Below are 72,089 nucleotides of genomic sequence, written 5' to 3'. Positions count from 1 at the left end.
AGAGGCGTCCCTACGTGTCCCCCCCCGGGACTTCGCATCTGGTGTGGCCTATGGGCTTGTTGAATGGTGCACTGTGGCTACTTTTCTTCGAGATGCTGAATGTGGTTGTTATTTTATCGTTTGCACACTATCTCTATTCTGGTATTGCTGCTGGTGCTGCTGCTCCCTGAGTTGGGGTGGTGATGATGTGTTGGGTGTTTGGTTTATGTTGTTGTGTCCTGCTCATGGGGTGGACCCTGGTATCTGCATGCCGTCACAAGGTGTCTGCATATATTCGTAGGTCATGATAGCTCTTACTGCATGGTGACATTGTCACAAGGTGTGTTCCTTCCTCTGTGGCACCTGTCATCTTCCCTGCAGGGTGTTTCCCAATCGTTGTGCTGAGCTGTGTCAACATTGCCTCGGTGTGTGACACATCCCTTCGACTTTGGCCATGCATGCTCTGCAATGTCTCCACCTGCATCGTTTGTGGCATCCTTGGTGGGCACTGTAATTGTGTATGGCGTATATTGACATGTCTTCATGTGGACATTTTCCCTTTTCTGCACTTTGCATGTGTGTACTCCCTGCCTCACACACATGTGTTACGTGTTCTGCAGGGTATTTGGGCACCTGCCTGACAATTGTGGGCATTGTATCTGTGTGTACTCCACCCTTTCACTTCCATGGGGGGCAACGACTTGTTGGCTGCCCCGGCACCTGTACATTCCTATCATTCGTGGAATGTGGCTGACAGTGTGTGTTCTCTTTGGCTCTCTTTGTTTAGTGGTGTTTGACATGAGGGTGCAGTCTTGTGGCATGATCTCAGTGTGTGTATTGTGCTGCCTCCGCCAGGGGTGGGTATGCATGTGTAATTTGTCCTCACACCCACATGTGGTGTGTCATGCAGTGGGGGTAGGACGACCATCCTCCTGGGAGTGTTGTTATGGCACTATCATGATTGTCCTAAGTTAGGGATACGTACATTCACCCATGGAGCTGTGGTCATCTGATAATGTTGTACACCCCCCCATGTCTCTGTCCACTGCTGGGGGTCCTCTGCACCCACCCCTCATATGTCTGGGCAATGCTGGGAGTGATGGGCACCCACCCCTCACATATCTGGGCACTGCTGGGAGTGATAGGCACACACCCCTATGTATCTGTCCACTGTCGTGGTACGAGCCATACCCACGCGCTGATAGCCTGGGTGGGGCCTGTACCTCTAGGGCACCCCAAATTTGTGGGTGCGGCCCGTACCCATGCCTTTGGGACATGGGTACAGGCCGTACCGGCCTAGTTGGTGTGACGTAGGGGTGGGCTTGGTATGTGCCGTACCAACGTGCTGATAGCCTGGGTGGGGCCCGTACTCCTAGGGCACCCCAACTTTGGGGGTGCGGCCCGTACCCATGCCTTTGGGACGTGGGTACAGGCCGTACCGGCGTAGTTGGTGTGACGTAGGAGTTGGCGTGGTATGTGCCGTACCCACGCGCTGGTAGCCTGGGTGGGGCCCGTAGTCCTAGGGCACCCCAACTTTGGGGGTGCGGCCCGTACCCATGCCTTTGGTACGTGGGTACAGGCCGTACCGGCGTAGTTGGTGTGACGTAGGGGTGGGCGTGGTATGTGCCATACCCACGCGCTGATAGCCTGGGTGGGGCCCGTACTCCTAGGGCACCCCAACTTTGGGGGTGCGGCCCGTACGCATGCCTTTGGGACGTGGGTATAGGCCGTACCGGCGTAGTTGGTGTGACGTAGGGGTGGGCGTGGTGTGTGCCGTACCACCATTGTGGTGGTGACGGGTACGCGTCCACGTCCACTTCCGTTGTGGCGGGACGTGGGATTGGTGGACATGCCCCCGAAGTGACCAGTCCATGGTGGTAATTGCTGTGCATGATGTTGTAGTTATTTGTGGGGTGTGGGTTATGTTTCCTGGCCCTTGCACACACACACACCCCCCTTTGCCCCTGGGGGTTGTTCTGACCTTCTGCGGCATCTGCGTCGGTTTCTGTATACGAGGTGGTAGGCTATGAGGGCCGGGATGACGCGCAGGTTGGGGTCCATCGCTGTCCCTGGCGTGCCGGGGCTCCTTGTTTGCGTCGTCCTGACTTTCCTGGCAGTTTGTGGCTCCCGTAAAAACTGCTGCGTGCAGAGTGACGTCGGCACGAATCGTACTTGCTGGTCCGTGAAACGCTGCCTGACTCCGTCCGGACGTCGCATGTGCGCCGTCCCGGTAGGGATTTGTAAGTAACAATTTTGCCGGTCGGTGTTTTTTCCGACTCGGGCGGTAATGGTATTTCTGTGCAAATTGGGTACCGGTCGGACGGAAAAAACGCTCCATCCGACCATTGGTACCCGGGTTTTACAGGATCGGAATCAACACCTTTATGTGCCAAGTGGCACACTGGCATGAAAATAAGCAAAAGAATTCCTTAGGAGTGGGTGTGGCTGATATGTCTAGCAGATGGTGGACACATCGTAAGTATAGGCAGAAGAGGGACATGCCTTCCCAAAGTGAATTTCACATCAGGTGCGTGATGGGTGCTCTTGTGGTTCCTGCAGTGCGAGGAGGGGGATTGCTTAAGGAGTTATCACAGATGTCCGTTCTGCTCCTAAGTTTTCAACCTACAAATCATTGCCATTAGGTGTTTTATTCTAATTAGGGCAATGGAAACAAACCAAGATTACCACTACCAGAATGCATTATGTTGCTAAATGATAGCCTACAACAAGAAATAGTGGTTGATGACATAGAGTAAGGTGAACATCTTGGGGAGGCGGTTATAGAAGGTTGAGTCCAAGGTCATAGTATGTTTGTGAGGTGCACTGACTTAAAGCTCCTTGCTGGGATATTACAAACCACAACTCAGAATTCCCTCCTATAATTTTGCAGAGGGGTTTGTGACTCATTTTGCAATAAGCTGGACATGTTAGTAAAATGTTTTGAAGCAAATGAGACACCTGCAGACCCTGTCATGGAGATTGTAATCTTCCCTCTGGGACTCAAGGGCTTTGCATAACCTTGAAGGGGCAAACCTATCTGAAATTTTGAGGACTGCCCACTAATTTATGGGGCCATGTGGTGATCTTACTTGCTACCTAAAGTCTCAGCCATCTTGACGAGGTGTCACGTTGGATGTTAACTCACCTGAATACTGCACAAAGGACAATTAATGCTCAAGTGTTTTTATATACAGTGCTTACTCTGATGTGAGAGCAGTAGTGCAAAGTACAATAAGCATATCTATAAGGTGGTAAATGCTGTTTGGGTAGGAGGTGGTGCTGGGGACATAGGCCTCATACTAGATCCACCACTCTGATAGATTAAATCTGCCGTTCTTCCCACTGTTTGGGATCTCTGTTGCCCCTGAGGTTATTCGCTATCGGCAAATCAAACATTTGCACTTGCTCCCAAGCAAAAGGTGGCAAGGACTCCAGATCTACATCTATATTTCATCTGAGTACAGAATTAACAATGACATTTTTTTTTTAAACCTATTATAATTTCTTCTGAATTCAGCTCAGGAGAGGCTGCATCTGTCTCACAAATTGTTGCTGTGCCAATAGGTCTGGCAGAAAATGTATTGGAAACCCAGTACTTTGATTTGGAGCAGGACATTTTATAAGCCGGGGAAAAATGCTATCTACGAAGGCATAATCTTGTGTAATTAATGGCATTCCTTGTTACTCCTGTTATGTAAAATCCCTGAGATTATGCCATTATGCCACGTTGTGTAATTGAACTGTCATTCAGGTAAAATTCCTATTGCAGGAGCAAGGGAGCAATGCCTAAAAAACAGAACATGAGCAGCTGTTGTTTGTCCCACTTGCAATTTTGTGCTCTTTTAGCCTGATATGCGTCCAGAATGAAGGACACATTTCCTTATAAGGACACATTTCCTTATACAAATATAGTGCAAAATGCCAGTCCGGCATCTAAATTGTTGGAAGTGGTGGATTGCGGTCATGATTTCATTAACAAGTGGAGAGCCATTCAAGGCAGAGTACAGTCCATAAGAAGAGTAAACACTGATAATAACAGACATTGGGGATACACACACTTCCACACTACCAGAGATGTAAACTGACATTTAACTCTTCAATGCACTGGAAATCTAGATAAATCATGATGCATATCTTTAAAGACTTGGAATTTTGAGGGGTTTACTAGGTTGAGATCAGATATAGAGTATCTTGGCTTGTTAAACTATGTCACCATTATCTGTTTACAGGAGCCATGGCATATAGTTGAGCTACATTTAGAAGATATGTATATTTGATAAGTGGTCTATTAGTGATGTATAAAGGGCTACAATTGGAAATACTAAGAGGGACTCAATTATAATAAACTCTTTCAAGGGTCTTTTCAAAGGACATAAATTGAAGATTTCGACAGATATTTTTAGGTAGTGTTATGAGGGAAAAGTTTGATTTTGTTGTGTGCAATGTATATTTTCCTCCTCCAAAAGATAAAAGACATGTTGATGTCAACATTTTGACAACCTGTCATCTAATGTTTTAGATGGCCATTGTGTTTTTTTTACTGTGATTGGGGTTTTTGATTGCACTTTGCTTGGTGATTTTTTCTATATGTGATACATTATATGGAGTACTGTATGCCAGACTCTTTTTAACAAAAATATTGTCTGCCATAAATATTTTCAACTAAATATGATTGGCAAAAATATTACTCCATTTGGCCTAAATTTTCTATTAACTTCAATGGGGTGATATATATGCAAATTATCCAGTTCATTCAGCTCACCAGGCACTAGACATATGGAGAACCACAACCTTCCGGACCCCTCCCAATCCAGGTTCAGAACAAACCACAGCACCAATGCAGCCGTAGTCGCAGCCACGGATGACATCAGAATGCTGCTGGACCACTGAGATACAGCAGCACTCATCCTCCTCCAGCTCCCAGCAGCTTTCGGCATCGTAAGGACAACCTTGGAGGCCAACTACTCCTCATGTTACCTCCAGTAAGTTCCACATAGCAGGATTGCTGAGAGGGTATCTGAGGCCACACCCACTTTCTCCCCCCACTCTGCAAACTCTCCTCCTGCCGCACTACTGGTTAGGGGAGAAAGTCCTCTTTAGTCCTGAGGCCATCAGAAGGCAGGGGAACGTCATTCCCCCACCAGTAGTGCGCTGAGAAGTGCATTTGCAGAGTGGTTGAGAAATGGGGCATGGCCTCCGATCACCTCTCAGCAATCCTGCTGTGTGGGGCTTAGTGGAGGTAACTGGAGGTCTTGTTTGCCCCTAAGGACCCTCAGCAGCCAAGGGGACTTCATCCCCCAAAGAGCAGTACGTCAGGAGGTGCGTTTGCAGAGTGGTATAGAAAGGGGGAGGGGCCTCAGGCGAGATGCCGGGATTTTTTAATGAAATTCTTTATTTTGTTTTCTAAGGGAAACAGGGCTGGATAGGCGTTCTTCCCTGGTGCCAAGCATGGCCCCTTCTACACAGACCGATTTCGGTCCTGGGGCCCGGCCTTTTTTTCTATTATTTTGTTTTTTAATAAAGGAAGAGGGCATGTAGTTCCTCTTCCCGGGGCGAATTTTGGGGGGCCCAGTGGGACCCCCAAAAAGGCCTAGGGGGTCAGGGTGTTTCTACCCTGCCCCCTTTTCTTTTATTTTTTTTACATTTTTTGTGCGACTCACTTCAACCAAGTCCCAAGATGGCTTCCCAACACTTCCCGGTTGACATGTTGGCAGCCAATTAAATTTCACCAGGGTTTCAGAAGGCTTTTGTGTTCCCAGATATCTATATTTTTTTAACTTAAATATCTCTGAAACTACTGAACAGATTACACCAAACCACAACAATAATGTTTTTTGGACCAACATCTAGCTTCCTGCCAAATTTGGTGTAATTCCATTCAGCAGTTCGGGCTGTAGTAGTGATCAAATAATAAAAAATCGCCATAGACATAATATAGGGAAAATGTATTTTGGGAACCCCTTTTTTCCTGTCCCCTGCTTTACGGATTACCTTGAAATTTCCAACACAGCAGTTAATCCAAAAATTAGAAGTTTTGTGAAAATGTCATGAAGATTCGTCAAGTTATTGGCAAAAAAAAAATACTTTTCCTATGGAATCTTTGGTCCTAACTATAAGTACCTACAGGCAACCACCAGTAGGTTATATATATATATTTACTGAGAAACCCAAAGGTTAAAGCGATGTGATGGACATAGATTAGCATCTCGTGCTCACAGTCTTCTATGTTAAGTTGAAATTGTCATGCTGAGACGATTCTATCTAATAACGCATGGCTGTTTATGAAACTTAGAGAGATATTCTGAATATTCGGCGAAAACTATTGCTAACCGCATTTAGCGTGCGTTTTTTTATCGCCGTATACCGTGGGAAATTATTGCTGTGTTAGCGGAGTATTCACAACATGCCACTAACAGACGATAGTTTCAGGGAATGGCGGTGAAAACTGCCGCTAACATCAGCACGAAGGCGACAGGAAATCCGGTGCTAGCGGGTGAAAACTACAGATAGACCCATTAACGGCAAAAAAACTCACGTTAGCCAGCCCAATGTGAGTTTTTTTGTCTCTGATGCAAAAAATAGCCTATCAGTCAACATCCAATGGAAAATAGGTATAAAAAGCAAAAAACGCAGAAAGGACCAGCCTGGGCCAAGTGCACCACACATCAACAACCCTCTGCAAGCCAACCAACATCCAGGATGACCAGGATGAGAGCCTGGATGCCTTGTTGGACCTGCGTCTGGAGCCTGGATGCCTTGCTGGACCTGCGCCCGGAGCCTGGATGCCTCGCTGGACCTGTGCCTAGAGCTTGGATGCCTCGCTGGACCTGCGTCTGGAGCCTGGATGCCTCGCTGAACCTGCACCTGGAGCCTGGATGCCTCACTGGACCTGCGTCTGGAGCCTGGATGCCTCGCTGGAATTGTGTCTGGAGCCTGGAGTGGGATGCGGAGGGGCTGTGGAGTTGATGAGCCGTGGTGTAAACATTGAGGAGCAATGATTGCCCGTACCTGGTGGTGAAGTCTGGCAGGTCACATGGAGACACGCTGATGACCTGTGTGAGAAGACCGCCTTGCGCATCTTGGAGCTGTCAAAAGTAGAGGCACCCCTGTGCCCCAGCGTAGGGAGGTCTGCATTGCATACTATGATCCACCACTACACCGGGGTGCACAGAGGGATTTACCAATGGTGAGTCCGCCTCTCTGCATCACAGGCCGGATGATGTTGGGCTGGCCAGATGCTGTGGAGGGTGAGGCCCCCGAGCTGTGCCAAACTTGTGTGGCGGAAGCGCTGCAACTTCACGCCTAAGAGGGCTGTCACAGATTTGGAGAGAGTGCAGGGGATTGCACCACAGTGTCAATGTCCAGGTAAGGAGAAGGTGGGACGCGTAGTGCAGGACGCCTGGGGGTCGAGTCCCCCAGGCCTAGCACACATAGATGACACACCCCCAGTGTCGGCTCATCCGCTATGGTGGTAAAGCGTCGCCGCACTGCTTTCAAGCAGTGCAGAGGAGGAACAATCATCACATGATGATAACTTACTGTTGTAACCAAACTATGTTTGCCTTGCAGGTGGGAGAGTGGGTAGGACTGCTCCAAGCACGGGGCAAGGCATGGGCAGATTTGCATGCCCACTCAAGTGTGCAATGACTGCTTGGTAGGCCCACTCAGGCCGCCCAAAGCAGTCATGCACACTTCCCTGTTCGTAATGCAGGCCGCATTACAGCCTGCATGGAGCACATGCCCACCCCTCCAGCCCCTGGCTGCATGCCTTGTCCCGTTGCCAATTAACAATCCCACCTCGGCATCGCAGCGTTGTGATTGGCTCACAGGAGGGAGCCTGGCTGCCTACTTCCTGTTCCTGGAAGCAGATGCAGGAGAGTAGGAGCAATGAAGAAACATGACCCGGCTTTGAGGTAAATCTTCCCTAATTACATTTTCACAACACCCACTCACACACACATCCCCGCGTCCATGCCCCTTCCCGTGTTCTTTCCAGCGATTGCCACCTCACAGCTGTCCAGCCCCCCAGCACTTCTCAATGACAGCTGCTGTGCGCCCATGCACTTCGGTACAAAAGGGGGTGGTGATGGACGGAGCATCAGAACCAATCAAACACTCACACCCAGTCAACAGATCTGGGTTTAATCCATCACCGTTCTTTAGCCCACTCTGCCACCCCAGTTCAGACATGGCCATATGCAAATCAGTCTGACCCTGTGCCTCATGGGAGCAGTCCAGCACAGCAGGCGTACCACCGTGTGCCAAAGGCACATACGTGGTCACGAAGCATGCCATAACATCGCATTCCATTCCCATGCATACTAATACTAGGCACATTGCAACAGTAGAGAAGGTGTTGCATAGCGGAGACATCAATATCACTTTTCCCACAAAGTGAATACAACCCAAAACTTACCTTTGCACCCCAAACCAAACCGTGAACCCTGGAATTCCTTTTTGAGCCCTCATAACACACCCAAAAACCAAATTTGACCCAAATGCACACCCCAAGTTCCATATTTTACACCAAATGCACACCTCAAATTCCATATTTTACCCCAAATGCACACCCCACATTCCATATTTTACCCCAAATGTACACCCCAATTTTTATATTTTACCCCAAAACACACCCAACCCAATTTTCATATTTCACCTCCAAAACCCATAATCACGCGAAAAATGTTAAATGACCCCATTATTGACCTCACAATGCATTGTAATCAAGTGCGATGTAAAGGCACCTGCGTTGTCGGCGTTGCGTTGTTAACGATGTACTGCCTGCATTGTACTGGTCGTCTCCTGTGCCAAAGGCAAACCATAGGCCATGCCGTTTGCATCCATCTGCCCCAGGACCGTGCTCAGCACCAAGGAACCTTCTTCTTGGACACTCCACCCCTACGATGCCAGCACCCTCCTTGCCATCAACCCTGGACGCCCCCTCGCCTGCCAGGACCAACCTCTGCTCCGGACATCGCCATCGCCATCACTGATGGCTGCAGTACCACCCGCAAGGAGCACCCCGACCAACAAGGAGGAGACATTGCCATCACCTACAGCAGCACACTCCGACTGACCACACACTCTAATGACCCAAGGGTGACCATGGACCTCAACTCCCAGATCCGGACCAAGCCCAAGCACATCCTCTGCTGCACACTCATATGCAGGCCCCTCGGACCATGGTCCTCCATTCTCCAATACCATTGTGGACCTCATTGCACCCCAGTGTCTCCCTTCCACCAACAATATCCTACTAATTGAACTCAAGTTCCACCTGGACAACCCCTGTGACCAGGACACCACCCCCTCCTGGGGAAGGTCCCCTACATCAGACGCAAGCAGCAGGTCACCTCAACAAGCCACATAGCAGGGCACATGGTCGAGCACGTCACCTCTGCCAGCAGGAACTTCAACTACAGCCACAACAGTGGACGCTCCTGGACCGACCATCATTGGTAACATCACATCTTCACCTTGGCCACCGGATGCCACAGCCATCATCGCACCCCCTCGCAGCTGGACCAAGGCCACTGAAGAACGTCTTGTCAACTCCCTACGCACCAACACTCCACAATTGCTTCCAAACGACGACACTGCAGCATGCAACCACCAGCGATGGATCTCCAACAGCGCCGACATTCGGGAACCCTTGATGAACGGCACTGCATCAGTATCTTCCGCCTGCCTGATGGCAGGCTTGAGGGTGATGCAGTGCCACAGGGATAGGCTGACCCCATGCATTGCTGGAGTTGCGTCATGGTTGTGACACGACTGCACCAATGCGTGACTTTAGCGCAGACAGATACGTCAGGATTCCTGACGTATCTGTTATCACTTTCGTCATGGAGCACTGTCCAGTGAATACAGCGTATCCATGCTGTTGCAAGAAGGGCGTAGTGAGAAGTGTTGCAACGCTGTCTTGTCGCAGTGCTGCAGCACTTTTCATTACTGGGGACCAGGAATGCGCACTATCTTCTTGATGGTGCACATTCCTGCACTGTAGCTTTGTTGCAGGGCAGCGCTGCAAAATTGCTTGCAGTGCTGTCCTGCACCAAAACCGGCTTAGATGTGGCCACATTTTTAAGACCAGCTATTTTCTGGTCTTAAGTTACTGGCTCAAACTCCAGTTAGAGTCAGTTTTTTTGGTCTTCAGAAGTTCAAGATTCCCCTTGTGAATAATGGATTAGTGGCGTTTACGTGCGTTTTTGCACGGGAACGCCTCTCCTGCATATAATTATGTATATAGATATTCACTAAAAAACAAATGTTAAAGTAGCATTATAGTTAGGTGAATATGTCAATGACAACATCAATATTTTGAACTAAGAAAATACAGAAATATATATATATATATATATATATATATATATATATATATATATATATATATATATATATATAAATCCAATACTCACTCACATCCGAATGAGTCCGACACACCAGGAATTTGACAACTGGATTTATTTCAAAATTTCTTTACAGCGCGTGGGGTGCATGTAAGTAGAAACGCCGTGGCAGACGCGTTTCAGCATAGGCTTTCCTCAGTGCCTCGTTTCTGCGCCAGTTCTTACACCAGGGACTGTTTAAAATCACAAGTTGGTACTGTAGCCACTCCCAAGGTCAGAATGTTAACAGGTGCGCTGCATTGATCCTCGCACTGGCCTGAGACTCGTTGCATGCTGGTAATCGTAGTGCGATGTGGTAACCCATTCAGTGAGGGGTCTCTCCATACACCAAGTGGCGTCCCAAAATCAATTGGCATCACAACTTCTCTCACCTCCAGCCTCGAATCCCAGGAGAATAGATAAACCTTGAGACCAGTTGTTTCCCCAGTAGTGCAATCTACTGCCTCACTCCCCGTGCAGACAGTGAAGCACAGTGGCAATATCTCCGCTTTGGGGGGGTGACACGTTGTACACACATACCAAAGTCCAAGGGTGCTGGCTTTACGTGTCACTCCAGACCGTGAGGGGGTGTCGGAGACCAGTGCCTGCGTGCTGGTCAAAACATAAATCCAATACTCACTCACATCCGAATGAGTCCGACACACCAGGAATTTGACAACTGGATTTATTTCAAAATTTCTTTACAGCGCGTGGGGTGCATGTAAGTAGAAATGCCGTGGCAGACGCGTTTCAGCATAGGCTTTCCTCAGTGCCTCGTTTCTGCGCCAGTTCTTACACCAGGGGCTGTTTAAAATCACAAGTTGGTACTGTAGCCACTCCCAAGGTCAGAATGTTAACAGGTGCGCTGCATTGATCCTCGCACTGGCCTGAGACTCGTTGCATGCTGGTAATCGTAGTGCGATGTGGTAACCCATTCAGTGAGGGGTCTCTCCATACACCAAGTGGCGTCCCAAAATCAATTGGCATCACAACTTCTCTCACCTCCAGCCTCGAATCCCAGGAGAATAGATAAACCTTGAGACCAGTTGTTTCCCCAGTAGTGCAATCTACTGCCTCACTCCCCGTGCAGACAGTGAAGCACAGTGGCAATATCTCCGCTTTGGGGGGGTGACACGTTGTACACACATACCAAAGTCCAAGGGTGCTGGCTTTACGTGTCACTCCAGACCGTGAGGGGGTGTCGGAGACCAGTGCCTGCGTGCTGGTCAAAACATAAATCCAATACTCACTCACATCCGAATGAGTCCGACACACCAGGAATTTGACAACTGGATTTATTTCAAAATTTCTTTACAGCGCGTGGGGTGCATGTAAGTAGAAACGCCGTGGCAGACGCGTTTCAGCATAGGCTTTCCTCAGTGCCTCGTTTCTGCGCCAGTTCTTACACCAGGGGCTGTTTAAAATCACAAGTTGGTACTGTAGCCACTCCCAAGGTCAGAATGTTAACAGGTGCGCTGCATTGATCCTCGCGCTGGCCTGAGACTCGTTGCATGCTGGTAATCGTAGTGTGATGTGGTAACCCATTCAGTGAGGGGTCTCTCCATACACCAAGTGGCGTCCCAAAATCAATTGGCATCACAACTTCTCTCACCTCCAGCCTCGAATCCCAGGAGAATAGATAAACCTTGAGACCAGTTGTTTCCCCAGTAGTGCAATCTACTGCCTCACTCCCCGTGCAGACAGTGAAGCACAGTGGCAATATCTCCGCTTTGGGGGGGTGACACGTTGTACACACATACCAAAGTCCAAGGGTGCTGGCTTTACGTGTCACTCCAGACCGTGAGGGGGTGTCGGAGACCAGTGCCTGCATGCTGGTCAAAACATAAATCCAATACTCACTCACATCCGAATGAGTCCGACACACCAGGAATTTGACAACTGGATTTATTTCAAAATTTCTTTACAGCGCGTGGGGTGCATGTAAGTAGAAACGCCGTGGCAGACGCGTTTCGGCATAGGCTTTCCTCAGTGCCTCGTTTCTACGCCAGTTCTTACACCAGGGGCTGTTTAAAATCACAAGTTGGTACTGTAGCCACTCCCAAGGTCAGAATGTTAACAGGTGCGCTGCATTGATCCTCGCGCTGGCCTGAGACTCGTTGCATGCTGGTAATCGTAGTGCGATGTGGTAACCCATTCAGTGAGGGGTCTCTCCATACACCAAGTGGCGTCCCAAAATCAATTGGCATCACAACTTCTCTCACCTCCAGCCTCGAATCCCAGGAGAATAGATAAACCTTGAGACCAGTTGTTTCCCCAGTAGTGCAATCTACTGCCTCACTCCCCGTGCAGACAGTGAAGCACAGTGGCAATATCTCCGCTTGGGGGGGTGACACGTTGTACCCACATACCAAAGTCCAAGGGTGCTGGCTTTACTTGTCACTCCAGACCGTGAGGGGGTGTCGGACACCAGTGCCTGCGTGCTGGTCAAAACATAAATCCAATACTCACTCACATCCGAATGAGTCCGACACACCAGGAATTTGACAACTGGATTTATTTCAAAATTTCTTTACAGCGCGTGGGGTGCATGTAAGTAGAAACGCCGTGGCAGACGCGTTTCAGCATAGGCTTTCCTCAGTGCCTCGTTTCTACGCCAGTTCTTACACCAGGGGCTGTTTAAAATCACAAGTTGGTACTGTAGCCACTCCCAAGGTCAGAATGTTAACAGGTGCGCTGCATTGATCCTCGCGCTGGGCTGAGACTCGTTGCATGCTGGTAATCGTATATATATATTTCAACCAAATTCCTTTGCAGGATTAATCCACACGCACTCACTGGTATAGTGTTGTTTCCAATCCAGTTTTAATTATATCCGCAGCATTGCAAGCAGGTTAACAACCCAATGCGTTTCAGTTTACTCAGACCTTGTTCATGGGTAAAGGAAATTTTTTTCAACATTCTTTTTTATACAAGTCACCTTATGTTACATCACATCCTGCTTTGTCACTTTGCATTGTGGTCCTTGTAGTGTACCGATCATATGGGAATTAAACTCTGGAATTGTGTGCCAATTGTGCTTCTCACTGACATTATTTTGTGTCTGTTTGTCGTGTAGTATTGCCCGTGTCCTTAAGGGAACTTAAGGTATTATTTATTTCACAAGTTTATTAAGTTAGCAATCTTGCGATTCTTGTCTAGCCTGTGTAGGATACACATACGTCAATTTTGTATGCCTCTTGTTCAGTTTACTATGTATTCTTTTGCCCACTGGTGGGCTTTTAATATACCTACATTTATTCATTCTCTCTCCGCCCGTGTCCTGTTTTCAACACTACTCTTCCTTACTGAGTATGATTACTCACTGCTTGATTCCTCTTTGTATGGGCTGTATATGTATCTTTACCCGTAGGTGTGTCATACTCCTCATATAAACCTTTTAGTGTACCCTCCGGTGGGTGATTCCCTTTGTAAGCCGAACATTCCCCTTATGGACCTCCTCAGTGAAAACAATCCTAATCTCATGTGAAGTGTGATTAAAAAATTACATATGCAAGGATATATTTCAGTCAATCCATGTAATATCCTATCTCCTATCTGGATATCGAGAGGCATTAGTCATAAAACTTTTTCGGACTATGGTACATTGCATCCAATATTAATATGTCCTGAAACTTAATGTCATCATTAATCAGTTTTGCTGCTTCATAGGTGGGAATACATCTCCTCGTCCTTATTCAAACCATACGGTGCCAAAGTTCTAAATGACAGGATATGGCGTGATTCCTTCTGCCTAAGAATCTTTTCCCGATTGCCACCTCTCACATGGCAACCGACCATTTCTACAGCATAAAAGCTCAGTTTCTTCCAGTCACTTGCATGGTGTCTTTCCATATGTTCCGCAACTGCATAGCAGCGGTCTTTGTTGGTTGTAGCCCTTACGTGTTCTAGGATACGTTTCTTCAGTTCACATACCGTGCTCCCCACGTACCTTAGTTTGCCCAGTGTTATCGTAGGATTTGCTCAATTTGTTTTGATTGCGTGGAAAGTGTAGTAATCAGACGAATTGCATCTTCCTCTTGCTCTTTTCTTGGGTTTTTGTTCCTGATGATATCTTCTCTGTTTTGATTTTCAGTTCTTTTCAAGTAATCCGCCAATATTTTTGTATTGTATTTTCGTTTTTTGAATCTCAGCATAGATTGTTTACTGTGTTTTTTCCATTCATTTTCTTCTGAGCAGATTCGTCGTATTCTCAGTAGTTCCCCATAAGGGATGTTTCTTATTAAGGTTGCTTGGTGAAAACTGTCCGCATGTAATGTCGCATTGCTGGCTGCACTCTTGTGATGTAATGTTGTATGTATTTTTATATCCCTGATATAAATCCTTTTAAGTCTTAGAATCTCTCCATAGGGAATACTCGCTATGAGGTGTTTAGGATGGGCACTACTTGCATGAAGCGTGACATTTCCAGAGGTAGGTTTTCTGAACAAAGTCGTTTCAAACTTGCTATCCCTGATATAGACTTTGACATCTAAAAATTCAATGTTTAGTTTATTGATATGGGACGTAAAATTGAGATTCATTGAGTTGATATTAATGGCTCTGATGAATTCCAAAGCTTCCCTTTCCTCTCCCTCCCACAAAATAAAAACGTTGTCAATATATCTTAGATAGCACATTATATGTTTGTCAAACCTCTCACGCTGTTCTTGCTTCAGAACCTGTTCCTCCCACCAGCCAACGTGCAAGCATGCATAGCTGGGGGAGAAACAGGCTCTCATCGCCACTCCTCTCAGCTGTCAAAATAGCTCCTTCCCAAATAGAAAGAAGTTGTTATTGAGGCACCATTAAATGAGATCTAAGACAACCATGTTATGTTCATGGTATTCACATGATCTTTTGTCTAAGAAATACTTGACTGCTCTTAGCCCCATGTCATGATCGATACTCGTATATAGAGACTCTATGTCTAAGGTAATTAACAACATATCCTCTGTATACATTAGGTCTTTGGTTTTTACAAGGAAATCACCAGTATCTTTTACATAACTAGGTAGTTCCTTCACTATATCTTACTTGATAATACAACTTCTTAATGTCTTCGACAACTCTGTCATAAAAGATATTCACTGCATCTTTGGGCGTCTCAATGGAATAAAACATGACTTAGGTTTGAAAGGGCTAATCCCTGCCCCTTTCTGTATCAAATTGATTTTGCGTAGCCTGGTTTGTGTAGCAATATCTGTGTTGAGACCTGAGGGTTGAGATCCAGTTGCATCATTAAGGTTGTGTAATGTCAGTAAAGTGGGGATGTCAGACACTGCAAGTGCCATATTTTCTCCGTCGTTGCTGTCCAATTCCTTGTTGGTTTTGTTTTTGCCAGGTTTAGTAGCAAAAAACTTTTTAAGTTTAAGTTTCCTGATAAAACAAAAAACGTCGATCCGAGTGGAAGCATAATCAAAACACTGACTTGGGCAATAATTTAATCCAAGTGACAACAATTGTTCCTCAGCTTTCGTCAGCACAACCGATGACAGATTAGTTATGGAATTATCATTTTTTATCTTTTCCTCTGCCATTGTGCTTTTTTCTTTTTCTGACCTTTGTTTGCGCTTTTTTTTCCTATCGCGTCTTCGTTTGTTCTTTCTTTTTCTATTGGCCTCTTTTGCTGTCTCGGCCTCAAGGTCTGAAGTCTTTCTTCTACTAAAAAATCTAGTTCTTCTCCCAAACTTAATTTCGTTTGCACCATTTGTCTGTTCTCAGGTTCTAAACTGGAATCACTTGTTAAGGAAATCGTATCAACCCTAGAATTTTCATTGTTTACATCCAGAGCTGTGTTTAATGATGCATTGTCAATGCCACCCTTACTTGTGTTGCTATATTGCTGTCGTTTGGTGCTATTGAAGCAGGTGCCCATCGCCGTCCCAAGAGTCTGACGATAAATCTGACCATTGAACATGAAAATATTTCTCGTCAGACAGGTGTACATCATATCGATTATCAGTTTGTGTGGGATACTCGTATAGAGACTGTTGACTTCAAGACACATGAAAACATAGTTAGCATTCCATTTTACACCCTCTATTAATCGTAGGAAATCCCCTGTATCCTTCACAAATGATGGAAGGTTTTGAACCAGGGGTTGAAGATAATGGTCTACATACCTGGAAGTGTTTTCCAGGCAGCTCCCTCTAGAGGACAGAATGGGCCTTCCTGGGGGATTGATCTTCTCCACATGCAGTTTCGGCAGAAGGTAGAGGACTGGGAGTTTGGGGTATATGCATATATATATATATATATTGTAATGAGGCACCTGGTATTTTAAAGAAGGGAACAAACAAACACTCACCTGTATGCGGCATTTGAGAAAGGCATTGCGCCGAAACGCGTCATGCCGAGGTGATATTAAAGCGCGACTTCCCTGATTATCCTGTGTGGGCTTGACTTCTTGAGGAGGAAGGAGAAGTATGGTCTTGATATATATATATATATAATATATATATATCGGTATCCGTGGAATCCTCAGCTTTTACCTGCCGCACACATATAGCAGCTGGCTTCCAACCACAAAATATTCACCAGGGAGGAGCGGCACTCGGCAGGGCTTGCGTTGATCAAGATGTTGTTTTATTCCCTCAAGAAAAACAAACAGGTTTTAGGGATGTTATAGTTAGGAATTAGCATTTAAAAAAACCTTAGAAATTCACTGAAAAAAAAACACAGGTTACAAGAACGTTATAGTTAGACTGACATTTCACTCGTACAAAACCTGTGAAATTTAGCCACTATAGTTTGCTGAGCTAACTATAACTTGCGCTCCCGCAATGCACTGCTTATGGCGTCACATATTACATCACTGATTTATTTATTTATTTGATTTATTTTTGTGTTTTATAGAGCGCGAACTTGACCCGTTAAGGTATCAGAGCGCTTTACAGAATCATAGAGTTGTACAAAAGGCAAGGAATCACAAGAGTATACAATCGATTGGGAGGGGCGGGGTGCTGGATACATAAGGGATAGAAGGATACATATGTACAGTTTACATTACAGTGACTCAACACAAGGCCCCAGGTTTCTTGGTGGGGTGACTAGGTCATCAGAGGGAGGCAATAGCCGGACATTGATCAGGGTATCTGTGGTGGTTGAAGGTAAAAGTTTAAATGAGGAATTTACACATAAGGAAGGTTTTGGCCTCAGTGAGGGGATTCTTCTGATGGTGGGTGGGAGAGAGTTCCATATTCTTGGTGCTCCCCCAGCGAAAATCCGATTGTACGTTTTTTTTTCCAGAAAACGTGCAGGCTGGAGCAAGAGGTCTCTGGCGGACCGGGAGTTTCTGATTCCTCCGGATACCACAAGTTTCTGTGCAAGATATGCAGGGGAGTTTGAGTATAAAGCCTTGTTTGTGATGTATGCCAGCTTAAGCTGTAGTCTGGCCGCAAGAGGACGCCAGTTCAGAGCTTTCAGGTGTGGAGAAATGTGATCGGATTTTCTTGTGCCAGTAAGTAGTCAGGCAGCCGCGTTGAGGCAGGCTTTTAAAGGTGCCAGGGAGATCTTGGGTAAACTCGAGAGGGTAGAACAGCCATATTCCAGTCTAGAGATGTGTCAGGAAGGATCTGAATGTCATTATCACAAGGCTTAAGACAGTGGGACAGCATCGGGTGTTGGTGAAACCTTCCCTCTGCAATTACTGGACTAGTGTCTAAAGGCTATGGACTCCATTCTAAGATGGCCGCTCAATTTTCCTTACTAACTAATGAAGTTACGAAGTCTCGCGAGAGAGGAGACTTCTTTTGCTCACGGAGCGCATTTTGCCGCGCACTTCAATTTAGTCACAGTCGAGTGAGGTAGCTTTAGTTCTCGCTCCTCGACTCGAGGTTTCCCTCAGTAATTTAATGTATTTTGGTCATAGCAGGTCTCTAGGTGTAGTTAGAGACATCAGTGAGAGAGTAATTCTGAATTAGTCTGAGCCAATAAAATCCTTGGTCAAGTAGAGATTGAACCCAGAGTGGGAGAGTAACTTGACTCCGCCGTCTCCGAAGATATTTGAGGTAATTCCAGGGTCTCCTTACTCCGGTAGGCTTACCGTCGAGTGAAGGAGACCGGCTGCAGTTTCTGAAGATAACTCCACACAAGTAAGCCGTTGCCGGAGAGATTTGAGAGCACTAGAACTACCACACAAGTAAGCAGATAGCAGAGAGACTTGAGCACACCTGAACTTCAGTCGATGAAAACCGTTCTTCATCTGTTTGCCTCTACCCTAACCCTCCTTGCGACTTACCTACTCTTACCTTCCTCTGCCTACCCTACCCTGTCCCTTTTTGCGCGTAATCCAAGTAACGCAAGAAGGACACAGTGAACTGCATTCTTCACCTAGGAAGCAGCTTAGACTAAAACTTCTGTTCCAGCCAGTTTGTCAACCAGAGTGGCAAGGAAGGCTGGGAGAATTGGTAAGAGGGCACAAGGGTAAGGAGAGTATAAGAATTGAAGAAATGAATAAGACCTAACCAGTTCTTTTATGTGTGTATTAGGTCTTCCTGTAGAACAAAACCAGTGATCATCGAACTGGGAAAATAAAGAGAGGCATAGCTCCTGCAGAGGAACTGGTAGGGTGAAGGTCCAGGGGAAAGCACATTGTCTAATAACACCAGTTAGAATGTTGAATGGAATTTTGTTCCCTTCTGTGCATTAGGTCTTCCTGGGCAATTACTGAAAGACGAAGAGGGAGCCAGTTCTGCACGAGTGTCTCTTTTCTGTCCACTTCCCCTTTCCCCCTGCCTGGAGCAGTTGAGTCAAGGCAGCTAGCTCCGGGAGGTGGGCATTGGGAATTCAGCTTCATTCTGCCTCCGTGAAGATTCCGTCTGGCCTTCCTGATAGATTGAAGTGCCCACGTAGTTCCTTCACCTGGGCAGAATGGCAGAGGGTTTCAGTTTAAAGGCTTTAGGAGAGATGTTGGAGGGTATTCAAAGAGAAATAGGGACCTTAAGTGAAGAAAATAAGAATTTAAGACAAGAAGTAATGGCCTCCAGACAGGAGGCAATATTATTAGCTCAGAAGGTTAGTGAGATATCCTCGGGGGCTACACCCGCTCAAACCTTTCCTAGGGAAACCCAGTCCAAGCAAGACCCGCACACAGTAGCTCAGGTTGTTCACTCTGTTTCCCCCATCATTCCACTTGCCCCTCCCGAAAGATATTGTGGTGATCCACAAAAAGCTCAGCTCTTTCTCACCCAATGTTCTTTGCATTTTATGTGTCGAGCAAATTTGTTCCCAGATGCTCAATCACGGGTGGCCTTCATCTTGTCTTACTTGGGTGGGGATGCTGCTAATTGGGCCATGCCTTTAGTTACCCGTAATGATCCCTTTTTGTATAATTTGGAACAGTTCAAGGCAGAATTCCTTAGGATTTTCGACAGACGCAGAGTTTCTCAGGCTACAGACAATGAGCTCTTAGAATTGCGCCAAGGTAACCGGGATCTAATCTCTTACCTTACTCAGTTCAATAAACTGTTGGTAGAAACAGATTGGCCGGAAGAGAAGAGATCTGCCTTATTTTATCGAGGATTACGTGATGACATCAAAGATACCCTGGCGCAGATTCCAAAACGACCTATGGAATTCTCTGAGTTGGTGGATTTGGTTTTGGAAATCGATTTCCGAAGCTCCGAGAGAAGAGGTGAAAAGAAGACAAAGGATCTTCGCTGGAATTTTCCACGCTTTGATCGGATAAAGACAGAAGCAGGCAAGACTTCAGGTGGAACTGTCGAAAATGAACCTATGCAGATTGGATCTGTCCGGGGACCACTAAGCAAGGAGGAGAAGGAGCAAAGGAGGCTGAAGAAGTTATGTATGTACTGTGGGGGATCGGGACACTTCGTAAGAGAGTGTCCGAAGAGGCCGAAGCTTTCGAGTTCGGGAAACTCTCAAAACCATCTGTAGGCGGAGTCGCTCAGATGGCGAAGTTGGAAGATCAGACTCCAAAGGTGCATCAAATATCGAATACCCTTCAGACTCGGACACCACATGTAACCCTACAGATGAAAGTGAAATTTCGAAGCCAAGAGATCAAAGGAGTGGCGATAATGATCGATTCAGGGGCCACTGGCAATTTTGCGACATAAATTTTGCCAAGAAGATGGGAATCCAGGCTGTGCGCAAGGAGCAGAAGGAATCAGTCCGGGCGGTAGATGGTACCAACCTCTCTTCGGGTCCGATCACCCATCACACTGAAATTTTGGAATTAATTCAGTCTAATGGTCATCATGAGGTCCTTCAGTTCAACTTGATCGACGCCCCTCAGTTTCAGTTAATTTTGGGACTCCCCTGGCTAACCCTGCATAATCCAACCATCAATTGGGAGGATCGAACCATCAAAATGGACTCCTCCTTTTGTGCGGAACACTGCTTCTCTTTGGTTTGTGACACCCATGAACCATCCGTGGCCACCTTGTTATCATTCAGTGGAGAATCCATTGGGGTCATAAACACCTTAGAAATTCCCACAGAGTATAAAGAATTCGAAGATGTCTTCAGTGAACAAGAGGCTGAGAAACTCCCTCCACATCGTTCTTACGATTGTACCATCGATCTCGAACCTGGGGCAGCGCTACCTTGCAGTAGGGTCTACGCTCTAACAGAAGCGGAGAACAGTTATTTGAAGGAATACCTAGATCGTTACTTGGCGAACGGATTTATCCGGCCGTCACAGTCCCCAGTGTCATCGCCGCTCTTTTTCATTCCTAAGAAGGAGGGATCACTGAGGACTTGTATCGATTATCGTGCCATCAACCGGGTGACAGTAAAGAACCGCTACCCCCTGCCTCTGATTTCAGTCCTTCTAGATCAGATAAAAGATGCCCAAGTATTTACTAAACTGGACCTCCGAGGGGCGTACCATCTCATTCGAATGAAGGAAGGCCACGAGTGGAAGACTGCTTTTAGAACTAAATACGGGCTCTTTGAATATCAGGTCATGCCCTTTGGCCTGTGTAATGCTCCGGCAGCCTTCCAGCACTTCATCAATGACATCATGGGAGATTTGGTGGATCGGATAGCCGTGATTTATTTGGATGACATCTTGATATATTCCACCGATCCCAGAGATCACCCTGATCATGTCAAGTTAGTTTTGGAAAGATTACGAAAACACCAACTCTACGTAAAATTGGAGAAATGTGCCTTCAGTGTGCATACAGTGGAGTTTCTGGGATTTGTGTTATCTCCAGGAGGGATCACAATGGAGGCCAAGAAGGTACAAGCAGTGGTAGATTGGCCATCACCTAAGGATGTTAAGGAGATTCAGAGATTCTTAGGATTCGCCAATTTTTATCGGCGATTCATCCAGGGATTCTCGCAGAAGATCATCCCAATTACCAGACTGCTCAAGAAGGGAGTTAAGTTTCATTGGTCGGCAGAAGCAGAACAAGCATTTGAGTTTCTAAAGAAGAGTTTCACTTCGGCACCCATCTTGCTTCATGCAGACCCTGCAGAGCCTTTCTTTGTAGAAGCAGATGCTTCGGACCAAGCGATTGGGGGAATCTTGTCCCAGCGGCACAAGTCCACCGGGCAGTTGCATCCTGTGGCTTATCATTCACGGAAGTTGAATGCAGCGGAATTGAATTACACCATCGCCGAAAAGGAACTGCTGGCGGTTAAGGACGCTTTTGTGGAATGGAGACACCATTTGCTTGGGGCACGGCACACAGTTACGGTGTTCACCGATCATAAAAATCTTCAATTCCTTAAATCAGCAAGAACCTTAACTCCACGTCAATTACGATGGTCTCTTTATTTCGCTGATTTTGATTTTGTGATTACATACCGCCCTGGAATTAAGAATGGTAAGGCAGATGCCTTGTCCCGGATCCAAACTGAAGTTACTGAACATTCTGTGGCTCCACAACCAATTATTCCTGAATCAAAGATCGTGTGCGCAATGTCTGGAAGCAACTACAAAGAAGGAATCAGGAAGATTATGTCTTTGACGGAAATGGCTGAGTGGGCTAGTCAACAGGAAGGTCGAGAGGTAGTGGATTCCTTGCCGTACCAAGATGGAGCTCTGTACTTACCTACCAAAGAAATGCAAGAACAAGTGCTGAAAGACTGTCATGATCAGCCGTTAGCAGGCCACAAGGGTGCTTTGAAAACTATAGATCTGGTTCAACGGTACTTTTGGTGGCCCAATATGATTTCTCAGATTAAGAAATTTGTGGAGACTTGTGAGGTTTGTGCCCGAGGAAAAGCTAGTAGGCAAGCTCCACAGGGATTGTTACGGCCCTTACCCACCCCACCACATCCTTGGCATACAGTCACGTTAGATTTGATTGTAGATCTTCCACTGAGTAAGGGTTATAACACAATATTGGTAATTGTAGACACCTTCACCAAGATGAGCCATTTTATTCCTGTCAAAGGGGTCCCTTCAGCTCCAGAGTTGGCCAGGCTATTCAGAGAGAACATTATAAAGATTCATGGGGTTCCCAAGATTGTGATTTCAGACCGTGGCCCCCAATTTGTGTCACACTTTTGGAAGTCATTCATGAAGGGAATGGGAGCGGAGGTCAGGCTTTCCACCAGTTATCACCCAGAGACAGATGGTCAGACAGAGAGGGTAAATCAAGAGCTAGAACAGTATTTACGTCTGTTTCTTTTAGATCAAGGGGGTGACTGGTCAGATTTGCTTTGGATGGCTGAATTCGCACATAATAACGCCAAGAGTGTCTCTACTGGCTATTCTCCATTCTTCTTAAATTTTGGACAGCACCCTAATCCTTTTAGTAATCAGGGAGATTTTGGGGTTCCAACAGTCAACAATTTGTTAACTAACTTAAATCAGGCCCGCAAATCTGCAGAGTCCAATCTCCACAAGGCTAAGGCAGGTTACAAGAAACAGGCAGACAAACACCGGAGGAAGGCCCAGCAGTATCAGGTGGGGGAGTTGGTTTGGTTGTCATCACGGCATCTTAGGTTAAAGGGAAATAGGAAGTTTCAGCCTCGTTACGTAGGCCCCTTTATTATTGAACAAGTGCTGGGTCCGGTAACTGTTAAGTTAAAATTACCTACCCAGTTAGGCATCCATCCTGTGTTTCACGTGTCACTCCTAAAGAAGACAGCTCCTAATCTTAGATTAGAGAAACCACCCCCTCCTTTGTTGATAGACAAACATTTAGAGTACGAAGTAAAAGGAGTTTTAGATTCAAAGGAGACAAAAGGAAACTTATTCTATCTAGTCGACTGGAAGGGGTTTGGACCTGAGGAGAGATCATGGGAACCAGCAGATGACGTACATGCCCCTAGACTGGTAAAACGATTTCATGCACAACATCCTTTGAAACCAAGACCGAGAGATCGGTCTTTGAGAGGGGGTACTGTCAGGAAGGATCTGAATGTCATTATCACAAGGCTTAAGACAGTGGGACAGCATCGGGTGTTGGTGAAACCTTCCCTCTGCAATTACTGGACTAGTGTCTAAAGGCTATGGACTCCATTCTAAGATGGCCGCTCAATTTTCCTTACTAACTAATGAAGTTACGAAGTCTCGCGAGAGAGGAGACTTCTTTTGCTCACGGAGCGCATTTTGCCGCGCACTTCAATTTAGTCACAGTCGAGTGAGGTAGCTTTAGTTCTCGCTCCTCGACTCGAGGTTTCCCTCAGTAATTTAATGTATTTTGGTCATAGCAGGTCTCTAGGTGTAGTTAGAGACATCAGTGAGAGAGTAATTCTGAATTAGTCTGAGCCAATAAAATCCTTGGTCAAGTAGAGATTGAACCCAGAGTGGGAGAGTAACTTGACTCCGCCGTCTCCGAAGATATTTGAGGTAATTCCAGGGTCTCCTTACTCCGGTAGGCTTACCGTCGAGTGAAGGAGACCGGCTGCAGTTTCTGAAGATAACTCCACACAAGTAAGCCGTTGCCGGAGAGATTTGAGAGCACTAGAACTACCACACAAGTAAGCAGATAGCAGAGAGACTTGAGCACACCTGAACTTCAGTCGATGAAAACCGTTCTTCATCTGTTTGCCTCTACCCTAACCCTCCTTGCGACTTACCTACTCTTACCTTCCTCTGCCTACCCTACCCTGTCCCTTTTTGCGCGTAATCCAAGTAACGCAAGAAGGACACAGTGAACTGCATTCTTCACCTAGGAAGCAGCTTAGACTAAAACTTCTGTTCCAGCCAGTTTGTCAACCAGAGTGGCAAGGAAGGCTGGGAGAATTGGTAAGAGGGCACAAGGGTAAGGAGAGTATAAGAATTGAAGAAATGAATAAGACCTAACCAGTTCTTTTATGTGTGTATTAGGTCTTCCTGTAGAACAAAACCAGTGATCATCGAACTGGGAAAATAAAGAGAGGCATAGCTCCTGCAGAGGAACTGGTAGGGTGAAGGTCCAGGGGAAAGCACATTGTCTAATAACACCAGTTAGAATGTTGAATGGAATTTTGTTCCCTTCTGTGCATTAGGTCTTCCTGGGCAATTACTGAAAGACGAAGAGGGAGCCAGTTCTGCACGAGTGTCTCTTTTCTGTCCACTTCCCCTTTCCCCCTGCCTGGAGCAGTTGAGTCAAGGCAGCTAGCTCCGGGAGGTGGGCATTGGGAATTCAGCTTCATTCTGCCTCCGTGAAGATTCCGTCTGGCCTTCCTGATAAGATGATTAGTGCTTGGACTGCCATTTTTAGGTCAGGAGCGTCAAGGAAGGGTTTCAGTTTCCATAGGTAGCTCAGGTGGAATCTGGCTGATTTTGCCATCGAGTTGATGTGGTCCCGCATGTTCAAGTTGCAGTCAAGGGTTATTCCTAGTGATTTGGCAGAGTCCACGATGGTCAGTGGGCAATTTAAGGCTGTGATGGCCTTAATCCATATCTGACTCTCAGGGTTGGTTTTAGGATGGGAAATTAGGAGAAATTCTGTTTTCTTTGCGTTGAGTTTGAGTTGATTGGAGGCGAGCCATTGGACGGTCTGCTTTAGGGCCTCATTCAGGGAGAGAACATATGGTAGGAGATATTTGCAGTGCGTAGGACTTCGGCAAGCGGTTCTAGGTAAAGGTTGAAGAGGGTGGGAGACAGAGTTGATCCTTGAGGGACTCCAATCATGACTGGAGAGGGAGTAGAAAGGTTGCCGTTAATTAGGAATCTCTGTGATCGGTTTTGGAGGAAGGATCTAAACCATTCTAGGACAGAGCCATCCAATCCCATCCTGAGTTTGAAGCGTTCGAGTAGCTTTACATGTTTGACCGTGTCGAAGGCCAAGGATAGATCTAGGAGGATTAGGAGACATGTTTTGCCTTGGCCAAGGGCTTGGAGGGCATCATCAACGATGTGGAGCATGGTAGTTTCAGTGTTGTGTCCAGGTCTGAATCCGGATTGGAAGTCATCGAGTAGGTAGAAGTTGTTGATGTGTTGACTTAGCTGCAGTTGCACACACTTCTCCAACACTTTAGCTAAGAGAGGGATGTTGGAAATAGGTCTGAAGTTGTCATGGGAGGCTGGGTCCAGCGACGGCTTTTTCAAAATGGGGAGGACTTGGCCGGCTTTCAGAGAGTCAGGAATTGATCCCTGCCGGAGAGAGGCATTAATTATTGCAGTCCAGCTAGGAATAATGGATTGGGTGGCAGCAGCTAGGCAGTTGGAGGGGAGCGGGTCGTTAAAATTGTTATTCGGGTTTCAGGTAGATAGGATTTTAGAGACGGAATCTTCGTTGTAGAGTGTGATGTCGGTCCAGTGTGCTTGATTCTTAGGTGAAGCCTGTCGGGCGGCGTGGAAGGAGGAGGCAGGTCAGGAGGGGGTAGAGAGTATGAGGCGGCACTAAGTTCATTACCTAAGGCTTTGATTTTGTTCGCAAAAAAGTGAGAATTCCTCGGATGATATATCTTTCGATGTTTTGGCCAGTTTGTTGGATTGGTTTTTGACCAGTTCGAAGAGTTTGCGGGGTCTGTTCTTGGATTTCCCCAGTTCCGATCTGAAGAATTCTTTTTTTGAGTTGAGGATGTTCCTGTTGTAGGTATTTCTGGCCTGGCGGAGAAGTTTTAGATGTGCGGCAGAGGGGTCCTCTCATTGTTGAGGGATCCAGTGAACCAGGGGTTTCAATCTTTGATTTGGGTTCTTTTTAGTTTTAGTAGGGCTAGGTCATCCAGAATGTTCGATATAGTCACAGAGTAGTGATCCTTGAGGTCATTGACCGTTGTGATATGTGAGGGGGGGAGGTCAGATTTGCACCGAGCCTCCAGTTCTCTGTGGTCCAGGTTCTTGGTGTCTCTGTCCCAGCATTTAGGAATCACCGGCTGCGGTGCCCTTGTCTTGTAGGAAGGCGATGGCATGGTGGTCAGACCAGTCACATGGGTCTATAGAGATAAGCTTGACTGTTGATTCCTTAGAGATGCTCCAGTCAAGAGTGGCCCCTTTCGAGTGAGTTGGGAGTGAGCAAGATTGGGTCAGGGCTTGATCGGCCAGGAGGTCTTTGATGGCGTTGACATGAGGATCCTTGGGATCGTTCCAATGCAGGTTGAAATCGCCAAGGAAAATGTCTTTAGCGTTGGAGGAATTCTTAGCTGTGAAAATTTCCATGAGGTGGTAATTGAAGGAGTAAATCATGCCTGGGGGTGGTAAAAGATGTGCAGGTTGCACAGTTGGGTGGAGTTGCTTCAAATGGAGACGGCGAGGTATTCGCAGGAGTAGGTGGTATTGCCAGAAGTTCCGTGACTAGAAGGTTAGAGCGATAGATGCAGGCAATGCCTCCCCCTTTCTTGCTAGGTTGCCTGTCCAGCCTTGCAATGTTATAGTTGGGAGAAACTAAGAGGTTCAGGCATGGGGATGAGGATTCGTTGAGCTATGATTCTGTTAGAATTGCTAAGTTGAAATTTTTGTTCAGGATGAGAGCAGCAATTTTGGCGGTGTGCTTAACTTACGATCGGCAGTTATCTAAGAGACCAGTCAGAGAGGGGTCGGAGGGAGTGTCGGGAGTCGGGGCGGACAGGTGTACAGGCGCTAGATTGCTTTTAATCACACTTCTGTTACGGAGGGTAGCTGATCTGCTGGGGTTGATAGTGACCGTGCAGATGGGATGTTCGGCACTCACGTCTCATAGGCAAGGGGTAACTGGAGCTGCATTGTAGTCCCGAAGGATGGCAAGGATTTCCTTTTCAGTGAGGTCTAGCAGACTTGGTGTGGCGAGGGAAGAGTTGTAGGAGAGAATGAGAGCTAGGGTTTCCTCCTCCGAGAGGTGGAAAGGATGCTTGCGAGGGCGAAGGTGTCTCAAGGATAGAGGTAGTGGGTGTTTGGGGAGCTCCGTGATAAGAGGAGGGTGGAGTTCAGCAGGGGCTTGAGGTTAGCGAAGGAGAGTTCGGCGAGGTGAAGGAGGTTTGTTAGATCCAGAATGGAGAAATGGATAGTCTGAATTACTTTGGCAGCTTTGGAGTGCAGCGTTTTGATATCCATATAGGAGGGAGGCGCTAAAGGACAGGGGGGCAGTGGTTCAGAAGCAGTTCTATCGTCATGCATATGGGATAGGATAGAAGGGCTAAGTCGACCTGTGTTGTAGGTCTTTGGGGGCGTCTCAGTCTCACGGTCGGAGTGGGGAGCCAGTGGGGAGGAGACACGAGGTCGAGGGCCGATTCGGTTGGCAAGGCCGGGAGACATGCTAGAGGGGTTAGGATGAACTGTGTTAGGAACACTAGGAGGGGTGGTTTGTGGGCTAGCAGGGCTAGCTCGACCTGTATCATAGGTCTTTGGAGGCCTACCAGTCTCAGAGTGGGGAGCTTGTGGGGAGGAGACCAAAGGTCTCGGGACGATTGTGTTAGCAAGGCCAGGAGGCGAGCTAGAGGGGTTAGGATGAACTGTGTTGGAAACCCTTAGGGAGGTGGTTTATGGGAGGCTAGTCACACTAGGCAGGATGGTCGAAGGGTCGTCGAGGCGGGTGTTGGTTGCCCAGCCAGTGTCGTGTACATGGTTTCTGAGGAGGGTAAAAAGATCCGCAAATTTATTGAGGTTTTTGGCTGAGGCTTGGATCAAAACGATGCTGCTTTTGTAGAGGGTGATGATGAGGTCGGCTTACAGTGTTGAGGAGGGCGCTATTGTGAGCTTAGTGCCGTATGGAATGTTCCTGGTTGCATGTACATTGAGGAGGTGCACAAAGGTATTGCGCCAAGAGGGGGTTCTTCTGGAGTAGAAAACGAGGTCATTAATGACTATGCCGTTGTCCGCACTGTAACGCAGGTCAGAGATCAATGTCCCAGGGTGATTTTTCAAGATGGAGTGCTTGAAAGGTTTTGCAGCAGTTTTGGAGAGGTCGGGGGGTAAACCAGGGTATATTCGTTTTCTCCAGTAGCGGTCAGGCCAGGACCCACCATGTTGGCTAGGGTTGGGCACTATAGGAACGAAATGGGTCAGTAAGCAGCAGAGGGGATGGGTCTCCACATACCAAGCGAGGGAAGCTATAGTGACTGACTTGGTCTCTTAGAGGCAGAGAACCACATCACAGCAGCATGTGTCCCCTGGTGGACTGTCTTGAAGGAGCGGGCTGTCTAAGTGTTGGGGCAGAGGCTTAAAAGTACTTGCGATGGTCGGAGGAGGCCATCCGAGAGGGTAGGGCTGCAGTGGAGATTGAGAGGTTTTATGACATGATCTGTGACATCACTGATGACATCACTAACAACATCACTGATGACATCATCCAGATAAACTCTGATGCACCTACTCACACCCCAATATAATTTCATCCATCCACTCCAAATTTCAGACTACCATTCTCAAAACGACAGACACACCAATACCAGCACATATATTCCCACTCACTGATTCATAGGTCTACAAACACATCCACTCACTCACCAATACAGCCACTCATACACCCAGTCAGTCACAAATACAGCCGCTGATATACCCACGCATACACCCATACAGACACTCACAGACCGTCAGTCAACCAGAGAGCTACTCACATACCTAGTCACTCACCCAAAGAGTCAATCACACTGCCACTTACTCACCTATACAGTTATACACACACCACCTCACTTTTTATACAGATAGTAACATATACTCACTCACCCATACAGTCACTGACAAAAGCACACACTCACCCATACAGACCCTTTCACAATTACACACTCACACATACAGTCACTTAGATACTCCAACACTCCCATATAGTGCCTTTCACATATGCAGTTACTCACCCATATACGACTGAGACATGTATTCACTCACCAACACAGCCATAAGCACACTCACTCACCCATACAGACCCTCACAGATGCACTCATGAACCCATACACTCAGGGAGTCACCCACTCACACATCCATGCAGGGAGTCACTCACATGCTCACCCACCCACACAGACACTCAGACAACCATACAGGTACTCAAACAATCAATCAATAACCCATATAGATGCTCATGTTGCTACTCACTCAACCCATGCAGCTCCTTACACACCAACTGACACACTGATCCAGACATTGACAAAGATTAGACACTCAGCCATACAGTCACTGAGACACATATAATCACTCACTTATACAGTCAGTCACATACCCACTGAATCATCCATACAGACACTCATACACCCACTCATTCTTCAATACACCTTGGCGCATATCACTGGATGATGTCACCAGTGATATCATTTGAGATGTCACTGACCATGTCATGAGTGATGTAACATGTGATGTCATTAGAAGTGCATTGCCGGCCAATAGTTATAGTTAGCTCAGCTAACTATAACGGCTGAATTTCACAGGTTTTGTACGAGTGAAATGTCAGCCTAACTATAACGTTCCTGTTATAGTGAATTTCTAAGGTTTTTTAAATGCTAATTCCTAACTATACCGTCCTTGAAATCTGTGTTTTTGTCAGTGAATTGCTAAGGTTTTTTAAATGCTAATTCCTAACTATAATTTTAAAAACGTATGGCCCGCTCCGGTCAGCTTCTATCCTGAAAGTTTCGTGGTGATTCGCCAAGCGAGGGCCAAGAAAAAAGGGGGGCCCCAAAATGCGTTTTCTCCATGTTATTTCCCGTAGGAATCTTCAGACACGACTACAGCCCGAACTGCTGAATGGAATTACACCAAATTTGGCAAAAAGGTAGCCCTTGGTTCAGAAAGAGACCTTTTTTTTTTTAATGGTGTGAATCCGTTTAGTACTTGCTGAGAAATTCAAAAAATAAGAGTCAAAAAATCAATTTCCCATAGGAAACTTTATGCAAGGCTACAGCCAAAACTACTGAACGGATTTACCCCATATTTGGCAAAAAGGTACTGCTTGGCTCAGAAAGCGACCTTTTTAAAATTGGTGTAAATCCGTTCAGTAGTTGCTGAGAAAATCAAAAATAAAAGTTTCGATATTTAGAGGTGTGGTGGATCCGCACACTCTCCCGATCACGAGCTTCATTCTAATTGGCTGTCAACACTTCAAACCAGGAAGTGTTGGCAGCCATCTTGTGCCTTGGTAGAAACGAGGCACAAGAAATCAGTAAAACAAATGCGAAAAACAAGAAAAGGGAGCAGGGTAGAAACACCCTGACACCCTAGGCCTGCTTAAGGGGTCCCACAAGGATCCCCGGGGTAAAAAAAGCATTTTTTAAAACAAACAGATCACGAGATGCGCGGAGGATCCACGGATCCGGCCACGAAAATTAAAAAAACAAAGCGCCGGCTCCCACGCTTCGTTATTAATTAGCCCACGGGTGGGCCAAGTCCCGGGGACATGTAAAAAATGTATTTGCGGGGGACCCCCGCAGCCCCGGGGACCGCCACCCCCCTGGGCTTTCTATAAATATTTGCGGGGGCACAAAGCACCCCCCGCAGCCCCGGGGACTGCTACCCCCGGGGCTTATATTTTAAATCGGTGGGGGGCCTCCAAGTCCCCCCAAGCCCTGGGGACCACCACCCCCGGGGCTTTTCTAAAATATTTGCGGAGGGCTCACTGCCCCCCCACAGCCCCAGGGACCACCACCCCGGGGGCTTTTTTTCTTTAAACTACCTGTGTGGGGGGGCTCGAGCCCCCCACACACCCCGGGCACTGTCACCTCCCCGGGGCACTAATTATGCAAATTTGGAGGTCCGTTACAGACCCCCGAGCCCCGGGGATCACCACCTCCCCGGGGCTTTGCTAATGTTGGGAGGGGGGCCACGCGGCCCCCCCTCCTGGAGCCAGTGATGGCCCTGGAGACCGCCACCCCCAGGGCCGGCTCCTGCAGTGTCCGGGGTGCCCACCCCCGGGACACTGCTGTTTGCAATGACAGGGCGGGAGCCCCATGGCTCCCGCCCTGTCATTGCAAACTCTGGTTTGGGTTTTGAAAGCGAGAGCAGGAAACCTGCTCTAGCTTTCAAAATCCAAACCACATTGCTTTTCCACACGGGGAGCTGCATCTTAGCAGCTCCCCGTGTGGAAAAGCAATGCCTTCTCCTGCAGGAGGCGGGGAGCCGGCAGGACCGTGGGGGAATTGGGGACCCCCTCACGGTCCCCAATGAGAAGCCAGGCCCCGGGGGATGGGGTCCCCGGGGCCATAAGTCGCCCGGGAGGGGGCCACGTGGTTCCCCTCCCCCATTATAAAACAAAATAAATTACAAAAAAAAACACGTAAAGGCCGGCCCCGGGGGATGGGGTCCCCGAGGCAATTAATGGCCTGAGGAGGGGGTCCATGCAGCCCCCCTCCAATAATTACATTTTTGAAAAACCTGGCCATGCCCCGGGGGATGGGGTCCCCAGGGCCGAATATGGCCTCGGGAGGGGGGCCAGGGCCTCCTTCCATTTTTTTTTTAAAAATTAGGGGTCAGGCCCTGGGGGATGGGGTCCCCAGGGCCAATAAAATAGGAAAAGAAGGGGGGACACACAGCCCCCCTTGTTAATTTTTTTCTTTTTTTAAAAAGACCGGCATCGCGCAGGAGGCCCCGCCCCCTCCCTGCAGCACTCTGCAAACACGCCCCTGGCGCGTTGTAAGATGGGGAACTAATTCCCTTGAATACTGGGGGTCCCTGGGGGCCAACTAGCCCACCAGGAACCTCCACCTCCAGTATGCGCCAGGGAGCTGCATTGCAGACAGGTGTTCAGAGGCCACGCCCCTTTTTACACCTTTCTGCAACACAGCTCTTTGGCGCTTGTGGTAACTGATAAGAAGGGGCCCGTTCCTTCTCTCCTGTGAAGAAAACATAAAAAACAACGCTACTAATATACAGGCAACTGTATCTATCTCGAGCGATACAAGTGAGTATTTTACGCATTCATAACTTAATATATAGAGCACTAGGTCCGCAGAGCTCAGCTTATCAACTCTGTTGTTTTGTGATAGTCACGTTATACCCATTGTGACTTTCTAACATTGGGGATATATAACTTATGCGCGCCATTAATGTACATCCTGCACTGTCGTCTAAGATAAACTTTGCGATGTATAGTACTTTACTCTTGTATCGAGCACAGAATGTTTATTCTTTATGAGGTTTACCACTCTAAGATGGCCACCCAGGATTTTGTGAAACTTTATTTTCAGTCCTACGTCTATTTTGTTGACTGTGTGGTCATGGCGAAAACTTTATCAGTGACTGTTGTAATGTGCACATTTACACGTGATCAAGGCTTCTGCCGAAACGCGTTGTGTGAATTAAACTTGGACTTCTAAATGTGGTGTTCTGCCTTGTCTTCCTGAGAGCGTACGTTATTACAATTGGGATTTGGATATTTGAAGTACGGGCACGGTCCACCGGCGTGTATGCCACCCTTCGTGGGTCCCGGCATCCCGGAAGGAGCAACTCTGGTTTTTGTACTTTATCGAGGGGTGCATTTTTGGCCCGGCCGCACGTTTGATGCAATCACACAGGAGGCAGAAACGAACTGAGACGGAGCTGTGCGCAATACAGGATACGCGAAGGTAAGCCTACTCTGTACTTGTTCGTCCCTTGTGGGGGGTGAGGTTGTCACGCATAGGTGGAAGCGGGACAACAGAACTTCCCCGGGGCAGCGACGAGGTGAGTAGAGACTGTCGTGCGGTGATACCGAGTACGAGTATTGTATAATACTTCATTGGTCACACAAACTTTTTCTATTGTTATTTTGGCACAGCGAGTCCCTGAATTTGGTTGAAGGACTCATACATGGACAGTGTGTGACCGTTTCTTTCTGTTTCACAACTACATAGAAGCATATGTTTCATTGTAGGGATCAGCAGGACTGTTTTTCGGCGGCAAAGGGACCTTTCCATTTTATGGGAAGGGGTGGACAGGCAGTATAACACCAGAACATTGGTCCAAGTATTAGCACAGTATGGAGAAGGAAGCAGAGAGAAGAGCAGCTGCTCTTACACTTTTCAGCAGGAAACCAGGGGTAGCAAAGAGGCTTGACACAGCAGACAAATCAGACCCTACAATCCAACCTCTGGAAGAAAAAGTAAAGAAGTTGGAAAAACTGAAATGGACGGAAATATCGAAGGGGTGGGAGGCCATCTCGCTTCAAAATTATGTGGACCAGACAATGGCACCAAGAGGATTAAGAATATTTATCACTCCTACTTACGAGGCTTCAAATCCAAAAATGTTGGAAGAATGGTCCGAGCATTCAGCATCAAGTTCGAGGAGGTTGCTGGAAATATTGATAAAATATGCCTGGCAAGACAGGGAGGAGTTACTTAAACAAATCAAGGACATTATGACTGAATTGCAACTAATATTGGACAGTGAAGCATTGAAAAAGATTCTCGACACCATGAAAGAACAGCTCACAAAATATGAGGAGGAAATTAAGGCGAGAAAACAGAGGAAGATGAACCGTGACTACGCTGATTATGAGAGTGGTAGAATACTGACTTTCAGCAAAAAGTATGACCATCTGTACAAAGCGCAAAACTCTAATATGATGCCACCACCTGCAAATACCATCAGCACAGTGACGGATAATTCCACCATCAGCGACACTGAATCCGAAATCTCTGGAGGCAATATATCTGGTGAAGAACATAACCCTAGACAAGTCAATTTTTTAGATGAGTTTCGGGTCCTACGGAAGGATTGCTAGACTGAGAGAGACAACCCACCACCGAGAGCACGGGGACATGGACGAGGAAGGGGCAGAGGACAGCGAAACGTCGCATCAGAAAAGAGAGACTCAAACAATGCTGGCAATACAGGCAAAGGAAAGGGCGCAATGAGAAATCGCAGAACACGCTCCAACAAGAATTACTAATGGATACGGACACGGTAAATAAAACTGTAGTCAATCTATCTAAGAGACTAATGAGTGATGTAGAAAAAAGAATTCTCTGCCTTGGTCTCTCTTTCTGTCCTTTCTCTACTTTTAATTACACCGACACCAGGATTGACCTTTTTAAATATGTGAGGAAACTCAAACTTAAAAAGTGGCATAAGCTTAAGAGACTGGGACAGAATCAGACCAGAAGGAATAGTAACAATATGTCTGCTAATAATCTTATGATTAGTGATATAGATACTCTTATCACCATGGCTGAATTGGCACAAAACAGTGAGGGTAGCGATGCACAGACCAACGCTACACAGGTTCTGGAAAATATGGAGTCGGATCAGGGGGCTGCGGCACGCACTCAGTTTAAGGCTAAATCCACATTTGTACCCCTACTCCCACATGACAACATTGATACGTCCCATGATTGTACCATCAAATCACTCATGGATCTTAGGCTTAAAAATAAAAAACATCCCAGAGGTATTCAAAATAATCTCTCTTTTGCCCAGAGACAGGCACTTAAGGCATTAACTGATGATACCAATATTGTTATCCGCCCTGCGGACAAGGGGGGCAATGTTGTTATCCTGGATAGAGAAGACTACATCAATGAGGCCTTACGTCAACTTGATGATACTAAATTCTACATATATGTCACTTATGACGTTTACAATCAGAGCATCATTGACATTTGGGAAAATTTGGTTACATGGAGAGACAAGGGTCTCCTTGAGTGGGAGGAATTCTGTTACCTGAAAAAAGATCGTCCCAGACTTCCCATACTTTACCTCCTACCCAAACTACACAAGGATAGCACTAGACCACCATCAATCAATCAATCAAATGCATTTATAATGCGCACTACTCACCCGGAGGGTCTCAAGGCGCTTGGGGGGGGGGGGTCCGCTACTGCTCGAACAGCCAGGTCTTGAGCTTCTTCCTGAAGGAGAGGTGGTCTTGGGTCAGGCGTAGGTCGGGAGGGAGGGAGTTCCAGGTCTTGGCGGCCAGGTGGGAGAAGGACCTTCCTCCTGTTGTCGCTCTTCAGATGCGGGGGACGGCGGCGAGGGCGTGACTGGTCGATCGGAGATGGCGTTGGGGAGCGTAGAAGTTGAGGCGGCTGTTGAGGTAACTCGGGCCTTGGTTGTGTAGGGCTTTGTGTGCGTGGGTGAGGAGCCGGAAGGTAATTCTCTTGTTGACCGGGAGCCAGTGCAGGTCTCTCAGGTGTCTGGAGATGTGGCTGTGTCTGGGGATGTCGAGGATGAGTCTCGCTGAGGCGTTCTGGATCCGCTGGAGTCTCTTCTGGAGCTTGGCGGTGGTTCCGGCGTAGAGGGCGTTGCCGTGGTCCAGACGGCTGGTGACGAGGGCCTGGGTGACCGTCTTCCTGGTCTCGGTGGGGATCCACCGGAAGATCTTACGTAGCATGCGCAGGATGTTGAAACAAGACGAGGAGACGGCGCTGACTTGTCTGGTCATGGAGAGGGAGGAGTCCAGGATGAAGCCCAGGTTGCGTGCGTGGTCTGTCGGTTTGGGTGCGGTGACCAGGGCGGGGGGCCACCAGGAGTCGTCCCAGGCGGAGGGCGAGGAGCCCAGGATGAGGACTTCCGTCTTGTCTGAGTTCAGATTCAAGCGGCTGGTCGTCATCCATTCGGCTACGTCTTTCATCCCTTGGTGTAGGTTGGCTCTGGCGGTGGCGGGGTCGTTGGTGAGGGAGAGGATCAGCTGTGTGTCGTCGGCGTAGGACCACCGGGACGCCCCATTGTTTCATCGATTGGGAGCGTCAGTGAGCATATTTCTAAATATGTTGACCATTTCTTGAGAGATTTTGTGACACAACTACCTAGCTATTTAAGAGATACCAAGGATTTCCTTTGTAGAATTGAAAATCTTGTATGGAATCCTGATTATCTCTTTATTGTCCTGGATGTGCACTCTCTGTACACGATAATAGATCATCAGCAGGGTCTGGAAGCATGTGAATACTTTTTGAATCACAGGCCTCTTAGATATCGTGAGCATAGCCAGGTGATAATAGAGATGACTGAATTTTGCCTGAATAACATTTTTTTTTCTTTCAATGGCACCCTCTATAGGCAGGTTAATGGTACTGCCATGGGTTCTTGTTTTGCTCCCAGTTTTGCCAATTTATTTAAGGGCTACTGGGAGCAAGAAATCTTTGCCAGCTTTACCCTCAAAGAGGACCTCCAGAAAGTCATCATGTGGTTACGCTACATAGATATCTTGTTCATTGTCTGGAGTGGCTCTAAAGGGGAGGCTGAGGATTTCATTGATAAACTGAACACCAATGGTTATAACATCCTTCTTACAGGAAGCATTAATGCCAGCAAAACAGATTATCTGGACGTTTGTCTGGAAGTCAAACAGGGCAAGGTATGCACTTCTCTCTTTCGGAAGGCCACAGCGTCCTGCATGCCCTCAGTAGCCACCCTGAAGCACTCAAATGGAGTATACCCTGCGGTGAGCTGCTGAGGGCCAAAAGGATCTGTAACAACGCTGAGGCGTACTCGAAAGAGAGGGATAACATCATAAGTAGGTTTCGCACCAGAGGCTACCCTAACTGGGTCCTGAACAAAGCAAAGGATCGTGTGGAAGGGGTCGAGAGAACTAATACTCTACGGGATAAACCTGATGGCAGCGAGGATGAGGACAGTGTAGGCACACGGATGATTCTCATTTACAACTCAGAGTCACACAAGATCAAATGCATATTTGCCAGACACTGGGATATTCTAAAAACGGATGGTGTCCTAGGAACATGCATGGCTGAGAGACCCACTATAACATACAGGAGGGACAGGAATATACGTGATCTGGTGGTCAAAAATGATATCACCAACTATCCGACTACCGTTGGCCATGGCCTCATAGGATTTTATCTGTGTGGCCATTGTAAGGCGTGTAGACATAGCAAGTTCAAAGGTGCTCTGGAGTACAGGGGAATATTCAGAAGAATCACACAGTTCCTGACGTGTAGTACTAGCTTTGTAATATATGCCATCGAATGCACATGCTAACTTTGGTCTATTGGAAGTTGATGGACAGAATGCAGAACAATATCATACATTCACCCCAGTACAGAGATCTGGGCTTAAATCCATCGTTTTTTTGCTCACCATGCCATTCCAGTTTGAACCCAGCCATATGTAAATCTGTCTTGACCCTGAGCCTCATGTGAACAGTCCAGCCCGAACTGCCAAGCCAGGTCCTCCCTGGACTGGAAACAAGCATCCTAGAACCTGTTTCGGGGTTTCACCCCTCTTCAACCAGGATAGCTTGATTACAGTGGCATGGAGAGCACGGGACCTACATCTAGGCATACCCGTCCTACTCGGGGTGACAAATGCAAAAACAACAGTTGATAGACAGAATGCAGAACAATGTCATACATTCACCCCAGTACAGAGATCTGGGCTTAAATCCATTGTTTTTTTGCTCACCATGCCATTCCAGTTTGAACCCAGCCATATGCAAATCAGTCTTGACCCTGTGTCTCATGGGAAAAGTCGAGCCCGAACTGCCAAGCCAGGTCCTCCCTGGACTGGAAACAAGCATCCTAGGACCGATTTCGGGGTTTCACCCCTCTTCAGCCAGGATAGCTTGATTCCAGTGGTATGGAGAGCACGGGACCTACGTCTAGGCATATCCGTCCCACTCGGGGTGACAAATGCAAAAACAACAGTTGATGGACAGAATGCAGAACAATGTCATACATTCACCCCAATACAGAGATCTGGGCTTAAATCCATCGTTTTTTTGCTCACCATGCCATTCCAGTTTGAACCCAGCCATATGCAAATCAGTCTTGACCCTGTGCTTTATGGGAACAGTCCAGCCCAAACTGCGAAGCCAGGTCCTCCCTGGACTGGAAACAAGCATCCTAGGACCGGTTTCAGGGTTTCACCCCTCTTCAGCCAGGATAGCTTGATTCCAGTGGCATGGAGAGTACGGTACCTACGTCTAGGCATACCCGTCCCACTCAGGGTGACAAATGCAAAAACAACAGTTGATGGACAGAATGCAGAAAAAGGTCATACATTCACCCCAGTACAGAGATCTGGGCTTAAATCCATTGTTTTTTTGCTCACCATGCCATTCCAGTTTGAAACCAGCCATATGCAAATCAGTCTTGACCCTGTGCCTCATGCCAACAGTCCAGCCCGAACTGCCAAGCCAGGTCCTCCCTGGACTGGAAACAAGCATCCTAGGACCGAGTTCGGGGTTTCACCCCTCTTCAGCCAGGATAGCTTGATTCCAGTGGCATGGAGAGCACGGGACCTACGTCTAGGCATACCCATCCCACTCGGGGTGACAAATGCAAAAACAACAGTTAATGGACAGAATGCAGAACAATGTCATACATTCACCCCAGTACAGAGATCTGGGCTTAAATCCATCGTTTTTTTGCTCACCATGCCATTCCAGTGTGAACCCAGCCATATGCAAATCAGTCTTGACCCTGTACCTCATGGGAACAGTCCAGCCCGAACGGCCAAGCCAGGTCCTCCCTGGACTGGAAACAAGCATCCTAGGACCGGTTTCGGGGTTTCACCCCTCTTCAGCCAGGATAGCTTGATTTCAGTGGCATGGAGAGCACGGGACCTACCTCTAGGCATACCCGTCCCACTCGGGGTGACAAATGCAAAAACAACAGTACTGCATGCTTGGTTAAGAAGAGGGTCCTGGAACATCTTAGAGCCATCACTAATAATGACCCCAAATACCCTGTTGCTCGGCATTTCCATGAACAACATTTTTCCAATATTTCTGACTTGAGTTACCTGATTCTTGAACATATCCCAAAAAATCCCAGAGGTGGGGACAGGGTCCTTACTCTCAAGCAGCGGGAATCTAGGTACATTATAGATTTCCAAACCAAAAGCCCGGGAGGATTGAATATGGATGAGGAATTGTCCATTCATCTTAAAGAGGGATCGTAGTCTTTTCTATGTGGATTGTCTATGCATTGTGTGTTGGTATATAGATACGGCTGTGTCTGTAACCCACAGATTTTAACCTTTCAGGACTCTCTGCTTTCACTCCATCGTGGATGTTCTTTAGACATTGTTTGTAGATTTGCTATTTCACATATTAGAACACTTTGTAGATACATGTTGTTACATGGTTTTAACCCATCCTTTTGTTTTTTATGTTTTCTTCACAGGAGAGAAGGAAGGGGCCCCTTCACATGTATTCACCGGCACGGGCATCCTACCCTTTTCCTCTGACTTGTTTTGTACATCTGTCACATGGTATGATTACAGTGTCCATTTACCAGCAATTCACTGTGAGGTGTACCAGCCACGTTGTGTTTTTTCTCTGTCCTGGCCTCGACTAATGGCATTTAGTGATCAGGGGCATTTGCCCATCTTTGCCTCATTGTGCCCTTGCACTATTAACGTGCTGTTATTTACCTTCAGGGTACTTCACCTGAGACCTTTGGAACCGCATTGTGTAAGACACGCGTTTCGGCGCTGACAGCTCCATTACTTAGTTGCCGCTTAGTGGGTATGGGCACTTGCCCAGCTTTACCTCTTTGTGCCCTTGCATTACAATTTCAATGCCTTCACATATAGGGCACATTACTTTGAACCTTTACCTGCACTGTGCCAATCACGCGACCCAATTACGCGCTCACATGCCAGGAGTTCCACTTGGCGTTCCGTACCCACTATGTGTCCAGTTGGGCATTTACCCACCGCTACTTATATACAGGCAACTGTATCTATCTCGAGCGATACAAGTGCGTATTTTACGCATTCATAACTTAATATGTAGAGCACTAGGTCCACAGGGCTCAGCGCATCAACTCTGCTGTTTTGTGATAGTCACGTTATACCCATTGTGACTTTCTAACTTGGGGGATATATAACTTATGCGCACCATTAGTGTACATCCTGCACTGTGGTCTAAGATAAACTTTGTGATGTATAGTACTTTACTATTGTATCAAGCACAGAATGTTTATTCTTTATGAGGTTTACCACTCTAAGATGGCCGCCCAGGATTTTGTGTAGCTTTATTTTTAGTCCTACGTCTGTAAAGGCATGTGTGGTAAAGGCATATGTGTGGTAAAGGCTGCTGTTGTAAAGAAAATGCATGGTAAAGGCATTGCATTGGAATGGATGCATGGTAAACGAAAGGTTTCTTAAGACATACAAACCGCCTGTGATTCTTAGAACTGCCACATGTCGGTGCTGAATTCTAAGGCTGTATGCCCTTGATCTGACCCTATGCCTTCTTCTTCCACCAACATTCTCTCCCTGCCACTTTAACTCACTCTGTAGGTTTTTTTTCATCCATGCTTTCTGCCTCTGCCTCTGCCCCTGTTTATGGCTTTCTTCCCCCGCCCCCCCCCCCCCCCACGCCCGCCCTTTTCTGTCCTTCCCTCTCTTGCTGTGGGCCAAAGTCTGAGGAGGAAATATAAGTCCAGGTCCCCCAAAACGAGTGCTGGGGCCCAGCTGTTGCCAGCGGCTCAGCAGCACTGGGGACCACTGGAGCTCGGCTTCCATTCATGACTATGGCCCACACCTTCTCGCGCACTCCTGTGGAGCGCAGAGGATGGGATCCAGACAGCTGATCCAATCACCGGGACATTAAGAAGATGATTTTGTCGGGCACCGGAGAACGCAGACAGGCGGCACGCCGCATGAATAAAACATGGCGCGCCCTTCGGGTCTCCCGTGATTGTCATTTCAGATTTAGCGTCCCCTCAAGGCCTGTCTCCTGTGTGAAGGTAAAAATATGTGTGTCGAAGAGGACAAAGCGTTGCTCCTCCCACCTCCGCTGCCTGTGCCTGAGTCCCCCACCCTTTGCTGTCAGAAAGGCCCCCAGTCCTGTGCCACAGCTTTAAAAGCAGATCAATTAAATCTCGTAACAGCTTAATCAGGTACAGCACCAACAATGTAAACAGATATAGTGCCTAGAATGTAAACAGGTGCAGCGCCAAGGTAGAGGTGCAGCAAATGCAGAACCAACAGGACTGGCCTGGCTATTCTGACATTTTCACAGTGGCCCCCGGGGCTTAGTGCAGGACCCTGAGGAACAGAGGAGCCCCTTCCTTCCAGGGGGCTCCCAGCCCTCCAGGGGGACTCCATTCAGTACAAGGTCAATGAATATCTGTGGGATCTGGAAGACTCAGTAGCCCCTCATCACAATCTGCAGAGTGACCCCATCTTTTTAGGTCTCGCCTGACCCAGCGCATGCGCTGGTCTGGCGAGACTTATTGAGAGGGCTCTAAAAAGTGCTACCAGGCCAGCCTAGAGCTACAGTGCATGAGCGCGGGGGCGCGCGCGCCGCTTTTACCGATTACTTTCACTTTAGCAGCCGACGGCCGCTTTGATGTTTGATAGCTATCGCGATCACTTTCACTTTTGCGGCCGCAGGGCCGCTTGGCATAGTCAATAGGTCTCGCTTTTGGGACCTTATAAGTGTTTAGTTATGCAACTGTTGCATGGCTAAACACTTATAAGGTCCCAAAGGCGAGACCTATTGGCCATGCCAATGCTTGTTTTGTTGTGCCTCTTAGTGCGCTGCAGGATGAGAGGTTACGATCAAAGGTGGGTAGATTTGTATGTCTTAACTATTCCTCCATTCCATTTACCACCTGCTTCTGTGCGGGACTAAACCATTTCTACACAAGCTGATTTTGGTTTTCACTCCGGCCGTAACCTGAAGGTGGCTGCTGCCCACCGAGTCCAGCTGCAGGGTACGCACTGCAGTGCAGTACAGCACCCTGTTCTCTTTTTTTACTACATTTTTGGTTTTTCTTCTGTTTCTCGGCATGAGCTTTGTGTTGGCATTTACCTTTTGCTGATCCTGCGACCCACTAGCGACCCCAATTACAGAGATGCAGCACGTGCTGCCCTCGAGGCTAATGTGGGGGCGGAAGGGGGTCGCCTAGGATGCACGCATTCCTTCTGGGGGAAAAACATGTAGGCCACCATTATATACCACGTGGCGACCTGTATCTTTCAGATGTTTGCTGGGAACAATGGGTTTAGTCAGGGTTGAGTAATATGAAATCTCAGTGAAAGGAGGGACTTGGATATTCCCAGAGATAGCATCTAGCATAAGGTAATGTAACATAGCATAACGCAGAGTAGCATAACATACCATCAAATTTAGAAACTCACTACAAGCGACAGCCCGTAATCCTGTTTTCCCCTATTCCCTTAAATGCTACAGGTGTTCACCTTCCTGCCTGCTTCCTGAATGCTAGAACAAACCGGCACCTTTCCAATGCATTGTGGGTAACAGGGCTGATAATGGAACCGGGACCCCACAAATTGGGGATGTAAGCAGGGGATGGCAGCGAGAGAAAACGGGTGCAGTCAGGTGTCAAGACGGCCAAAATCAATGACTGTCAGCCTGGATTGCCAGTATCTAGCCATTATTTTAAAAAATCTGCCCTCACAGATTAGCATGGAAATATATTGTGTTAAAGCTGTACCTGCTTACTTTATTAGTCCCAATCAAATACCACGTACATATTTTTGAGATACCTTATAGGGAGGGGTTAAGGCAGTGGCAGAAGAGGTCCATTAGGATGAAGCTAGTCTTAGGGTACAATACTGGCAAGATAGTTCCGTTGGTTAATGCTCTTGCAACAGTGATCTCTGTGGAACCTTTCTTCACATGTTTAAATAATATCGCTGAGAGTTAATGTCTTGTGCAAAGCTTTACTACCTGACGGATACTTGTTTGTATTTTATGACATATGACTCAGTGGAATAATTCTTTTGTTGCATAGGTCATTGTGTAGCGTCCAGGTCAGAAGATCCAGTCCTGGTAAAACCGATCACTGGTTGTGTACTGACTTCAAATAGTCGCAAGTGTGCAGAAGCGCTGCAGGGATGTCATGGCCCTGGTGCAAGCAAGGAAAATGGCCCCTCTGAGTGCTGATGGAGTAGTAAAATACAGACTTGTCAGGGTTCAATGGGCCCCTCAACGCTGGCCCGGTGCCACTGCACCTGATGCACCAGTGGGAGCTACGCCTCTGCATGTATGCTGCAGGCTTACATTTGGTTCCTTGAGTACTTTACTGTAATTATTTATTCTTACAAACCTGATAAAACCTGTTTCATCGAGTTGGGCAGTAATTAACACTTATTACGCTCTGAAAAACAATTTGTTTTTTATGTAATTTAAATGGCAATTATCAGTCTCACAACTCAGGTAGAACTACATCCCTCACATCAGCAGAGTGCACTACAAAGGAAAACATTTTCCTGTATCTATTTACCACGGAGCCAGCTTGTGAAGAAACATTCAAAGTGTTTCTTTATTTCCCCTGATGGGCTGCTGAGTCAGAAAGGAATGTTGTGAAAGTGACAAACTTGGCTCCATGTGACACCTCTTCCCAGCTTAAAAGGATGATTGAAAGATTGTTATTTAGTAAAGCATGCTGGAGCTGGTCACTGTCGGGCATAAGAGCCTGGGAGCCCTGAAGCCCTCCTGCCCCCAAAGACTGCTGGTCCACGCTGCACACACTCATGCAACTTGTCCTGAAACCGCTTGTGTTTCCATGTTGGTGCACTGCATGTGTCACCAGTTTCATGGTCCATTTGTGCTTCATATCTCTTCTTTAATTAATCAGGGTTAGAGAATAGCTGGATCTTGAAGGGACTACTGATGCATTAATTAGATTTATTTTGTATCTTAAACTCTGCAATAGTTGCCCATCCCCCAAAACAGTGAAACCTGACAACACTATTCTGTCACCCCTTTCATCGCTCCTTCCAGTCTTAACTCCAACAACACCACCTTGTCCTTCCTATGTCACACCTCAGACGCCGATTTCCACCCTCATCTGCTCCACCATTGGGATCTCCCATAATCCTCCACTTGGTTCTCTCTTCAATGAGCGCCGTCACTGTCCTATACAATTCCAGGTGCACCACCACCTCTCCAACGACACTCCTCATGAGGAGCCCCAACACTTCCATCATCCTCGTGCTGCCTGAGTGAGACACTAGCCACGCCCCCATTACCACTCCACCTTAGCATCACGAGCTCTGACACTTCCTTCCCCAGAATCCAACCTCAGGGTTCCATGATCTCCCTCACAGTGCCATCCAGCAGGCAGCATCATCAGCTTCCGCTTTCCACTCCAATACATGTAACTGCATGCTCCATCTCTGCCCTCCCCATGCCAGAACCATCTACACTTTCACCACATTCACTCTGGTTCCTCATCACCATAAGTACCTTTTTTCAGTGGATTAACGGTCTGGTATATGGTAATAATGAAAAAATCACCAGCTCTCTGTTGGCATTGGGGCTCTCTGGTCTTAAGCACTCCTGGGTGGAGGAACTCTTTTTAGTGTCTGGCTAAAGACAGCTTTAGCTGTCTGTTGTGAGTGCTCATGCTAAACATGCAGGCCCACAGCATTTTGTGGATTTTTACATTGGTGTCATCGACTTTACATTATAGATTTAATGAATGGGACAAAGTCATTCCTTATTGCACACAAAGCAAACATAGGCCTGTCAGGATCACAAGCCGCTTCTCCAGTGCTGAAAGAACTATTGATGAACAGAATGCAGAACAATGTCATACATTCACCCCAGTACAGAGATCTGGGCCTAAATCCATTGGTTTTTTTTGCTCACCATGCCTTTTTTTTATTCCAGTTTGGACCCAGCCATATGCAAATCAGTCTTGACCCTGTGCCCAATGGGAACAGTCCAGCCCAAACTGCCAGGCCAGGTCCTCCCTGGACTGGAAAAAAGCATCCTAGGACCGGTTTCGGGGTTTCACCCCTCTTCAGCCAGGATAGATTGATTCCAGTGGCATGGAGAGCACAGGACTCACGTCTGAGCATACCCGTCCCACTCGGGGTGACAAATGCAAAAAGATCTGTTGATGGACAGAATGCAGAACAATGTCATACATTCACCCCAGTACAGAGATCTGGGCCTAAATCCATCGTGTTTTTTGCTCACCATGCCAGTGCTAGCAGTTGCTTTACGCTGAAGGCTGATGACAGCCCCGCTGGTTGCACTCACCCTGCCCTACTCTTTGAAGGCAGCCATACCAGGGTAACTCTTCGCCGAGAAAATTAGAAGTATTAGCTTTGATAACTCTTGTTTCACTTGGTATCCACCTCTGATTTGGGAGGTAGACTCTTAAAGATGGGGCTGGGGTTAGCAAAAGGCTTACTGACATACTCAACTCCTGGAGAAGGATTGTGCCTTCCACGCTGAAGGGCTTATTAGTGGTGTGTAACGTTTTTTTCACGTCCACAGAGTTTTCTAAAGTATCAGATTTTTTGCCTTTTATGCAGTTTGTAAACTTTCTTGGGTTAAGTGTGCTTACACTACTGTGAAGGTTTTCTGCCCATGGCAATTTTCTCCATAATCAAACGATGGAAATGTGTGATCAATTTTTAGCTACACGTTTATGCTTGACTGCATAAATCGTTGCAAGCGTGGGAAAGCACACAACTGTATAATTTTATGAAGTATCATATTTTTCAGTTGCAGTTTACAAGGAATGTGAGAAAAGACAACTTCTGATCTTCGCACACCTGTGGTCATCGCGGGGTTTTCAAAGCGCGTGCCCGTCACCACAAGCGAGAAGAATGAAACCATCCCTAGCCTTACACGGGTCAGCAATGGATTCGTCCATTAATGCCAGAGTAAGCCGCATGTTTCACTCTTCAGTGCCATCCCCTCCTCGCCCACCCTACCACCTCTTCCTTCCTCAGAGAAGATTGAGAGATCTTCCATCGAAACTCTTCAAAGAGTCTCTCGAGCTGTCACCTCCAATTCTGCTGAGTGCATAAAACCTATCTGCATCCAAAGTGACAAACGCGTCATTGACCATCTGCCACTCTCCCCAGTCAGCCCGCAGCCTTCTATGACATTTCGAGCTCTGCCCTGACACGAGCCAGTGAGCTCGAGATGAGCGAATTCTGTTCCAGCAGACTGACAGGCCGCCACCGCCTGCTGCTGCGGGGCCTGCGCCCACCCCAGACTGAGCAGACAGAGGGAAGCCTGAGCTCCGAGGAGGGAACCTGCGGCGGGCAGGCCGGACGGTGCCACGTGGCAGCATGTCCGGCAGGTACGGGGCTGTGACGGCATTTGGTGTTCACGGCAAGACGGCGGACATTGGCAACACTATTATTTTTTTCAGTGGGCTGCTGATTCAGTGAGATTAAGCACACTTTGTGCACAAAGGATGGGCGAAATATATACTTTATGTTTAGCAAGTGTTATTTCTCCGAATTTACACGTCTTATGCAAATTAGTTTTACGTGGTATGTCACGTAAAAATTGTATTTTGGGAGATATGGCTTTGAATATAAAAGTCGCATGAAACACCTGCATAATATGTTTTCCGCAGTACGTACCTTGTAAAAAACAGGTAAGTGCTAAGGCTCTTCTTGTGAGTTCACTCCCGCCTTCCCCACTCATTTGAACTTACAGTGCTGCTATTGACAGTACCAAAACACCAATGACAATGGCACTCCCACAAGTATGACAATTTACACTTCCTTTTAGGCCTCCAAAAGTTGTAGGTACGGGGTGGATAGCAGGCATTATTCATTCTGTATTGAATTATTAAACACTGTTGTTTAGCTCATATCAAAATTAGACAGACATCACACCATGTGGTGGGCTGTCATTATCCCCAGTGTTGAAAATAACGTGCTGGTACCTAGCACCAGAACCCACTGGCACAAATTAAGAAAATAGTTTCCGTACAGATTTTGCACGGTGAGTGTTACTGGTGCAGCACATGCCGCCACATCAAAAACTGTTCCCACTGCAGTGGTGTTCGAACAAGTATCCCATGCTTGAAAATTACACAAAAGGCATAACTTACAGAAAGCAAACAAAAGCCATAAACCTTCTAAATACATTCATCTCAACTATCAGGGTTTCTGCAAGATTATGCTTGTATAATACAAATTTTGTCTGACCTAATGTATACACAGGAAAACAGCAAAATCCAATCGTGACATCTTATAAGAGCAAAGATACATCTCGAAAAGACAGAGGTAAGGCACTTACATCCCCTAGTCCTTTTAAGCAGACCCTCTCTAGTCATCACCCGCACCCAAAGGCACTCCCATGGTGTGCATTTCTAATCTGTGTGTTGAAATACCTTCTCAAACACCAAGGGCTCGATTCCGATCTCACTCGGAAGCGCTCCTGACGGCATCCGTCATTAGCGAGTCTGAGTCGTACGCATGATTTCCGGGTGACTCGTACAGTTGCACGAGCGAACAAGTATGATGTGATAATCGCCTCTTGCTCCGAGTGACTCGTACGCGTCAGCGATCCCCTCCGGACGACTCCACCATGGCCGACACGCACAGCGCAATGAGGCGGATTCCCGGACGACCAAGTACGATGTGCACGCCGAGCAGCTGGTTCGAGTTGGAGCCTCCTACTCGAAACAGCTCTGGGAAGTGGAATTCGGGGGTCCGTAGTGGGCCCTCCTTCACCCGGGCCCCTATGACTCGATCAACCTACACATGCATGCATAGTGCGGGCGGGATTGAGGCGTCCCCGCGACAGGGGGCGCCCTTGTCCGAGACGTGCGTTTATTGTCTTTGGCAGCCTATGTACGCAACGTACACCAGGCTCCCATAGACGTCAATGGGGCACTGAGCGACCCAAGTCCGTCCGTCAGCGCTGCAGCACATCATACTCTGTCGCTCAGAGCCCAGGAGCCGGAGTCGCTCGGAAAGGTCTACGGGTGCAAGTCGGCCATAGGGCATTCCGAGCGAGACCGGAATCGGGCCCTAAATTAGGTACTTGTGTGTTATAAACGAGCTTTGAGAATTTTGAGGAATTGTCTGTAGAAGGTGAGGGAAACCACATGAAGAGCTGAGATAGAAAATTGTGAAGATGTGTCACAAGGGAAATTAAGGAATTTGTGGCGTGAAAAAGCAGTATGCATGAAGTGTACTGGTGGCTGGACATGGATGTTCAGGCTGAGAAGAAGGTGTTGAATTGAGGGTTGTGTAACAGCGGAAGCACAAAATACCTGAAGGCCTCAGTTGATGCTTAAAAATAATCAAGTTCTTATATGTGATATAAGCTATCATCATTATGGTTATGGGAATGTTACTGTTGTGTGATACCTTACAGTATCTGATTTTTATAAAGTATTGTTATTTTAGTAAGAAACTCCCTGGATCACTCTTGAGCGTCGCCAGAGAAAGGTAGAGAAGCAGCAGTTATGATATAGTGCAGGTGAACTGCTCCCAGTTGTAGTGAGTTGGCCTGATGAATATATTCCAATCAATTACTATTGGAGTTTTAATTAGAAGGCCATTTGAGCTAGTGCAGTCAAGAACAATGGGCCCTTGCCCCCGGTTCGATAGTAAAAGATGCTGTGTTTGTGATACAGGGAGCCTCTAACCCACACAAGACACAGTGCCACTGAATAGTCTTTGTTAAGCTAGTAATCGTTGCACCCCTGGCACGATCACCCCTCCTTTCCACAATGCAGCACTCTCAGCCTCCATCCTGTATGGCATAAGCACAGACTTCTCACTTGCTGGGACTCTGGCTACAATAGAGGACTCTCTAAGCCTAAGGCCTGAGATTGAATGGGGTGGCAAATTTAGACCCCTGTGCAAGCTCCTGATTTCTGAGACTGCCGTAAAAACTGTCCAATTATTCTCTTCATACATTTAGTCAGTTAAGACTTGTTAAAATTTATTGGGGAAAACAACAAGCAGTAAATTACAATGCATGTTAAAATTGGTTTGGAAGAAACACATTTCTCATGTATTTTCTCACTCCACTGGATCAGTGTTGCTGGACCATGAAATAACTTGAAAAAGCAAGAGAAAAGAGGTGTTTGGTAAAACAGGACCAGTTTGTTTAATTAAACAATGCAACCGGGAAAAGAGTTACAGGCATAGGGTCTGAGGACTGTCTCAACCTACAATCGATCTGAGATGAGTTTATATACAATTCATTGAATGCTATAAACAGTTCCAGTGATCCTTGTATGGTAAGGAATGTGAGTTGCTGCCTTTGGTGTCGTAAATTAATTTATTCGATGGGGAATCCATGTGGGCCTCACCCTTGCATGGACACAATGCGGCTAGTTGGTAATGTGTCCAGATGTCTGGCATGGGGAGAGCATGATCACTGCGTGTACTGTGTATACTGTCTCCTGATTGACTATATGTTCCTAACTCATGTAGCATCTGACTTTATGGTGTTTTGGGTGCACATGTACCCCTCCGGCCATGTGTGCTTTATTGGGGGCAATCTGCCTTGGCCATTGTGGTGTCACTGTGCCTGTCTGTGAGATTTATCTGAGATTTCCTGTTCATGCGTTTGTCTGCCAGCTACGTGTCTCCCCACCTATGAAATGGCAATCAATGACCTCAGCCCTAGGTCTCACAGCCTCCCTGACTACGTATTTCTGAGTTGGGGGTTGATGCGGAGTTCACAACGGGCGAGTTTGTTAAAGATGCAATCTCGTTTTTATACATAAATGTATCATTCTTCATATTGATATCGACTTTCTAAATATTAACATTCCCCAATCTAGTTGAATTTTCAACTAAACTATCTAACCCATACTTTGTAACAGTTACTTCATTGGGAGTCTGTTGCTCTTTAAGCTTGCTTTTGACAATTACTTGACTCTGTGTTTGTGTAAAAGTATTACCTTCCCAGACTGTAATCCTTCCCTGCCGAAGTTGTAGTCCCGGTCCCTGTTGGGCTGAGTTCCCTGTCTCTGGTTCCTTCTGACATGTGTTTGTCCAACTGCCTGATTACTGCTGCAGGGGTGCAGCGCCTGACAGACTTCCCTATGGCTGAATGTGAGGTGCATTTGGGTTTCCCTGTGCTTGGCTTAGTGAATGGTCATCCGCAGGGTTTTGTGATGGCTGGCCCTGGCTTATCAATCTCTGCTCATGGTATTCCCTAAGGTCTGGTTGCTGCCGAACTCCCTGGCCTCTACTGCCATAGCTAGGTTGAAACCCCCTAGGGTTTTGCGGTGGAGCTCACTTTAAGACTGGTTCTGTTTGTACTCTTGTTGCAATTGCGACCCTCTCAAGCGGTCCTTTTCAATTTGTGTTGGACCAATTTGGCAGTGTCTCTCTGGGCTTGCTCTTGCCTGGGATCTTCCTTGTGGGTCACTGAATGGGGGGTTGGTATCAATGCCCGGCCATTCCATATATGATCTTCCTCCCTATGCATTCGTTTGCGGCATTTCCTTGCAATGGGTTTCTGCCTCCCTTACCTGCATTCTTCTTTACGGGCACTACGAGTTCAGATAACATGTTTCACAGAGTGAAGGGGTCCCTAAGCATGGCAAGCACACTACATAGCACCAGGCAGCCTTGTCTTTGCCAACTCCAGGTACATGGAAGAACCGTGGTGGTGCAGATGCTGAGCTCCCCATTATTAAAGGTGCATGGGTTCTAGTTGTGTGGTAAATAATTTTCCTTTACCTGGACTGAATTTGATACAGAAACATAATTAAATAGCTCAGTAAAATGAGAGGCAGAATCCGTGGTATTAGAGGTTCGGAATGGGCTTTATTCCAATGAACGATTATAATCGGTTGCTCCAAGTTCCATCACCACGGAGGTTCAGGAAGTGAAGTACATACATTATTGACATGAAATGACTTTTATAGATCATACATTACAATGAGGCGAATGCAGTAGGCGTAACAATTGATAAGGAAAATGACGATCTATCTGCGTAACCAAAAAATGGGTGTAATAAGGAGTAAAAAAGGAACATAATTGGTTATGATGTCATATATAGGTGGATCTATAAGATAATACTTGGCATAGATGCGTGCGCAGCAGTATGACGTGTGATTGACGTGCAACTAGGGGGTGAAGGGGGCTTGACATTTAGCTCTACATGTGGAGACAAAAAGTCGGGGAGGTCAAGTCAACCTAATCCCAAATCATATCTAACATCCTATGTTTAAAGAACTATGTTATCCACAAAAGAAGGACTCTCGGACAGAATCTATTCTATACTGACTGTGCGTGCGTGTACAAGCGTCTAAGTGTCTACACTGAAAGCGAGGGGGTAGGAATATTCTATGGTAACAGGGCTATGAATTACTTGCATGAGGACAGAGAAGTCGAGCCTTTTGCTCGGTAGCTGGAAGAATGTTTACTTAAACTACTAGGCAGGAATGCATCGGCTGAGGGGGAAGCAGATAACTCGAAGGTGAAATACAGTTCTTGGCAGAGAATAGGCTGATGTCAGGCTTCGTGAGCCGCGCAGAGAATGAGACAAAGTTCATGGTCACAGATGCAGGCTCGAACTGGAGTTTTCAGAGGCAGAAAGCAAGAGGAGTTTGATGACAGAATCAGGGCCTACTTGCCTGGACTGTAAAATGGCATAAGTGAACCATATAAAGCCGGTGGCCTTTCATATTTAGGAATGGAATATCCGGCCTAGTCATGGCGGATCTGACAGAGGGCATGTTGATGGTGGACGCACATGTATTTGCGTCTTCATAACTGGAACTGGAGGGAACATACATGTACTTGTGACATGCACATAGAACCGTTGGGGTCCAAGATAGGGGACATAACTGATCGGGAAAATCCATATTTCCACATTCCCTCCTTGTCCCCTACTTGCCCGTCAAGAGATATCAATCTTCATTAATCCATTGATCTGTTCATATAGCATCATTTGTTCTTCTTTCTTCTTCCGTGACGAATGAAATCTTGATGGTGGAATACACGATGTGGCACACAGGCCACAGATCGCTGGTCCACATTGTAGACATAGACAGCAACTGAATAGTATGAGAAGGCCAATACCTAGGAAGGATAGAACTCTCCATCCCCAGGCTGATATCACACTCCAAAACCAACTGGACCAAGTCCAAGTGCCTGGGTTCTGGTGTATCTGGTTTACAATCTTATGAAGGCGAGTGATGGCTTTATATACAGATGGCGAATTTTCTGGTATGAATACGCAGCAGCTTGATCCGATGACCCTACAAGCTCCGCCCCTATCAGCCAGGATGACGTCAAGGACAAGACGATTTTGAAGCACAACAATCCGCATAGCAGACTGCTCTTCTGTTAAATTGCCTAAGGCGGAAATAGTTTCATTCACTACTGCTTCAAGGGTTCTAGTTAATCTACGTATCAGTTTACTATTAGTAACAGTACCTATATAAGGAAAGATGCCTTTATTGAAATCTGTGTATTTTTCCCATGCTGTTTCAGTGTAATCGACAATTGGGAGATCTCTCCGCTCTCTGTTGTGTACTAAATGAATATTTCTATAATAATCAGGAGGAGCTAGGAAAACAGGTGGCAAAAGGAATGCAATGTAGCAGGTACCATCCCAATCTAGAGGTAGACGCATATATGCAGTCTGACCACATATAAAGTAGGAGTGGCGATAAGCTCTAAATGAAGATTTGCCTCGATCACTGAATTCTACTATAGTAGTGCATTTACTATGGCCCATATGTATGGAACCAACCTTTCTTACACACAATTCACCCTTCACTGGGAATACTGACATGGTGGGTAAGACTAGTTCAACTTCGGATACGACATTTAGAATCATGAGATTAGGTGTAAAATTACCTAATCCATATACTTCGTTTTCTAGATCATTTCCTGTTCTTTTGGGGCGACCCTCCTTGTCAGGGTAGCAGACCTTGAGTAAAACTAGGTTCAGGTTTCCCCATACCCAATGATCTTGGTAAACTGCTGTGTCTGAGTCTATGGAATTGATTAAACTAAACCATGCTCCACAGGATCCATTATGTGTAAACGGATGTGGAAAGAAAGGCAGGACTCCTTCATAATTCTGATAGGGAGGGAGTCGGCCACACACCCAACAATTAGTGGCATTACTAGTCTGATGGGAATGATGTAACATACTAATGAAAGTGTTATTGCGCAGCGCAAGTCTATAAGACAATTCATGCGGAGGTAAGTCACTAAAAGAATGTTCAGCAGTAACATTGTAAACATTTCTGGCAATAGGGTAATATATGTGCAACAATATACTTGCAGTAATTATTAAAAGACTTAAGAAAAACAAGATTAATAATGTCACTATACAGTGGCTACGCAGTGATTTACAATACGCCTGTCGTTTCAACATTTTCCGGGTGCTTTCTCTACTCAGGTCCAAGGGATACATGTCAGAGACAATTCAACCGCTTCACCTTGGAGAGGACTTAAACAATCAAATTGCTCGACTGGTTGGGCCTAAGCTTTAGTTTATAGTGTTCAGAGTTGCTCTGTTCAACAAAAGGAAGTTTTGAATCAGTTTGTGAGGGAGTGCAGGGCACAATGTCTATATCCGAGGATTGTCCATGAAATTTCTTGATATGACTTGAATGAATCCAGCCCTTGCGGCCCTCGATCTTCACGGCTGTTCTTGTGGTCAGCAGAACCAACTTGGGTGTCTTCCACCTGGGCTCCAGCTGAGTCTTTCGGTCGAAATTTTTCACAAACACGAAATCACCCGGAACTACGTCATGGGGTTTCACCTCAGTGTTGTCGGGAAATGCTGCAGCAACCTGTGAACGACAAGATTGTATTGCAGACATCAAGGAAGCCAAGTAATCTGTCAGCATATTACAGTCAATATCAGTTATTTTGCGTGGTATGGGCGTCCCCCACATATTTGGTGGTCTGCCGAAGATCACCTCATACGGGGATAGCCCTGTTCGAGAGTGTGCTACCATTCTCATGTAAAAGAGTGCAACTGGTAATGCTACTATCCAGTCGACACCTTTCTCTCTGCATATTTTGGACAGTCTGATTTTCAGTATCTGATTATGTCTTTCTACGAGACCTGCTGCCTCGGGGTGTCGAACACAGTGGAATTTCCACTGATATCCTAGCAGAAGTGAAACATGTTTCATTAATTCGGATGAGAACGGCTGGCCGTTATCTGAGTAGACAACACGTGGTAAACCGTATCGTGGGAAGAATTCTCGAACCAACTGTTTGGCAGTAGTCGGGGCAGTGTAATCTGAAACCGGGTATGCCTCCGTCCAACGGGACAGAGCGCAGACAACTACGAGAACATATTTGAATCCTCGACATCGTTCCATCTGGATATAATCCATCTGGAGGACTTCAAAAGGGTGGTCAGGAGGATGAAATCCACCCTGTTCTACGGGAACGCTTTTTCCTGGGTTGAACTGGCAACAGATCATACAGGTACGGACCTTTTGTTTGGCTGCTGCTCGTAAATGTTTATTGAACCAAATGTGTTGAATGCTGTCTAGCATAGCTTTTTCTCCTAGATGCGCTGGACTATGTATAGTGTTAATTATAACTTGGACCATTGAATCAGGAAGGAACCATACAGACTTTTCCTTCATCATCCATCCTTGGTCCGTTTGGATCCCTCCTAATTCAGTCCATTTCTTTATTTCGTCTGGTGTAGCATGTGTCTGTATGTCAATTACGTCAAGGGTAGGATCTTTAACTGTCATACAATGTGTCGGTGTCGGGACTATTGTCTTTGTCATGTCGGGGGTTTGAGTTTGAGCAGTCTGTTTAGCTGTTCTGTCGGCTAGATCATTGCCTTGGGAAATGATATCAGTAACCTTCGTATGAGCCTTACATTTCATAATTGATATTGCAGTGGGTAGATGTATTGCATCTAATAAGGCATGAATGATGGGTCCGTGCTGAATGTGGGCACCGTGGGAAGTTAAATAACCTCTCTCTCGCCACAGCACGCCGAAGTCATGTACAACTCCGAATGCATAACGTGAATCAGTGTATATGTTGACTTTTTTATTTGTGGCTTGAATACAGGCTTGTGTCAGAGCGATGAGCTCTGCGGCTTGAGCTGACAAAGTATTTATACGATTAGTTTCAATGACTTCAGTATCTGTGGTGACTGCGTAAGCAGCCACTAACTCTCCTGTACTTGTTCTCATACATGAACCATCTACATACAACGTCAGGTCTGGATCTGACAATGGGACATCTGTCAAGTCTTGTCTGGGTTTTGTCGTTATAGTAATAACTTCAATACAGTCATGAGCTAGTGGGTCTGTTCCGGTTACTGGCAAAAGTGTGGCAGGATTCAATGTGTTACAGCGTCTGATTTCTATATGTGGCTGAAACAATGTAAGTTCATATCCTGTAAGTCGCGCTATAGTCAAGTGTTGTGTTTGCGTTCTATTTACAAGGACCTCTACTGTGTGTGGTACTTGAACTGTCAATGGATGTCCTAACACTATGGCATCGCTTTGTCTGATTGCTAAAGCTGTCGCTGCTACTGATTTCAGGCATGCAGGCAAAGCCTGAGCTACTGGATCTAATGTACTAGAAAAATAAGCACATGGTTTGTGTGCTCCTGCTTGTTCCTGTGTGAGTACTGACAAGGCAGTACCTTCGCGTTCTGTAACAAAAAGTGTAAACTGTTTTCTGTAACATGGTGTTGCTAAAACAGGTGCTTGACATAAAGCTTTCTTTAGGCTTTCAAAAGCTTGTGTATGTTCTTGAGTCCAAGGGAGAACAGTCGATGTGGCTGCCTCCTGTGTTGTCAACTGAATGAGTGGTTTTGCTAGAAACGCATACTGAGGGATCCACTGCCTACAATATGAAGTGAGGCCTATGAAAGCCCGTACCTCCTTTTGTGTCTTGGGTATTGGTATGTTAGCTATTAATTGAATGCGGTCGGGTGTAAGCTGCCTTCCCTCCTTGGACAGCGAGTGTCCAAGATAAACAACTCGCTGGACACAGAATTGCAGCTTAGAAGGGGACACCTTGTGCCCCTTTTCGGCTAGAAATTGTAAAACTGTCAGTGATGCTTTTTCACATTCCGGTTCGCTTCTTGCGGTGATCAGCAGATCATCGACATATTGAAGCAGAGCAGTGTTAACTGGCATGTGGATGCTATCGAGTTCTCGTTTCAGTGCTTGGCTATAGATGCTGGGGCTTTCTGTAAATCCTTGAGGTGCGCATGAGAATTTAAAGCTACGTCCATTTAAACTAAATCCGAACAAATATTGGCTTTCCGGATCTATTGGGACGCTGAAAAAGGCATTCTTGAGATCGATTACAGTAAAGAATGTTGCTTCGGAATCAATAGCTGTCAGTAATGACGAGATATCTGGGACCACAGGGAATTGTGGCACTATGCACTTGTTTAATTCGCGCAGATCAATAACCAATCGATATACTGGCGGGGCCTTAGGATCTGTTCGTTTAAGAATCGGAATTATCGGTGAATTACATACATTGGAGTCTGTTTCTACAACTACTCCTTGGGCAATAAGCTCGTCAATGATTTGTAGTAAAGCCACTACAGCATCTGGTGGTAACTTGTATTGTCGCATTCGTGGTAGCACCACTCCTGCCTTTAATGTGACTCTATATGGTGCAATATTCATGCAACCAACATCAGTAGGGCCTTGTGCCCATAGACGTGTAGGTAAAGTCTGCAGTCGGGGATCCATGTCTCTAGACACATAGTGACCTTTAAAATCACGTAAAAACAACCTTACTCCTTCCGGAGAACAACATATTATGGCTCCTAGAGCTTTTAATGTTTTTATTCCTAGCAAGTTTTCTGGACATGATTTAGTAAGCAATAAATCTGTAGTTCGGGTCAGAGGTCCTATCGTAAGTGGCAGAGGTTGTGACACTTCATTAACAATAGGTTTCCCTGAAAAACCAAGGGAAATATTTTGTGAGCCTGAGAGGGGTGCCCCTGGAACTTCACTACGTTTTATAGTTGTTCGACTTGCCCCTGTATCGAGTAAAAATTTTCTATCTTGGCCTAATAATTCACTGTGTACATAAGGTCCTTCTTGATCTACAGGTATCTCGATAAGGGGTAAGTCAACTTCCCTCTCTAGGCTAGTTCATGCGTAACGCTGATACTCAGGATATTCATACTGTGCGGTCTGATACATTTGTCGTGTTGTTGTCTGTGTGGCAGCAACAGGCAACGGTGGTGCAGCTGGCACAAACTGTATTGGCTGTTGTGCGGCTGGCATGGCCTGGGCATGCTGCAGAGCTCCTTGTTCATTCTGCTCTTGTCTAAATGGCCGTGGTCTTTCTTGTGTTTTACCTATGGCGATATTATGTTTTAAAACTGGACAATCGTGTACATAATGACCTGGCTTTTTACAATAATTACATGTCCCTTTTACAGGTCCTGCTGAATCGGAATGTGTCATACCCTTTTTATGTCCTTCAGCTGGAACTGTCTGGGAAACTAACATTTTCATTTTCGTGTCTTTCATGCGTCTGTGTTCATGTTCTTGTTCCTCTCTAATTCTATTGTGATGGTACTGTAACATTTGTAACATTTGTGATGGAGTGTTACCTTGCCAGGTACTCTCGAATTTTAATACTCTATTCTTTACTGGTGGCAGGGCATTTTCTACTAATTTTGTTACAAACAGATGTGGGTATGATTCGCTACTTGCTTTTATGCCACTATTTATACCAAAACATTTTTCAAATCGGGCATAGTAATCACTAGTGTCTTCATCTTGCTTCTGTTTACAGGCTGAAATTGTACCCCAATCTTCCTTTTTTGTAGTTAATAAACGTGGCAGTACCTGTACTAATAAACCTGGCAGTGCTTTAGTTTTATCCCCAAGTCCTGCTCCTGCAGTTCGGGCCTTTTCTTCCGCTTCTAACACTGACCATTCTATCTTTTGGTCTCCTACCTCCCACTCTTTTTCCTTGAGTTTCTCATAAATACCAGCAGGCATCAATACCTTTAATATTGTCATAATGTCGGGATAGGTATACTCTCCCATGAGTAACATATCTTTAATTTCTCGGTGAAAACCCGCTGGATCTTTGTCATGACTGGGTACCACTTTCTTCATTTGTAACAATTCTATTTTCGATATGGGTGTATATACAAATACGCGCTTGAACTCGTTGTCCTCGCCTTTTATTGGGTGCACTTCTCGTAAGGGATTCTGTCTATCCATGTGATACGTGGTTCTTTCCTTGACGGGCAATGAGACATGCTCTGCGCATACAAAAAGAATATACTGCTTTCTTGATTCTAGAATTTCTTTAATTAATTTAGTACCTGCACCTCTCCATTTATTCATAAGCAATTCAGTCAGTATGTCAGGTAAGGGACCAGGGTCCGAATGCTGACTTCGATATAGTATAATGAGTTGTTGAATCATATAAATCCCAGCTAACCTCTGTTCATCTGGGGTAAGATTCAAAAATGTGCGTACTACTGTATCATCACTATATTTTCCGGGACTGTCCACCCAATGGACAGCTGCCCTGGCTAAATCTTGTTCATCCATAGAATCGAGAAAATGATAACCCCTTCGTTCTCGGAGTAGTTTGTCGGCGGTTTGGAACGAATGCTCGTTAGACCTTATATTAATTATAGGTATTTGGAAATTCCTGTTATTATCTGGACATATCGGACGTATTGAGTCAGTAAGACGTCTATTATTATTACAAGATCTTCCTCTACCTACATAGGCTATGGTGTCTGACTGTCCTGTGGGCAGTCCTGACCCTTCTTCCTCGCTTTGTTCGAACTCGTCTACCTCTAATCTCTCTTCGTGTAGGCGCTCTATTTCTTTACGGATCTTTCGGCACATGGCTATTATACAATTTTGTTTATCATGTCTCCCTTCTGATATATTCTGGCTCCATCTTGTAAGAATTTGCATTGCTTCCGGGTCTACCCCCGGTCGGTCTTGATTTCTGATCACACAGTTTATGAGGAAACGTAACAGTTCCCCCTGTATCTCTACTTTCTGGTATTCCATAGCTCTGCTAATACATTCTGGATCTCGCCCTGTTTGGACAAAATGATATATTTTATCTAGATGCGCAGTCATTCCTGGTAACTTTCCTAAATACACTGCGGCTCGTCTGATACGCAATGATGCTAGGGTCATTTCGTCCTCTTTACCGGGCACAGGGTCATATCTGCAATCTATAAGAAGTTCCTTCAGCGTACGGGCACTTATGAGTTTGGGTGTACGTGAATGTGCTGACTCTTGAAAAGTAAGTTTATTTATTCTGGGTGGCGTAGAAAAGATATTGGTAGCACCTCCCGTAGCCCCATCTGGGGTGTCGGGTGTGAAAGGATTCGTCGAACGTGACACAGCAACTACAGGTGTGGACACAGCTATAGAAGTAGCTGTAGGAGCGGATGCAGAAACAGATGTGCTTGCCAGAACTTGTGACTCGATCTGTTGCTGTAGGGATACGGGTACTGGATCTTGGCGTTGGATCTCCCTGGTATGCGATCTATGCGGGGCGGAATTAGCATATTCGGGAGCTGCGTCATCTAAATATGAGGAAAGAAAAACATCTTCTGCGGTTCTAGGATGCCCCTTAGGATGTACCTTTATTGGGAACAATGGGGGTGGCAAGTCTTTCGGTATTTCTGGAGTAGCCTTAGGTAATCCTTCGGCCAGAAGGGGATACATACCATTCATAAGGGCGTTTCTTTGTCTGTCTACTTGTTCTGATTTCACTCGGATACCTTCCTCAATTAATAGATTTTCTCGAACTTTATTTGAACTTTCTTTATTCTTTTCTTCCTGTCTACGTGCTTTTTCTGTGCGTCTATGAGATTCTTTACGCCATAACTCAACGGCGTCTTTCTGTGACTGTCTGACTTTCCTTTTCCATAACTCTTCCTCGACTTTCATGATGCACTCTGCATCCCAGGTTCCCGCTGCGGGCCACCTCTGACTTTCTGGTAATCCCTTGGTGTAGTCTACCCATAAATCAAGAAATAATATAGCGTCTAAGCCATGTTTGTGATACATGAAGTGCCCTGGAGTGTCCCTAGGAGGAATAGGGACGGCTTCTTCGAGAACCCCTTTTCTAGTAGTGATCTTAATACAAAAGCACAGTAATGAACAACCATTCATACCACAATATGCAGGACGTTTAACACATTAAACATTAAACATTAAAACATTTTTAACCTTTAAAATAACCAACAATGATGATCGTCTGCATAACTAATCACCAAGCATAATTCTTGACAATAACTAGATACTTCGGAATACTTGATATACTGCTAAACAGTACAGATACACTGCTGAAACAGTGCAGACCGGATTTGTGTACCCAAACCCGTCTTGACCGGCACAACCTATGTGCACGTCAGAAAATGCCTCCCCAGCAATGGTACTCACCGGGTAGCTTCGGAAACGGAAGGCCTCGGTAACTTGAACTTGAACCGGACTGGACTGGACTCGACTCGTCGGACACTGGGCTTGACTTCGAACTGGTGGGTCTCTGTATACCTCGGATCTTGCTCTCTCAGCTAGGCTCTGGTCGGGATACTTCGCACTTCTCACCGCCTCGTCTGGGTGTTGATCGCAGTCTCAGTCGCCCCCGCTTGACCGGAGGGAGATACAGGAAATCCTGCTGGTACGCGTTATTGTCCGTCCAGCTGTGGCAGGAGACCGGGCCTGCAACGCACCGCCGGCGCGTGAGATGAGAAAGTGTCCCTATTCGGGCGCCATTCATGTGGTAAATAATTTTCCTTTACCTGGACTGAATTTGATACAGAAACATAATTAAATAGCTCAGTAAAATGAGAGGCAGAATCCGTGGTATTAGAGGTTCGGAATGGGCTTTATTCCAATGAACGATTATAATCGGTTGCTCCAAGTTCCATCACCACGGAGGTTCAGGAAGTGAAGTACATACATTATTGACATGAAATGACTTTTATAGATCATACATTACAATGAGGCGAATGCAGTAGGCGTAACAATTGATAAGGAAAATGACGATCTATCTGCGTAACCAAAAAATGGGTGTAATAAGGAGTAAAAAAGGAACATAATTGGTTATGATGTCATATATAGGTGGATCTATAAGATAATACTTGGCATAGATGCGTGCGCAGCAGTATGACGTGTGATTGACGTGCAACTAGGGGGTGAAGGGGGCTTGACATTTAGCTCTACATGTGGAGACAAAAAGTCGGGGAGGTCAAGTCAACCTAATCCCAAATCATATCTAACATCCTATGTTTAAAGAACTATGTTATCCACAAAAGAAGGACTCTCGGACAGAATCTATTCTATACTGACTGTGCGTGCGTGTACAAGCGTCTAAGTGTCTACACTGAAAGCGAGGGGGTAGGAATATTCTATGGTAACAGGGCTATGAATTACTTGCATGAGGACAGAGAAGTCGAGCCTTTTGCTCGGTAGCTGGAAGAATGTTTACTTAAACTACTAGGCAGGAATGCATCGGCTGAGGGGGAAGCAGATAACTCGAAGGTGAAATACAGTTCTTGGCAGAGAATAGGCTGATGTCAGGCTTCGTGAGCCGCGCAGAGAATGAGACAAAGTTCATGGTCACAGATGCAGGCTCGAACTGGAGTTTTCAGAGGCAGAAAGCAAGAGGAGTTTGATGACAGAATCAGGGCCTACTTGCCTGGACTGTAAAATGGCATAAGTGAACCATATAAAGCCGGTGGCCTTTCATATTTAGGAATGGAATATCCGGCCTAGTCATGGCGGATCTGACAGAGGGCATGTTGATGGTGGACGCACATGTATTTGCGTCTTCATAACTGGAACTGGAGGGAACATACATGTACTTGTGACATGCACATAGAACCGTTGGGGTCCAAGATAGGGGACATAACTGATCGGGAAAATCCATATTTCCACAGTTGTTAAGGTCATTGTTCCCACATGCTTTACCCCTGTTTCCTGCTTTGTCCCAGGGGACCCAGAGGTTGTGTGTGTAGCACAGTCACAACTCTCTTCCTTCTCAAATACCCTATTGGTTATGAAGGCTTTTGCCTTTGTATCTGCACCAAGTAGGAGGCGGCGGGCACGTCGTGCAAGTTTGCAAAGATCCATTAACTTTTCCGTACTCTCCAAGACTTCCTCAGTGAAGGTGGTCTGGTTGGTAGGTGGTGCCTTTGCTTATCTATTTGCTATGTGGGAGTGTTTTAATGACACAGTTCCCAGGGAAGGGACTCTGAGGGAGGATCAAGCCATGGTCCCATCATAGGAAAAATGGATGGTCATTTTTAGTTTGGTCATCAAATCTTGTCCTAATAGATTAGTCGGGGTGAGGGAAAATATAATAACTGTCCTCTCACGCAACTCCATCCAATCTCTAATTTGAGGGGTTTTATGAAGGGGATCCTTGTCACTGTACCCGAGAAACCCTGCATAACAGTAGTATCTCTTGATAAGGGGACTATCCAGACTTGTGTTGCACTGGACTTGTCTGGGCATGCTGGCCTGTTAGTTTATCATGTTTGGGGCCGTACCATTCATCGTTCGGTGGGGAGCCAGCCGACTCCTGCTATTGGTGGATTGAAATATCCTAATGTGGAGGAACTGGCATGAGCACCTTAATACTTGTATATGATGGGGAGATGCTGATGCCTTGCTTGCTATTTATGGTGTAGCACTGCCAATCTGGGCCTCCTCGAAGATGGCCCATAGTTCCATTAATGGCCCTCTCCTGTCTTTCTTCTGCCCTGTGTATTAGTTTGTATATGTGTTCTCATCTGTTCAATTGCGTTACTGTCAAAAGTTCCATCCTTTGGCCAGGGAAATGTGTGTGTCTTCATGTGTGAGTGCCATTTTTGGCAAAATGTATTACGTATTTTAACCTGTGTGGGGAACCTGGTTTGCATGGTTTTTAATGGGGAATACATGATAAGTCTGGTAGTTTTAGCCCAAAAAAATGACTAGTTCCTTTTTGGGGTATCTTTGCTTTGACCTAATCGTGGGGAAAAATGTATGTGGTGCACTGTTATAATTATGTTCTACGAGCTCAGCACTATTTACATATGCATCAAATATTTCAATATGAACATCTCATCATCACAAATAACAATGCATGTGAAGGGTTGCAATGTAGGTCAAAGTGCAAGTGTCAACAAAAACAGTATCTGAACAATATCAACCTTTGCCAATATTGGAGAGGGACAAAGGTAATAGCAATAGTTCGCAGAAAAAAGGGAATAACTTGAAAACCACAGGCCCCTCTAGGCCATATATAGGTTACACCTAGTTTTCCAGGTCCAAATCTTTTCCCCAGGAGCCAACCGTACCATCTGTGGCAAACCCAGCAGTCCAAGCGACCAACACTTTTCACTCTTTTCTAATATCAATGGTGTTAAGAAACCGGTGGCACTGAGAAATCCTTTAGACTTAAAAATAAGATTGAGGTGCCACCGCTGCCCAATCAGGATAGCTTTATCACAAAAATAGTGTCCTGGGAGCCATAAAGGACTATGAAATAAATATTCACCTTACCCAGCGTGCTAACCATGGAAAAAAACGCGACTTCTGCGGGATCGCTTTCGAGGCCGCCTTACAACTGCTCAGTTAGGACATATAAAATAGGCAATATGCCAGCTTCTGTCAGCGGCGGGGCACTCAGGTTATCTTTTTATGCTTCTCCCTAGTTTGCCATATACCAAATGCTTTACTAAGGTTCTGATGTAGTCTCTTACTGTCTGTGACAGATTCGTCAGGATGAATCTACTCCCTGCAGATTCAGCAGAACTTCCAATCATTTGTGTTGTCTGCCCACCAACGTTGCTGGGCAAATGTGAATCCGTCCGAGTGGGGTCTCCTTCCTTTGGCTGCAGTTGGGACTGAGGTACCAATCAGCTCCGATGGTGGCTTGCCAAAATGTTGCTTGAACAGGAAATATCTTGAAAAAGCAAGAGGCGGTTGGCAAAACAGGAACAGTTCATTTAATTAAACAATGCAGTCGAAGAACAATTACAGACATAGGATCTGAGGATTGTCTCAACTTACAATCGATCTAAGATGAGTTTATATACAATTCATCAAATGCCATAAACAGTTTCGGCGATCCTGTATGGTAATGAATGCTGAGGAAGGATCTTGCTAACTTCCAGTCAAGAAGCACCCTGATACAGTACGCGGATGACATTTTGATATGCTGCCCCTTTGAAGACCTATGTAGTCAGGATGCAATAGGTCTCCTCACTGCACTTGCCAAAAGGGGATACAAAGAAGAGAGGGGAAAGATGCAGTATGTGCAAAAGGAGGTAAAATATCTGGGCCAACTGATATCAGCAGCCAGTCGACGGGTCACACCGGAATGCGGACTCCATTAGGGCCATACCATCACCGCAAACAAAAAGGGGAATGCAAATGTTTTTGGGCTTGTGGAATTACGTCCGGCAACGGGCCTTTGACTGCAGCATGCTCATCGCCCCTCTACTCATGGCCGTGGAAACAAGCAACAAGAAACTGACATGGAAGCCCGTGATGCACTAAACCTTCTGCAAACTCAAAACAGAGATAATGCGCTCCCCTGAGTTAGGAACACCCGACTATAAGAAGGAATTCTTCTTATTTAGCCACAGTGACAGGCAACTCATGTCAGCAGTTCTGACACAGAAGTATCCCCTGGGGCATAAACCCCTTGCGTTATTCAGCAGCCACTTAGACTCACTCATTCAAGGTCTCTTCCCAAGCAAATAGGCTCTGGCAGCAGCAGCTTTTGCCATTGACAAAAGTACTCCTGTTATAATGGGGAGGCAGCTGACACTCTACACCGAGCACTCAGTGTTTGCGGTCATATAAAAGAGCAAGAGTACGCTAACTGCACAATGGGTCTCCATGTATGAGCTGATGCTCTCCAGACCATCATTAAAACTAGTACAGTGTCATCTAGTAAACCCGTCCACCTTCCTAGCCTATGAAGTTCAGGAAAGGGAGGAGATCCATGATTGTGCGACGTACACGCCTGATGGAATTAGCCAGGCAGAAAAGATCCCATCCTAGACGATGAGGCACTATTCATTGACGGGTCCTTCGTGATAGATCAAGAGACAGAGGTGAGACACACAGGGGCGGCGGTAGTAATGACTCGTAGGCAAGCACCCTCAGAAACATTGCTAGTCATCGCATAGCTATCTCTCCTCCCCAGAGCAAGGGGAAAACAGTAACGATTTACTCAGACTCAGCTCATGTCACCGCCACAGTGCATTCTAGTATAAGAAGGTGGAAAACGGTCAACGCTAGGCTTCCTGAAATCAGATGGTACACCCATCATGCACAGGGACCTTCTGGAGCTATTAATAGATGCATTGACCCTGTTTAAACATATGGCTGTGGCGAAATGAACTGCTCATACCAGGGGCAAGCACTATGTATCACAGGGGAATGCACTAGCTGACCAATTTGCAAAGAGGGCAGCTTACAGAGTGATGGGGGAGACACACGTGCTAACCTTGCAACAGATATCAGAGACGAAACCCCCTCAGGACAAGCCTTACACAGAAACAGCAGGGCTGTATCCGAGGAAATTGCAGGAAATGACACTACCTGACAAGAAAGTGTGATGGGAAGCCATGGGCTGCACGCGGACCACAAATGACCTTATATACCGACACAAACCCATGGGAAAACTAGTCATGCCTCAGAGCCTAGGCAGCATAGCATTGACCCAATTACACCTACCAGCACACACAGCAAATGAAAATACGATATCAGTACTTCAGAACGACTGGTTCATCCCCAACCTCACAGAGACAGTGACAATGTATCTATAATGAATGCACTATTTGCCAATTATATTCGCCCAAACATACAATCAAGGTCATATCATCAGCAATCCCAAGACTAACCGGGCCTTTCACGGTGATACACAACGACTTCATCGACATGATTGATCGATTTGTCAACTACCGATACCTGACTGTAGGGGGCTGCCGGTACTATGACGCCAAGGCAGTGGCAATGTTCTTGTTCAGGGAAATAATACCCCAGTGGAGGCTACCAGATGTTATCTGGTCAGACAATGGAAAACATTGTGTCAACATTATGTTCGACCACATCTGTACCCTGCTAGGAATACCACGTAAATTTGCCTCAGTGTACCACCTCGAAAGCAGTGGCATCGTTGAGAGACTCAACGGCCTGTGGAAAAAAATAAAATAAAATTGCACCAGCCTTAATTAGAAGTGGCTCCACTGTCTGCCACTAGCCTTATTTGCACTTAGAAACAAACCTAGCAGCAATCACCAACTCAGACCACACCAGATCACGACTATTAGATTGATGGGGATGCCCATCCCAAAAACACACCAAATTAAGCTCTGAGACTAGCTCTCAAGCACTGGGAGAGGAATTACATGTATCTCTCTCAGAAATAACCAAAACCACTAAGTTCCTATCCAGGCAGGTCAACCACTGTATCTCCAAGTGCACCACTGACAAGCTATCATACCAAATTTTCCAGCAAGGACAAGAAGTCTATATTCGTAGCTTCGTAAGGAAGGTAGAAACAAGCCAAGCTTGAGAGATCCTATCAGGTGGTCTTTGCAACACCAAGGGCCCTCAAGGTGGAGAGGAAAAATGCATGACTTCACCTCTCTGACATACGGCTGAAACCTTCCATGATGAACCCCTCCCCCCATGAATTAACATGGAAACTTTTTGTTTGACCCGGTAAATGGGAAATTCCAATCACTGGAGGACGACAGACAACTCACCTGGATCCATACCAGGACCTGCAATGTTCAATAACAAGATATATAATATTGCACTTCAATGTACCCTCTATTTTGGGTACTGCTGCACCGATTCTTTGCTATAGAACTGCCTGGCCAAATGGAGTCTGTTTAAAAACTGTCACGGCCCTTGGGCAGGGGTATATCCCATGGCACTTATAAATGAAACAAAATAAGCTCTAGCATCTCACATGCACTACACAGCGCCCTGTTGCACAACACGTGGTGTCACACATGATTGCATTGGGCTCCCGGACATCAGTCTGGTCATCTTACGCTTCTGTTCACTGATACCACATGCAGTAGGCGCAGACAGACTTTAATTATTCCGAGAGGTAGACAGCAAAAAAGCAAATTGCCTTCTTCACTTATACCTATACAGACTTAGGGTAAAAATCCATCCCAACAAAGTAGTAGTGAATCTGATCTGATATAAAACCAACCCAACATCTCTATACCTTTTTACCAAGTCTAGTGATATGCAAACTGAGCTGGACACAAAGCGCAGTAACGGCACCATGGAGAGGATACTGTTTGGCCCCAAGACTTTCCAGAGAAGAGACTCTTGAATGTAGCGAAACTCCCAACTCAATGCATGAACACGTCTGCTTCTGGTTCAATTTGTGGTCAAAGGGTGGCCCTTAGCTTATCTGGGTGACCTTCTTTAACAACAAGTGGACCCCTAAGATGGAGTTCCTGTGTAGGACCATCCAGTTTGAGGATAAAAAAGTCACATGGGGAAGGGTTGAATAAGAACTTGACCACCCCATGTGAGGAAATCTGAGATACCGAGGTGGGTGGATACACTTGGCTAGAAGGTTAGGAGCAAACCCTAATTGTACGGACACTTATACTGTAATCCTTGTGTTTCAGAGGTAAAGGAACGCTTCCACTGGGCACAAATGAGAACTGCAGCACTATTCTGCAAATTCCAGACATGCAATAGGGCACCTCCATGCTGATGGATTTTTTCTGACAGTGCTGTGAGTTTGCCTATACTCACATCATACCCAGATGGCGCAAATTCTGCTCCCTTTTCACCATACAAACCCCGTCCCTCGTCATTCCCAGAGAAGAACTGTCATATTTCTACCAGCACCTGCTAAGGAAGAAGGCTGGGTCGTGAAAAAAGAACTGCAGATTATTTTGGCTAGGGTCAGCACAAGGACATTCCAGAAGAATTATTTCTATTTACAGACACACAAGTATCAGCAGGAAGGGTTATTCCCTTCTTCACAGTACAGAAAAAAAGCAAATGCCCACTGTTTGCAAATAACCAGGTGGGAGAAACTTAAAATGATGAATAGCACTGAGCTTGACCTTAATTCAATCAAGGAAGAACTGAGAGCAATCCTCCTCATGGCGATGCGGCATTGATATGTGTTTGACTTAATCAGCGCGGTGGAGGGAGGGGTGTGTGCCAAGATCGGTGCATCTTTCTGCACGTTTATCTCAGTTAACAACATTGGCAACTGGACATTGACCCTAGCCATCCAAGCACTGAATCATTTCCAAAGCGACATGTGTGAGGAGGGAGGTGCCCTTGAGCAGGAGTGGTTCTTGAATTGGTTGTCCTGGCTCCCCCAATAGATCTCAGGTCTGTGCACATCATTGTTGCCAGTTTTCATTGTGTTCTTGTTTTTGTGTGGATCCGTACAATTGGGGTATCCTGCTGTAAAAACGCAGTCCTCAAACTGGGTCAAATGCATGTAACAAGGAAAGTAGTAATTGTGAAAAGTAAGCTTAAAGAACAACAGGCCCCAAATGAAGTTAGTCTCATGAAGTGTGTAGTTGAAAATTGAACTAGAAGGGGGATTATTAATATTGAGAAAGTCAATGTCAGTATGAAGAAGGATGCATTTATGTATAAAAACAAGATCCTATCTTTATTAAGGAATTTGACCATTGTGAACTCCACATCAACACAAACTCAGAAATATGTAGTAAGCAGGCTCTGAGACCTAGGCCTGAGGTCACAGATGGATATGTCACAGGTGGGACGACACATAGCCAGCAGACAAAAGCACTAACAAGAAATTCCAGATCATTCACACAGATTGGCTCAGTGACACCACACTGGTCCAGGGAGATTGACCTCAATAAAGCACATATGGCCCAAAACACCATAAAGTCACATGCCACATAAGTTAGGAACATATAGCCAATCAGGACACAACACACACAGTACACGCAGTGATCACGCACTCCCCATACTGGACATCTGGACATGTTACCCACCGGCCGCATTGTGTCTATGCAAGTTGTCACAGTCTCTGCAGGAAGACCCTCAAGACCTGGCTGTTCGGCTGCCAGATCTGCAGACCCCGCCTCAGCGCCTTGAGACTAACCCTGGGCGTAGTGGGCATAGTGGGGCTACGTGGAGCAGCGCGTAGTGTGGCAAAATCTACGCACACTCGCGCGCTCCGCGTAGCCCCACTACGCGCCGCCCGCCTCCCGCCCGCCCTCATTTTAAAATAATTTAAAGAATGTTAAAAGTAAATAAAATACCTTACCTGCAGTGCGGCGTCCCGGGGCTCCCTCTTCCTGCTTGACGGTAACTTCTTCACACAAATGCGCATGCGCGGACGCCCGCACATGCGCATTTCTCGGTCCTCAGAGTATATGCCTGTAACTGTTCTCCAGGCTGCATTGTTTAATTAAACATACTGCTCCTGTTTTGCCAAAAACCTCTGAGGCCCTTCTTGTGAGGCCACTACAGACTTCCGCACCCATTGCACCTGGCAGTGCTGCCAATGACAGTACCAACACACCTACTGACCACCACATTCCTACATGTGTGACGATTCAAACTATTCTAGTCCACCCAAAGCTTTAAGAATGGGGTGGGCAGCAGGCATTATTAACTTCAATCTATATTGAGTTATTAAATACTGTTGTTTAGCTTATGTCAAAATTAGGCAGACATCGCCACCATGTGGTGGGCTGTCATTAAGACCAGCATTGAGAATTACATGCTGGTGCCATGCACTTGATCCCACCAGCTCAAATTAAGCACTGGTTTTCCATACACGTTTTAAAATCCCATGGTGAGTGTTATTGGTGCAACAGATGCAGCCACATCAAAAACTGTCCCCACTGCCATTATCTGTTTAATCAATTCTCCCATGTGTGAAAATTACACAAAAGGCATAACTTAGAGACAGCAAAAAAAACTTTTACATACATGCATCCCAACTATCAGCATTTCTGCAAGATTAAGCTTATGTAACACAAATTGTGTCTGGGCCTAATGTGTATAGAAGAAAACACACACAATCCAGCCCTGGTGGCCTTATAAGCGCAAATTTACATTAAAAAAACAGAGGTGAAGGGCTTATATCCCTTAGTCCTGTTAAGCAGCCCTTCTCTAGCTATCATCCGCACCCAAAAACACTCCCATAGTGTGCATTTCTAATTTGTGTATTGAAATGCCCACTCAAACACTAAATTAGGTACTTGTTTGTTATAAAGGAGTTTGGAGTATGTTGAGGAATTGTCCGTAGAAGGTGAAGGAAACCACATATAGAGCTGAGATAGAAAATAGTGAAGTTGTGTCACAAGGGACATTAAGGAAATTGTGGAGTGAAAAAGCGGTATGCATGAAGTGTACTGGTGGCTTGGCATGGATGTTTAGGCTGAGAAGAAGGTGTTGAATTGAGGGTTGTGTAACAGCGGAAGCACAAAATGCGCAGAGGACTCGGTTGATGCCTAAAATGCTCAAGTTCTTCTATATGAAAGTAGCTTTCATCATCATGATTATAGGACTGTTACTGAGGTGTGATACCACTCTTACAGTGTGTGATTTTTATGAAGTAATATTATTTTAGTAAGAAACTCCCTACTCCACTTGTAAGCCTCACCAGAGAAAGGGAGAGCAGAAGCAGTGATAAAGTCCAGGTGAGCTGCTCCCAGTAGCAGTGATCTTGCCTGATGAACATACTACAGTCTTTTACTATCAGAGATGTAGTGAGAAGGTTATTGGCCCTAATGCAACCAATAAAAATGGGCCCTTGCGTTGGTAAAAGATGCCATGATTGCGGTACAGGGAAACTCTCGCACACATAAAACATAGTACCCCTGAACAGGCTTTCTTAGCTTGTAATCGTTGCACCCCTGGCACGGTCACCCCTCCTTTCCACAATGCAGCACCCTCAGCCTCCATCCTGCATGACATAAGCACAGTATTTGCACCTGCCAAGACTCTGGCTATAATAGAGGACTCTCTAAGCCTAAGGCCTGAGTTTGAGTGAGGTGGTAAATTCCGATCACTGCGCAAACTCCTGAATTCTGAGAACGTAGCAAAAACTGCCCAATTTTCCCCCTCATACATTTAGTCAGTTAAAACTTGTTAAACTTTATTGGAGGAAACAACATGTGGTAAATTACATTGCATGTTAAATTTGGTTTGGAAGACACATATTCCTCATGTATTTTCTGAATCCGCTGTATCAGTATTTACCAGGTGCAGTAAATACACCACCGCATTCCGCCACACTCATATTCAGGCCCTAAAGATCCCTCTGAACCTGCCCATGTGTGCAGAGGTTCAGCACTTAGTTGACTTTTGCATCCCGCAGCAATAGGGCATAAACCTTGACCACAAGGTACATTGAGTGCATATTGACCCTTGGTATGCCTTCTGAATTTCGAATCCATAATATCTGTGGGACCGAATATTAAGGACAAAATATAGGAAAAAAATATCGACACCTAAGTAAGTCTAGATTTTCTCTACCCAACTCCACATACATGTACCTATATTTGGGACATATATCTTCACGGTACATAGACGTGGATTTAGGAATAGTAAATCTGTACTTCCTTATATGCTCTTACCTTTCAGTATTTTGTCCCTCAATAGTCTTCCCTTGATATTCTTATACCATTATATTGTTGATATTGAGTAGTACAATCATGGCCCTTCCATGGATGGGAGTACACATTCTTTAGAATTGGAGCCACTTCTAAGTCGCACCATTATCAAGGGATCTTCCTGAGCATGGGACGATTAAAGTCAGGCTTGCACAAATAAAATGTTGAAAATATTGGAGTATTTTAGGCTAATTAAAAAAAATGGCTATATGGCTGTTTGGTTTACCAG

This window comes from Triturus cristatus, chromosome 7 (genome assembly GCF_964204655.1).
Source record: "Triturus cristatus chromosome 7, aTriCri1.1, whole genome shotgun sequence".
NCBI lineage: Eukaryota > Metazoa > Chordata > Amphibia > Caudata > Salamandridae > Triturus > Triturus cristatus.
This window is presented reverse-complemented; position numbering follows the sequence as displayed.